This window comes from Scyliorhinus torazame, chromosome 3 (genome assembly GCF_047496885.1).
Source record: "Scyliorhinus torazame isolate Kashiwa2021f chromosome 3, sScyTor2.1, whole genome shotgun sequence".
Taxonomy (NCBI): domain Eukaryota; kingdom Metazoa; phylum Chordata; class Chondrichthyes; order Carcharhiniformes; family Scyliorhinidae; genus Scyliorhinus; species Scyliorhinus torazame.
This window is the reverse complement of record NC_092709.1, coordinates 26,191,409-26,261,510: the sequence shown is the minus strand read 5'-3', so window position 1 is coordinate 26,261,510 and position 70,102 is coordinate 26,191,409. Positions and strand designations below refer to the sequence as shown.

The window sequence follows — 70,102 nt, the reverse complement described above, 5'->3', positions numbered from 1 at the left end:
AGTCATATGCGCCCTGTGTAGAACCTTGAATTGTATCAGGCTTAGCCTGGCACACGAGGACGACGAGTTTACCCTACTTAGGGCATCAGCCCACAGCCCCTCCTCAATCTCCTCCCCCAGCTCTTCTTCCCATTTCCCTTTCAGCTCATCTCCCATGATCTTCCCCTCGTCCTTCATTTCCCTGTATATGTCCGACACCCTACCATCCCCCACCCATGTCTCTGAGATCACGCTATCCTGCAAATCCTGCGTCGGGAGCTGCAGGAATTCCCTCACCTGTTGCCTCGCAAAAGCCCTCAGTTGCATATACTGAAATGCATTCCCTTGGGGCAACCCATATTTTTCCGTCAGCACTCCCAGACTCGCAAACGTCCCATCTACGAACAGATCTCAATTGTACTACCCCAGCTCTTTGCCATGCTCCAAATCCCCCATCCATTCTCCCCGGAACAAACCTATGGTTATTTCATATCGGGGACCGCACCGAGGCTCCTGTCCTTCCCCTATGCCGTCTCCACTGCCCCCAAATTTTTAATGTTGCCACCACCACCGGGCTTGTCGTGTATTTCTTCGGTGAGAACGGCAACGGTGCCGTCACCATTGCTTGTAAACTGGTCCCCTTGCAGGACGCCCTCTCCAATCTCTTCCACGCCGCTCCCTCCCCTTCTCCCATCCACTTACACACCATTGAAATATTGGCGGCCCAGTAATAATCATTTAGGCTCGGTAGTGTCAGCCCCCCCCCCCCCTATCCCTACTACGCTGCAAGAACCCCCTCCTCACTCTCGGGGTCTTCCCGGCCCACACAAAACTCATAATGCTTTTCTCGATTTTTTTTTAAAAAGCCTTCGTGACCATCACCGGGAGGCACTGAAACACAAAGAGGAATCTCAGGAGAACCACCATTTTAACCACCTGCACCCTACCTGCCAGTGACACCATGTCCCATCTCTTGAAGTCCTCCTCCATCTGTTCCACCAATCGTGTTAAATTAAGCCGGTGTAAGGTTCCCCAATTCTTGGCTATCTGAATCCCCAAGTACCTGAAGTCTCTTGTTACCTTCCTCAGCGGTAACTCCTCTATTTCCCTGCTCTGCTCCCCCGGATGCACCACAAACAACTCACTTTTCCCCATGTTCAATTTATACCCCGAAAAATCCCCAAACTCCCCAAGTATCCGCATTATCTCTGGCATCCCCTCCACCGGGTCCGCCACATACAACAACAAATCATCCGCATACAAAGATACCCGGTGTTCTTGTCCTCCCCTGAACTCTCCCCTCCACTTCCTGGAACCCCTCAGTGCTATGGCCAGGGGCTCAATCGCCAGTGCAAACAATAACGGAGACAGGGGACACCCCTGCCTCGTCCCTCTATAAAGCCGGAAATAATCAGACGCGCGTCCATTCTTAACCACACTCGCCATCGGTGCCCTATACAGCAACTGTACCCATCCGTTATACCCATCTCCAAAGCCAAATCTCCTCAGCGCCTCCCACAGATAATCCCACTCCACTCTATCAAATGCTTTCTCGGCCTCCATCGCCACCACTATCTCCGCTTCCTCCTCTGGCGGGGGCATCATCATTACCCCTAGCAACCTCCGTATGTTCGTGTTCAGCTGTCTCCCCTTCACAAACCCAGTTTGGTCCTCATGAACCACCTCCGGGACACAGTCCTCTATCCTCGTCGCCATTACCTTGGCCTGAATCTTAGCATCCACATTTAAAAGAGAAATGGGCCTATAGGACCCGCATTGCAGCGGGTCTTTTTCCTTCTTTAGGAGGAGCGATATCGTTGCCTCTGACATAGTCGGGGCCAGCTGCCCCCTTTCCTTAGCCTCATTAAAGGTTCTCGTCAGAAGCGGGGCCAGCAAGTCCATATACATCCTATAAAATTCCACCGGGAATCCGTCTGGTCCCGCGGCCTTCCCCGCCTGCATGCTCCCAATCCCTTTCACTACCTCCTCCATCTCAATCTGTGCTCCCAGTCCCGCCCTCTCCTGCTCCTCCACCTTAGGGAATTCCAGCTGATCCAGAAAGCTCATCATTCTCTCCTTCCCTTCCGGGGGCTGAGCTTTGTATAATCTTTCATAGAATGCCTTGAACACCCCATTCACTCTCTCCGCTCCCCGCTCCATCTCTCCCTCCTCATCTCTCACCCCCCCTATCTCCCTCGCTGCTCCCCTCTTCCTCAGTTGGTGGGCCAGCAACCGGCTCGCCTTCTCCCCATATTTGTACTGTACACCCTGTGCCTTCCTCCATTGTGCCTCTGCATTACCCGTAGTCAACAAGTCAAATTCTACATGTAGCCTTTGCCTTTCCCTGTACAGTCCCTCCTCCGGTGCCTCCGCATATTGTCTGTCCACCCTCAAAAGTTCTTTCAGCAACCGCTCCCTTTCCCTACCCTCCTGCTTTCCTTTATGTGCCCTGATAGATATCAGCTCCCCTCTAACCACTGCCTTCAACGCCTCCCAGACCACTCCCACCTGAACCTCCCCATTGTCATTGAGCTCCAAGTACCTTTCAATACACCCCCTCACCCTTAAACATACCCCCTCATCTGCCAATAATCCCATGTCCATTCTCCAGGGCGGGTGCTGTTCTTTTTCCTCCCCTATCTCCAGGTCCACCCAATGTGGAGCGTAGTCCGAGATAGCTATAGCCGTGTACTCCGTCCCTGTCACCTTCGGGATCAGCGCCCTTCCCAAAACAAAAAAGTCTATCCGTGAATATACTTTATGGACATAGGAGAAAAACGAGAACTCCGTACTCCTAGGCCTGCTAAATCTCCAGGGGTCTACTCCTCCCATCTGCTCCATAAAGTCCTTGAGCACCCTAGCTGCAGCCGGCCTCCTCCCGGTCCTGGACCTCGATCTGTCCAGCCCTGGGTCCAGCACCGTATTGAAGTCTTCCCCCCATTACCAACTTTCCCGACTCTAGGTCCGGGATACGTCCCAACATACGCCTCATAAAATTGGCATCATCCCAGTTCGGGGCATATACGTTCACTAGAACCACCGCCTCCCCTTGCAATCTGCCACTCACCATCACGTATCTACCCCCACTATCCGCCACTATGGTCTTTGCCTCAAACAGTACCCATTTCCCCACTAATATAGCCACCCCCCTGTTCTTTGCGTCCAACCCAGAATGAAACACCTGCCCCACCCATCCTTTGCGTAGTCTGACCTGGTCTATCAGTTTCAAATGCGTCTCCTGCAACATAACCACATCTGCCTTTAATTTCTTTAGGTGTGCGAGTACCCGTGCCCTTTTAATCGGCCCGTTCAGCCCTCTCATATTCCACGTGATCAGCCGGGTTGGGGGGGCTCTTTACCTCGGCCCCCACTGTGCGAGGCCCCCTCCTTCCTGCTTCCCTGTTCCCGCCATGATTACCATAGCGTGGGAACAAACCCGTGTTTCCCACTTGGCCCCACCCCTAATGGCCGGCGCCCACACGACATGGGGAAGAGAGAAAAGTTACAGGGTCGCAAGATTAACAACTTGAGAGATCATCCCTTCCCCCTTTTTCCCCCCCCTTCACCCCACGTAATTACCCCACCACTTTGTCCCAAACGTTCTTTTTCTGGCCCGCCTATTCCAGCTTCTCCTCCACAATAAATATCCACGCCTCTTCTGCCGTCTCAAAGTAGTGGTGCTTCCCTTGGTGTGTGACCCACAGTCTTGCCGGCTGCAACATTCCAAATTTGACCTTCCTTTTGTGAAGCACCGCCTTGGCCCGATTAAAACTTGCCCTCCTTATCGCCACCTCCGCACTCCAATCTTGATATACGCGGATCACCACGTTCTCCCACCTACTGCTCCGAGTTTTCTTCACCCATCTGAGGACCGTCTCTCTGTCATTGTAGCGGAGAAATCTCACCACTATGGCTCGAGGTATTTCTCCAGCCCTCGGTCTTCGCGTCATAACTCGATAAGCTCCCTCCACCTCCAACGTGCCCGTCGGGGCCTCCGATCCCATTAACGAGTGAAGCATCGTGCTCACATATGCCCCGACGTCCGCCCCTTCTGCACCTTCGGGAAGACCAAGAATCCTTAAATTCTTCCTCCTCGCATTATTCTCCAGCACATCCAGCCTTTCCACACACCTTTTGTGTTGTGCCTCGTGCATCTCAGTCTTCACCACCAGGCCCTGTATTTCGTCTTCATTTTCAGCGGCCTTTGCCTTCACGACCCGAAGCTCCTGGGTCTTTTGCTCCTCCTTTAGCCCTTCAATCGCCTGTAATATCGGGGCCAGCAGCTCCTTCTTCATCTTCTTTTTAAGTTCTTCCACACAGCGCCGCAGGAACTCTTGTTGGTCAGGGCCCCATACTAGACGGCCACCTTCCGACGCCATCTTGCTTTGTGCTTGCCTTCCTTGCCGCTGCTCTAGAGGATCCTCCGCAATCCGGCCACTTTCCTCTCCTTTTTCCATCCGTGTCCAGGGGGATTTCCCTTCTGGATTCCAGCACAGTGTTTTTAGCCGTTAAAATTGCCGTTGGGGCTCCTATTAAGAGCCCAAAAGTCCGTTCCACCGGGAGCTGCCGAAACGTGCGACTTAGCTGGTCATCACCGCACTCGGAAGTCTGCACCCCTTTTTCAACCTTCCCATTGGACTGCGGATAGTGTGGGCTGGAAGTGATATGTTTGAAATGGTCTGACTTGGCAGAGACCACTCGTGGCTGTTGAAGCACGGGCCATCGTCACTCATGACAGTGAGTGGGATACCATGCCTGGAGAACGTCTCCTTAAAGGCCTTGATGACGGTCTGAGATGTGAGGTCTGAGACCTTGACGACTTCAGGGTAATTGGAGAAATAGTCAATAATCAACAGGTAGTCACGACCATTCGCACGAAAGAGGTCGATGCCAACCTTGGACCACGGGGAGGTCTCGATTTCATGCCGCTGGAGCATCTCCTTGCTCTCCGCTGGCTGGAAGCGTTGACAGGTCGCACAGTTGAGGACCATGTTCGAGATGTCCTGGCTAATCCCGGGCCAGTAGACAGCCTGCCTGGCTCTGCGTCTGCTCTTCTCGACGCCCAGGATTTGGATGAGCTCTGGAGAATGAGTGGAATGACAATTCGGTCCAGCTTGAGGAGGATACCATCAATCACCGTCAGATCATCCTTTACATTGTAAAATTGAGGGCACTGCCCTTTCTGCCAGGCATTGGAGAGGTGGTGCATGACAAGCTGCAAGAGGGGATCTTTGGCTGTCTCCTCGCGGATACAAACCGCCTTCTCATCAGATACCGGGAGGGTGCTAGCACACAGCTGCACCTGTGATTCAATCTGCCGGATGATTTCCAGCGGTTCACTAGGCAATGTGATCGAGCGGGACAATGCATCAGCGATGATGAGCTCCTTGCCAGGGGTGTACCTTCTGAGTCATACCTTCTGAGTTTGAGGAGGATGCGCTGCAACTAAGGCGTCATGTCATTCAGGTCCTTGTGGATAATGTGGACCAGAGGCCTATGATCCGTCTCGACAGTGAATGTCGGCAGGCGATTGACATAGTCGTGAAACTTGAGAATGCCAGAGAAGACCCAGGCATTCCTTCTCTATTTGCGCATACCTTGTTTCGGTGGGCGTCATGACCATCGATGCATAGGCTACCGGTGCCCAGGATGAAGTGTCATCGCGTGAGCAGCACCGCACCGATACCATCCTGGCTCGCATCTGTCGAGATCTTAGTCTCCCTGTCTGGGTGGAAAAATGCCAAGACAGGTGCGGTGGTGAGCTTGGCTTTCAGCTCCAGCCACTCTGCCTGATGTGCTGCCTTTCACTCAAAGGCAGTGGACTTTTTTTTACCAGGTTTCGTAGGGCCGTGGTGTGGAAGCCAGGTTTGGGATGAACTTGCCCAGAAAATTGACCATGCCCAGGAAGCACAGCACCGCCTTATTGTCTTCTGGGACCTTCATGGCTTCGATGGCCTTGACCTTGTCTGTGTCTGGGCACACGCCCTGCTGAGAGATCTGGTCACCTAGGAACTTGTGTCGACATGCCAAAGCAACATTTGGACCTGTTCAGCTTCAGGCCATTGGCATGGACACGGCGGAATACCTGCTGGAGACGGGAAACATGCTCTTCAGGGGTCGTGGACTACATGATGATGTCGTCCACGTACACACGAACCCCTTCAATGCCCTCCATCATCTGCTCCATGATGCGATGGAATATCTCTGATGCCGAGACAATGCCAAACGGCATGCGATTATAGCAGGATCTGACAAACTGTGCGTTGAAGGTGCAGAGCCTTCTGCTGGACTCATCCAGCTGGATTTGCCAAAATCCACGTGACGCATCTAACTTTGTGAAAAAACGTGCGTGTGCCATCTCACTGGTGAGTTCCTCCCGCTTTGGGATGGGGGTAGTGTTCATGCATTATATTCTTATTGAGATCCTTGGGATCAATGCAGATGCGCAGGTCTCCCGAAGGCTTTCTAACATATACCATTGAGCTGACAGTCAGTCAGTTCGGTTACCTTAGAAATGATGCCCTGTTGCTCAAGATCCTTGAGCTGTGCCTTCAGGTTCTCCCTCAGCGGAGTCGGGACCCGGCATGGTGCGTGGACCACTGGTTTGGCATCAGGTCGTACCAGAATCTTGTATCGATATGGCAGCGTGCCCACCCCATCGAACACATCCGGATACGGAGTGAGGATGTTGTCAATGCCGGCCTGAAGATCCACATTGGAGGATGTCGTTGTGTAAACCCGCTGCACGAGGTTCAGCTGCTTGCCGGATGTGTGCCAAGTCGGGATGCCCTGCCTGGCTTGACAATTTCAAAACGTAACTGTGCATGGGTGCTCCGGTTGGAGACGAGTAGATGGCAGGATCCCAGTGCCGTGATGGCATTTCCGTTGTAGTCCAGGAGCCTGCAGGAAGGACCTTGGAGGGCTTCTTGATGCGTTTGAAATCTGCCTGTGAGGAGGTTGGCAGAAGCACCTTTGTCCAGCTTAAACTGGATGGAGCAGTGGTTGGCCTGCATCACCGCACGCCATTCATCCGCAGAATCCACAGCGAGGATGGATTGATTTGTGATGAGTTGGATGTGGCATATTCAAATTTGGTAATGATGCCCACACAGTAGGCAGAGTCCAGGCATTCTTCCTCTGGATCCATTGTGCTGCCAGGATCAGAATCCAGTAATTGTTGCACACTCTGAACGCGCCGTCATCGGAATTGGGAGCACTGGCCCCTGACTGGTGGTGCAGACTGCACAAGTGTCCAGGCTTTCCACAATTTAAACATCGCCTGCCTCTTGCAGGGCAGTATTTCTTTAAGTGGGCGTTGCCGCAGTTCGAGCACGTCATGACATCAGCATCCTGACGCTCCACGCATCGTCGCACATACGCAGTGTGGGTGCCGGCTGCTTCGTTATCCCGTTCGCATCGCGCATGCGTGGGGCACCGGGATAAGCGCGCAAAATGGCCACTTTCAATGCTGAGGCACTGCATCCGGGAGATGGCCTGCACACACTGCCTCATGGGAGGCAAGTTTCTCATTTTCAGCCTATTTTTACTGGGCACAGCAATATTTGGCGTGCTCATGCACGGTGCATGTTTCAATTGCGACTGGCAGGGTCATATGCTTGATTTTCAGTAGCTACTCTCTGAGGATCAGCGAACTCCAAAAATGATTTGGTCTCTAATCATGGAGTCAGCAATATCCCCAAAGTTGCAGGATAGCACGAGCAGGCGGGGGTTAGTTAAGGAGTTGAAAGATTCATCTTTACCTTGTAGACGCTGTTTGAATATGTAGCGCTTAAAGATTTCATTGGTGTCTACTTCATGGTGACTTGTCAAACTTGTCCAGGATGGTCTGAAACTTTGTCTTGGCCTGGCCTTCGGTGAAGTCAAAAGAGTTGAAGAGTTCGATGGCTTGATCACCCGCTGTTGAGAGAAGCGCGATCTTCCTTGCATCAGGCGCACCCACGAGGTCTGAAGCTTCGATGTACAGCAGAAACGTTTGCTTGAATGTCCGCCAGTCGGCACTGAGATTGCCGGAGGGACTGAACTGGTGAGGAGCCTGAATCTTCTCCATGGTGCCGGGATACATTTGCTGGTCGTCACGGAACGGACTGAGGTAAACCACCTAGATTAAGCAGTCTCCTGATAGCATGTCGTGTTATGTCGTGGGATAACACAGGCTGCAACTGGATGCAGCTTTAACCAAAAGATACTCCAGACCTTGAAGTTATTTCAATCTGATTTATTGAATCAGTAGCAGTTCTCGGAGTTCGACTCTCTGCTAACCTAAGTGTGGTTACTCTGTCTGACTGAACCAGACTAGCTCTTAGCCACGTGCTGGAGGTGATACTGTACATACACCCTGACTCACTCTGTAGATGTTCATCAGTGGAAAGAGGTGGAGTGTGAGTGCCTCGTGCCTTTTATAGTGAGATACCACCCGAGTGTCCTGCCTGCTCATTGGTCATGTCCTGTTCGCTGTGTTCATTAGTTGCCTGTCTGTATTTCATCTGCATGTCTGCATATGATGACAAATACTTGCCTGAATACAAAGCCAGGTGAAGGAGCGCAGTAAGGAAGCACAATGGAAGATGGTTGTGGTTGTTGGACAGTCAAGCCCGGCACATCACTGCAGGAGTTCCTCGGGGTAGTGCCCCAGGCCCAACCATCTTCAGCTGTCTCTTCAATGACCTTCCTTCCAACATAAGGTCAGGTGTGTAGATTTTCACTGATGATAGCACAATGTTCATCACCATTCGGGACTCCTCAGACACTGAAGCGATCCAAGTGCAAATGCAGCAAGACCTGGATAATATCTAGGCTTAGGCTGACAAGTAATATTTGTGCCACACAAGTGCCAGGCAATGACCATCTCCAATAAGAGAAAAATCTAACTATCACCTGTTGACATTCAATGGCATTGCCATTACGGAATCCCCCACTATCAACATCCATGGGGGGGGGGGGGGGGGGGGGTTACCATTGACCAGAAACTGACTAGCCATATAAATACTCCAAGAGCAGGACAGAAACTCGGAATCCTGTAGCGAGTAACTCACCTCCTCTCCTGATCCTCAAAGCCTGTCCACCATCTACAAGGCACAAATCAGGAGTAAAATGGAATACTCCCCACTTGCCTGGATGAGTGCAGCTCCAACACTAAAAAAAAACTGGACACCATCCAAGACATTGCAACCCACATCCCTTCCACAAACATTCACTCCCCCCACCACCAATGGACAGCAAGTGTGCACCATTTTCAGGATGCACTGCAGGAACTCACCCAGGCTCCTTCCAAACCCATCGAAGGACAAGGGCAGCAATTACATGGGAACACCACCCTTTGGATGTTCCCCTTCCTAGTCACTCACCATCCTGACTTGGAAATATATTGCCGTTTCTTCACTGTCACTGCGTCAAAATCCTGGCACTCCCTCCCTAATAGCGCAGTGGGTGTACCTACACTACATGGGCTGCAGCAGTCACCACCACCTTCTCAAGAGCAATTAGGGATGGTTAACAAATACTGACCTAACCAGCAAAGAATCCCGTAAAAATGAATATTTAAAAAATACGCAGATCGCTGTTGGTCACCCCCATTTCTAAATCACTGACCATTATTTTATCGGCCATCCCAGTGTTCCAACACTTATCCAAGAGACAGGGGCTTAAAGCAGCCTTTTTCGAGCTGCCAGGTGGGACCGAGCAGGCAGGCACATGCAGTTTATCAGTGATGTTCAAAATCCAGCAAGACCCAAAGTTCAGCACCCTCTTGGTCCCAACCCAAGGATGCCAGATTTTGGAGACTGGACCTGCACCTCGTTGGCCCTTCTACTTCAATCAACAGAGATAGTGAATATTTAACAGTACAGCCCAGTAACAACATAATCAAGCATAGTGCTATCCTGTGTTATCCAGTACAGAAACCTCGACAGTTCCAGGCTTAAAGTAAACGATTTGCTTCCCTGTTAATTTAGGAAGAAAAACATGTGACCTCCAGAAATAAGACAAAGTTGCACTTGGTTCATAAAGAGAACAACTGAAGTGTAGAAATAATCCATGGATTTTAATGGAAGCCATTTTATTACATGGTAGAAAAAAATATTCAGCACAGCTGTTTAAAATTCAATAAACTCTAGACTACATTAATTCCTACTATTACAGTGGGAATGATGCTGTAATACCACATACGAGTTTGCTATCAAAGCTTTATACATCCTCAGTAGAACTGAAATACATTAACTATGCAGACATGATGAGCATAGACAATTCAAAGTTTTAGCTTCTTTTTTCGACCACGTCCGTCTGGTGCTCCGTCTGATTTACGTTTCTGTGCCTGAAACAAAGGCATGAAAACAGAGCTTTGATTATTTCAAATTATTGCTCAATTATCATGTATTACACAGGTTTGTTTAAAATATTTTGAAGACTGATGACAATGCATATGAAATAGGTAGGGACTAAAATCATTGGAGTTTCACCAATAAATGGCTGTCCTGCACACCCACTTGGGAAGGATATACAAACATGGAGCAGCAGTAGGCCATTTGCCCCTTGCACCTACTCCGCCATTTGGCAAGCTCATGACTGATCCGTTTGTGGCCTCTGCTTTCCTGTCTACCTCCATACCACTTGATTCCCTCAGCCAAGAATCTAACTCAGCCGTAAATATATTCAACAACCTTGCCTCCACTGCTCTCTGAGGAATAGGATTCCACAGGTTAATGACGATAAAAACGGAGAAAGAAAATATGGTGTATGATGGTCATATTACTGAGCTAGTAATTCAGAAACCAGAGCCACTAATCTAGGGAAGCAAAGTTCAAATCCACTGGAGGTAGTTGGAGAATCTAAAAAATAAAATCTGGAAATCTATTGAAATGAAGCTGTTGGATTGTCATTAAAACCAAATGGGTTCAGCAATAACCTTAAGGGAAGGAAACCTGTAAACAGTCTGGGCTCCGAGGTTCCAATCCCACAGCAGTGGAGCCTGCCAACTGCACCCCCACCCCCCCCTCCAAATTCAAGGACATCTTCAACTTTTGTCAAAGACAATATTCTTTATATAACATCAAAGTCACTCTTCCATTTAGTTAGATATCACAATGCACTAACAAGTCATCAAATCAAGGGTGAATCAGATCACACATGAAGCCGCACTTAAAACTAAGATTTAAAAAAATAAATAAATTTAGTGTACCCAATTCATTTTTCCAATTAAGGGGCAATTTAGCATGGCCAATCCACCTACCCTGCACGTCTTTTTTGAGTTGTGGGGACGAAACCCATGCAAACACGGGGGGAATGTGCAAACTCCACACGGGCAGTGACCCAGAGCTGGGATTGAACCTGGGACCTCAGTGCCGTGAGGCAGCAATGCTAACCACTGCGCCACTGTGCTGCCCGCACTTAAAACAAAGATGGCAACGACTCCCCGGAACACAATCACCAATCCATATTGTCACTCAGTCCAACCATTTACTCACCACACCAAGTTGTAATCATATTCGCCAACACTGTTCCTACATTTCTTTTCACATCTTGCTCCATTCTACAACAAGGCTATAATTACCTAAAGAAGCCATAATGACTAAGGAAACGTTACCGATGTTGTTTTTGGTCCACGCTTCTTCCTTTCGGCTTTCTCTTTTTCTTCAAGTTCCAAGTTTTCTCTTTCTATTAGAGTGATTAAAGTATTGCATCGCCTTTGGAGTTCCTAAAAGTGTAAATGAAGCAAAACATTGGTTTAATTATTTTCACTCAAACATTTAGAAATAAAAAGGCTACTTTCACTAGGCTATTTAAAGTAGTAACAATTTTTACATCGGAATATCCATACCATAGCAGTTCTTGATTTAAGAAACCAGTCAAATCTGAATTGTGGAGAGTTTCGGATGCATTGTCTAAGTTCATCGTAAACATTTTCTTTGTCAAACCCTAGCTTGTGCAGCATGCAGATCAGAAATCTGTCCTCCTCTTCTGTGTAATTCTTCCCTTTGTTTGTGCCATATGCTATTCTCAGTTGGTGGAAAGGTGCCTTGTAACGGCCAATCTGTTCAAGGATCAAAAGTATTAGTGTAGAAAATCAAGTCCAAGAGCAATAGTCCAGCTAATCGGCAAAATTGAGAACGTTTGTATGCACAATTTCTTCCAATAAATATACTTTGATCTCCAGAAATAGAAATTGGAATGTACTTGAACATTACCTTTGTGTCTAGTGCTTTTTTAATGCTGATCCTTCTTTGGATTCTAGCTTCTCCCCTTTCTATTTGTGCCATAATTTTTTCAATGTCTTGGAGCTCGTTACACCTTTCCCAGAACACAGCTAAGAAAAACGTTAGCCAGTCAGTGAATCGCCAATGACAGGTTCAACCATAATAAAGTGATTGAGGTGGCAAGAATGAGCAGAATAAAACAACAGGGAAAATGTATACTTTCCAAAACAAAGTGGTCAGAAAATAGGTGTAATTTGTTAAATAAAGGCTGTAAACTGTACCTGAGTATTCAATCACTTCTTCAGGAATTTTCCCCTCTACTTCACGAGCAATATTTTCAATGTCATCACGACCCCACTTTTCATTTGCCTTGATGAACTGATTGAAGTCTCTTTTTGTCCAGCTGGTAAATCCCTGTCAAACATTATATTGGTTATTAAATAGATGCACAACTATTCAAAACAACAGCGACCAACTAAAGATGACAGAGAATGTGACAAATGCAGGATTTTAGACATTGTGAATTATAAATTTTTGGAAATGTAAGAGTTAGAAGCCTGGGTTAGAGTGTGTTTGACCGCAGTAGTCTTGTTTTTGCAAGACTAGAAAGCTCTTAGGAGCCAGAGGTGAAATTGACCATCATAAAAGCCTCGGCTAATGCACCATTGTTTGACTGGGGGGGGTCCCTGGGGGGTTAATGTGTTTTCAGCCTGGGGAGATGATGTCATTGCTGGGTGGAGCTAAGGCATTCAGACATTTTTCTTTTTTTTAATAAACATTTTATTGAGGTATTTTTGGTTTTACACCAATGACAAAATAAACAATGTACATGAGTCTATAAACATAGTGCAAAAAGCCTGCTTCCTCCCTTTCAGGTCCCACCTTTATTAACCCCCCCCCCCCCACCCTCTGCTGACGATTAATTTTCTGCAAAGAAGTCGACAAACGGTTGCCACCTCCGGGCGAACCTTAACAGTGACCCTCTCAAGGCGAACATGATTTTCTCCAAACAGAGAAAGCTAACCATGTCAGATAGCCAGGTCTCCGACTTTGGGGGGCTTTGAATCCCTCCAAGCTAATAATATCCGTCTCCGGGCTACCAGGGAAGGCATTCAGACATTTTAAGAAAGCTTTTGAGTTGTGTACTGATCTGGCTAACACGGAGTTCACAAGTAGTCTTCTGTTCTCACAGTCAGATGGTTAAAAAAAATCAATAGCATTTAAAGCAGTACAGACGTGTCAGAGGACAAGGGGAAAACTGAAACCAACCAGTTGAAACAGCTTTTTGAAGACATCCTGCCAGTGTCTGCAGGGGTTCTAACAGGCTGCAGGGGTTCTAACAGGCTGCAGGGGTTCTAACAGAAGCTAAATATTTTCTGGAAAGCAAGTATTACGCTGTGCCATTGGTATGTAGGATGGATTGAGAACTGTATGGTTTTCCTTTCTTTTTGTTTATTGGGAATAGAGATAGGAATTAAGGGTATTGTATTTACTATATTTAGTAGTATTGTTTAAGGGGTAATTGTAAGCTATTTCCGGTTGTGATGTTAAAGTTAATAATAAAGTTTTGTTTTAAAATCCTTATTTCATTGTGCAATCACCCCTGGAACAAAGTAGTCATCCCACAGTCTTACAAAATAAATTAAAATATTGGGGTTTTGGTCCAGTAGTCCCATCTGGGATCATAATAACGTGCAATGAAAAAACAGGCACACACAATTTTGAGACTTTATATCTTTCCTACAAAATGCAATACGGTTACAATATAATAAAGATATCAGCATCAAAGTCGATGTTATAACTAGACGGGAAGATCCCAGAATGGAACCTTGGCTCAAAAGACCCTTTAAAAGATTATTAAAATAATAAAACATGGAGGAACAGTCAAAGGACTGCTAATTAGTTTCAACAAGAAAACAGAACATTTATTAAACATGAAAAAAAATTGGATGATACAATACTCCTTCACTATCACCCCCCCCCCAAAAGAATAATACGGTATACCACCACCCTCCCCCACCCCCAAGAATAATATGGTATACCAAGTACATCTAATCTACAATGGCGTCATTAATAAACAAAGGTCCTTTTAAGCACACAAGATGACTGTGGTAAGACGCACTCCTCTCTGAACTCAAATGAATGTCTCACTGAATCTGACTTCCACACAAGGGATTTCAAATTCCACTTTCAAAAGCAACATTTTCCAGCCTTCTTCCAAACTATGCTTTCCCTCAAGGTTTAGTTTTCAGGTTTTACACCTCTCCTTTCAGGTTTCCTTTGCCTTAAAGGCTTTTACACAAACTTGAGGTCCAGCCACCAATTTCCACAATTATTTCAAATAATGTCTCCCAAACTGTAGTAATTTCTCACACACCTTAGTACTATTGCCGACACCGTTCCAATGCCGTTTCAATTTTATGACTTTACCAAATAGTAATCTGTTCTGGTTTTGTCCCTTCCGTTAACTCCAGACTTCTTGGAAACTTTTCTTCATTTCTCGAGGATCCTTAACTAGCTGGATTTTAGATTTCCAGCATTTGTTCTCTTAACCAGTACTCGATAGTGTGGCTTTTCTTCTAGCAAGGCAGAGGGAGTCGTTCCCTTTTTAGAATCATCGAATTTACAGTGCAGGAGGCCATTCGGCCCATCGAGTCTGCACCAGCCCCTGGAAAGTGCACCCCCACTTAAGCCCACGCCTCCACCCCAGTAACCCCATCTAACCTTTTTTGGACACCAAGGGGCAATTTAGCAAGGCCAATCCACCTAACTCGCACATCTTTCGACTATAGGAGGAAACCTGAGCAAGCCCATCTTATCAGGGCAGCACGGTAGCACAAGTAGCTAGCATTGTGACTTCACAGCGCCAGGGTCCCAGGTTCGATTCCCCGCTGGGTCACTGCCTGTGAGGAGTCTGCACGTTCTCCCCGTGTCTGCGTGGGTTTCCTCCCAAAGTCCAAAGACGTGCAGGTTAGGTGGATTGGCCATGCTAAATTGCCCTTAGTGTCCAAAAAAAAAGGTTAGGTGGGGTAATTGGGTTAAGGGGATAGGGTGGAAGTGAGGGCTTAAGTGGGTCGTTGCAGATTCGATGGGCCGATAGAACATACAGTGCAGAAGGAGGCTATGTTCTATCCTTTAGCCTTATAAAAAAAACTGCTTCTAGCAGAGCTCAGAGCTGCCTTCTCTCACTACCTAGCTTCGACTGCAACCAAATTAGCTAAACTAAAACTTAAAGCTTCTCGACTTTACAAGGCCCCAGTTGCTAAACAAACATTGCTGGTTTATTTACTCTTCACACCGTAGTCCTCTCGAAGCACAATAGAATCACAACTGAATTGAAACCAACCCTCACACATACTATTGTCAGCATGAATCTAACTATTGTTTTTACTCTTCCAGACGCAGAAACATTAAATTAAACCCACTCATAGCAGTATCCTTTTCTAATGTTTACCAATACAAATATAAATCCCATAAAACTATCTTTATTTTCCTAACCAAAGATAAAATTATTACATTAATTTAATGCTCAAGTCCTCTGGACATTTTGAAAGTAGCTCAGTTACCGAAGTACTTTTAAAGCATTGAGGTAGATGATAAAATTATCTGTTTTACTGATCTTAGTTGAGGCATAAATACTGGCAGGAGGCCAGGGGAACTCCACTGCTCTTCAAATAATGCCATGGGATTTTTGACACGTGTCCATATGGCTTCCATCCAGAAGCACTTCTGTCAGAGGAGCCTAGATTATGCAGTCCATTTTCTCAAGGGTAATTGGGGATGGGAAATATATGATGACTTAGCCAGCGATGCCCAAATCCCATGAATGAATAAATAAAAAAATGTCAAGCTGGTTCATGGGATTAGCTTTGTTCCAACAAAGCAAGATCAGGTCAAATTCACATTTTAAAATATGTAATTGAGCAGTTTTCCAAGTTAGTGCTGAATGTACAGAGTTATTCGGATCTCAGTGCTCATATAATAAATCAAGTTTCCAAAATTTCCAGGAAGAAATATCTGAATATGTAATACATAATTATGTTTTGAAGTTACACCAAAACAGGAAATAGTTTCAAAAGTTTAACTTTTAACCACCATTAAATTGCAACTCAGTGTCACTTTCATAAAAGCTGAGCAAAGTTATTCAAGATGCTGATGCGCTCATCAAAAGGTTAGTGACCTGAAGTGTTAACTTGTGTTTCTCTTTATAGATGCTAGGTGCTATTTAACCGGTTGAGGTGTTTCCCATGGTTTCTGTTTGTTAAAGCAACTCATACCACACATACATGGAGATTCTGCTGTTGATATCACGTAGAATGTATAATCCATATTTAGGTCATCCAGCCCAGCAGATCCATGTCAATATTTGTGCTCCACAAGAGCCTCCTCCAACCATCACCAATATAACATTCTATCCCTTTCTCCTACGTGTTTGTCTAGCTTCGCTTTAACCACACCTATATCTCATCTTCTCCATGTCGTAGTAAGTTCTACATTCTGACCCTTCTGTAGGCAAAAATAAGTATGTCCCCTGAATTCCTGTTGGATTTAAAAAAAAATATTTACTATAAATTTAGAGTACCCAATTCACTTTTTCCAATGAAGGGGCAATTTAGTGTGGCCAATCCACCTACCCTGTACATCTTTGGGTTGTGGGGGCAAAACCCACGCAAATATGGGGAGTATGTGCAAACTCCACACGGATAGTGACCTAGAGCAGTGATCGAATCTGGGACCGCGGTGCAGAGACAAGTGCTAACCTCTGCGCCACCTTGCTGCCCCCGTTGGGTTTATTAGTCTCCCATAATTATGACCTCTAGTTTTGGTTTCTCCCACAAGTGGAAGCATTTCTTTAAGCCTACTTTATCAAACCCTTTCAGAATCTGAAAAGCCTCTATCAGGTCACCCATCAGCTTTCTCTTTCACAGAGATAAGAGCTCCAAACCTGTTCAGTCTTACCTGATGCTCCAGTGACTTTATATCCTTTTTATAATAATACAAGTGCCATGTTCAGTTGTAGGTGTGGTCTTACCAAAGTTCTACTGGAAATCCCAACATATACAAAAATAGCAACATTACCTGTGTCAGCAGCTTCTCCTTTTCTTCAAGCTCATCATCATTTAGGGGTTCAGCCTCATCAATTTTGCATTGTTCTCCTTTCTGCAGTTGAGTTGAATTTGGTAGATCAGGGTTACGTGGCACCTATGGTGAAATCAATAGATATTTAAGCGATGCAGGGAGCCAGTGTTTCTTCACTCTTCAATTCAATTTTACAGCACAGAAAGAGGCTCTTTGACCCAACGTGGCTGCGCCGGCCATCTAGCACGGATCGATTCTAATCCCATTTCCTAACAAATTAATTCACAATAAACTAACATTGCTGGCGGGGCGACATGGTGGCACAGTGGTTAGCATGCTGAGGACTCGGGTTTGAATCCCGGCCCTGGGTCACTGTCTGTGTGGAGTTCGCACATTCTCCCCGTGTTTGCGTGGGTCTCACCCCCACAACCAAAAAAAGATGTGCAGGTTAGGTGGATTGGCCATGCTAAATTGGCCCTTAATTGGAAAAAAAATAATTGGGTACTCTAAATTTATTTTCTAAAAAACTAACATTGCTGGCCATTCAGGAGATAAACAGATTAATTCATTATTGATGGCTGATGTTGCAATTGCAGATTCACCATACTTAAGGCAAATTTTAAAATTGGAAATCCATTAAACTTGCAATGCAGAACAATAATAATAATCGCTTGTCACAATTAGGCTTCAATGAAGTTACCGTGAAAAGCCCCTGGTTGCCACATTCTGGCGCCTGTTCGGGGAGGCCGGTACGGGAATTGAACCCACACTGCTGGCCTTGTTCTACATTACAAGCCAGCTGTTTAGCCACTGTGCTAAACCAGCCCCATAGCTAAGAAATGGACCATCTGGTCCCTCCACAATGCAAATAATTTCAATTGCATTTTTCCAGCGGTTTCTCACAACCCTAATCTTAATCCAATCTAGTGTTCAACGTTCACAATTTCTGCCTCGATCATTAACCTGAAGTAAATTCCACAGCCTCAACAAAGAACAAAGAAATGTACAGCACAGGAACAGGCCCTTCGGCCCTCCAAGCCCGTGCCGACCATGCTGCCCGACTAAACTACAATCTTCTACACTCAATTCCGTAAATATGATTCCCTTACTTTCTCTAGATCTCTTGCACTGAAAGCATAACAGCTGTTAATATTCAGGTGAGTAAATAACCAGTTCATTCAAGGAAGTGGGGTGAACAAGGGAAAGTGTGTGAAAGCGAAAATGGAAAAATGACAGATTTCAGCCACATTAGGCTAACCTCGTGCCCATCCTAGTGGTCATTTATAGAAGAGCACTGGGCGATATCATGTGCTCAAATCAAAACTGTTTATTTTATTTTTATTTTTTTACACAGAAGGTAGTGGGTGCCAGGAACCCGCTGCCGGAGGTGGTGGAAGCAGGTACGATAGTCTTGATAAATACATGAATAGGATGGGAATTGAGGGATATGGACCCTGGAAGTGTAGGTTTTAGGTTAGATGGACAGTATGGTCGGCACAGGCTTGGAGGGCCGAAGGGTCTATTCCTGTGCTGTCATAGAATCATAGAATTTACAGTGCAGAAGGAGGCCATTTGGCCCATCGAGTCTGCACCGGCTCTTGGAAAGAGCACCCTACCCAAGCCCACACCCCCACCCTATCCCCATAACCCAGTAACCCCACCCAACACTAAGGGCAATTTTGGACACTAAGGGCAATTTAGCATGGCCAATCCACCTAACCTGCACATCTTTGGACTGTGGGAGGAAACCGGAGCACCCGGAGGAAACCCACGCGCACACACAGGGAGAACGTGCAGACTCCGCACAGACAGTTACCCAAGCCGGGAATCGAACCTGGGACCCTGGAGCTGTGAAGCAATTGTGCTAACCACTATGCTACCGTGCTGCCCTTTTCTTTGTTACTAGAAGTCGGTGACTACTTTCATCATTCTTCCAAGGTTGAGTAGCAGCATTAGTACAAAATGTAGAGACTTTGTTCTAATTAATTTTCAGACTGGAGACCAGTTACCAGCGGTGTACCACAGGGATCAGTGCTGGGTCCTCTATTTGTGATTTTTATCAATGACTTGGAGGAGGGGGCTGAAGGGTGGGTCAGTAAATTTGCTGATGACACCAAGATTGGTGGAGTAATGGATGAGTAGGCTGCAAAGAGACATTGATAGGATGCAGAGCTGGGCCGAAAAATGGCAGATGGAGTTTAACTCTGATAAGTGCGAGGTGATTCATTTTGGTAGAATAAATTTGAATGCGGATTACAGGGTCAACGGCAGGGTTCTGAGGAATGTGGAGGAACAGAGGTATCTTGGGGTTCATGCCACAGATCTCTGAAGGTTGCCACTCAAGTGGATAGAGCCGTGAAGAAGGCTTATAGTGTGTTAGCGTTTATTAACAGGATGTGGAAGCATTGGAAAGGGTGCAAAGGAGATTTACCAGGAAGCTGCCTGGTTTGCAGGATAGGTCTTATGAGGACAGGTTGAGGGAGCTAGGGCTTTTCTCTTTGGAGCGGAGGAAGATGAGAGGCGACTTAATAGAGGTTTATAAGATAATGAGGGGGATAGATAGAGTGGACGTTCAGAGACTATTTCCTCGGGTGGATGTAGCTGTTACAAGGGGGCATAACTATAAGATTCAGGGTGGGAGATACAGGAGGGATATCCGAGGTAGGTTCTTTACTCAGTGGTTAGGGTGTGGAATGGACTGCCTGCTGTGATAGTGGAGTCAGACACTTCAGGAACTTTCAAGTGGTTATTGGATAGGCACATGGAGCACAGCAGAATGACAGTGAGTGGGATAACTTGATCTTGGTTTCGGACAATGCTCGGCACAACATCGAGGGCCGAAGGGCCTGTTCTGTGCTATACTGTTCTATGTTCTAATTCAAAATTAACTTCCAGACAATAAACACTTTACCTTGTAACCAATGGTTTTTCTGTAATATAGGATCTCTTTCTCCAGCAGTTCAAATAGTCGAGGGGGGAAAAATTGGAAGTCCTGTATATTGGGCTGTTTTGGTGGACGAGGAGCCTGGGAAGATTTTTAAAAAAGCATCAAAGCTAAATTTCTATCAGCAAAGCACAGCTGGGACCACGCGAGAACACAAAATGCGTAACAAAGTGTGTTACTTTGTCAAGTTACGGTTTCTTTTAAAGCATTTAATCTAACCATCTTGTGTCTTAAAATGGAGAAACATCTTAAAAGGTACTTGTCTCAAACATGAGCTTTAATGAGCCAGTGGCATTTTCCTTCATCTTTTTAGTTCAGAACTAAAGGAAAGGACCACTGATTATAGAATATTTTCAGATCTAGATAACAATTTGATAAGTGTTAATCCTTTTTAGATTGTAATGGTTCTCTGTTCAACTGCATGCTAGTAATAGAAAGTGTGCATGCTGGCCTTCTAAATAATCAACAATAATTGCTAAAATGTAAGTACTGTAATATTCCTCAAGTTTAAACAGTACTGATAAACTAGTTAGAATGCAATACAGAGCTCAATTTGTTTCAATAACTGCAATTTTATAATGTTCTATCACAAAAAAAAAATCAGCAACCTCAACTAGCGACAATGTAAGAGGGAACCATCTTATTGTCAACTTACTTTTGGTGCTTTGGGTTCACTGACTCGGAGGGCCTCTCGGAAATAAGCATCAACAGCATAGTTTGCTTTACGTTCTCGTTTGGGGGGTTCAATCCATTCAGTTAGAGCCAACTGTGGATAAAGCAACTGCTCAGTAAATGGGCGTTTAAAATTATTTAATACAAATAAAATTAAATAGTCAATCAGAGCCAAACTTACCTTTTGCTTCTCTCTGTAGTCCTCACCTTCAAAGTTGTACACACTGACCTCTGTTTCCATAGTGAAGTTTCTCAGTGACCCTTCACCCATATCAGAGAGCTTTTCTGTCATCTCAGCTGTCTGCAGATAAAACAGAAAGAGGGTGGTCAGTTTAAATGGTGCTTGGTAATAATTACAACATCACAGGATGGGATTCTCATACACTTCAGGGAAATGGTGGTGGTGGTGGTAGGCGCTCTACAAAGAATATTCAACATCAGGAAAGAACAAAGAAAAGTACAGCACAGTAACAGGACCTTCGGTCCTCCAAGCCACCGCCGACCATGCTGCTCGTCTAAACTAAAATCTTCTACACTTCTATTCCCGTAGATAGAGGGTCTGTATCCCTCTATTCCCATCCTATTCATGTATTTGTCAAGATGTCCCTTACACATCACTGTCGTCCCTGCTTCCACCACCTCCTCCGGCAGCGTGTTCCAGGCACCCCTACCCTCTGTGTAAAACTCAAGTGTTTAAGATGCAGAGGCTTGCAAGATCAAAGCTTCATCCTGTGGGCATTTACATCTCACAAGTGGACAGACAAAATCTTTCGACTGGTGTTCCACACATGGTATTGGTTCATATCCCACAGGCCTTCAGAAGTTGAGATAGCATCGCATTTCAACACACGAATCATAGAATTTACAGTACAGGAGGCCATTCAGCCCATCGAGTCTGCACCGCCCCTTGGAAAGAGCACCCTACCCAAGTCCATACCTCCACCCTATCCCCGAAACCTCACCTAACCTTTTAAAAGGAATTTAACTTCAACTTTTAGATGGACTAATACCTATTGCATAGAAAAGTAGTTCCAGTGATGTAAAGTATGTATACAAACAGCAAATACATTGATGTGTGAAGTCTATGACAACGATTACAGAATACATGTTTGTACTTCGGTAATAGCTGCCAGCTAAAAACTTTACATTAGTGTAGCAAGATTGAATCAATGGCCCCAACTTCACCAAGACTTATGAACTCATTTGAATTGTTTTGTCAATAAAGACTTAAAATAAAGAAATAAGTTTTCTATTACTCAACCAATTCAAAAGCGGCATTTAAGGGTTTCTTCACTCCAGTTGTTTAAACCCAAGTTATCCCCCTCTTGGTCCAATGACAATAGTATGACAAGTGAAAAAGACTGCACAAAACCATCACAGTACAATATGTTTAATGTAATTAGCTTTTGATACTCCGTTTTCAGAACTTAACTGGAAATGCAGATTAAGTGACACCTATTGCGACTATGGAAATACTGCACCAGTATTGTTAGAACAGTATTGAACAAGCGAGCCAACAGGTTGCAGGATTCAAATAGCAAAACAAAGGCCAAACCCCCTTTTCCAGACATGCTGGTTTTACCTTTCTTTCACCCCTCTCTAATATAGCATCGATATCTTCATCTGTAATGTCACTCTCTTTAGAAGCAAACACATGGGTAGCACCGTGACGAATCATCTGCAGCATTTCGTCTTTCCCCAGTTTATTGAGATTCTGATCGACTAACCTTCCTAATAGAATTCAGTTTCAGTTAACAAATCAGTGCATAAATGTAAGCTTCATAGCAATGCAAGAGACACAAGTTCACATGTTAAAAAGCAGACACACAGGACTATAAATTGGAAACTATTGAGCCTAGTTTGTGACGTACTATAACTGGCTGTTCACACTTTTATTCTGTGGTAGATTGCACAGAGGGTTGTGTGTGTTTTTTCTTTGCATTGTTTAGGACCATTGCACCAAAAAGTAGGAATATGTATGACAGATGGTACAGTTAGATCCCTTCAGGCGGTAGGTCTTAATCTATTTTAATGATAAATTCATTAAAAAATAATTGACGATTAGAGAAGTTAGCTGTCAAAATAATGAAGTTTAATTTTAAAATGTTTTGCGGTGTTTGAAACTGAACAGGGTGAGATAGTACCCAATGCATTCACAATCCCCAACACAAAGTTTCTAATATCTGTGCCATACTTCGACCTGAATGGAGAAGAGTATGCAAGATAAATTTATGGAGTGAAAGCTGGGGATGATTTAAAGTTAATATATACATGGGACTCTGTTCTGCCCTCAACATGCAGTTTCCCACCCAAGATACAACCAACTTCAACACCCACCTTGCTGAATTACAATAGAGTCCAGTCTAAGTTTCATTTCAGCACGTTCCACTATTCTTTCCTCTACAGTGTTATCAGTTATAAATCGGAATACTCTGACTACTTTACTTTGACCAATTCTGTGGGCTCGATCCTAAAAAATAAAAATAAAATCAAGTTACACGGCAGATCCACACCATCAAGCGGCAATTTCAATGAACATTCCTCCACATATAGTTGTAAAAATAGCACAGTAATATATTTTACAGAAAACACTTTCTGCATTGAGAAATCAAAGAACTTCAAACAAAACCCCCATCGACCCCGATAAACAAAACCTTAATGCAGGGATAAGGAATAAAGCAACTTGCTAGTTGTCTCCAAGCCGATCATTAGCTGGCAAAGATACAATGACTGAATAGCCAGCTCCTGCATTAACAAAATAAATCCTCTCTAATTACTCAGTCAACATCAACAATTGTTGCAGCTGGCGAAGCCTTGCATTATTTAATTATTTGTTCTCCGATGCATTTATTGCAACACTGTAACTGATTGGTGGGTCAATGAAGAAATTGAGCAACTTGTCAGTTCACTTGGGGGGGGGGGGGGGGGGGGTAATGAAGAGTCACCACTGTGTTTGTGGACTGGAGTCATGTATTGACAGGTGCATTAGTGAACCGCTTGGACAATTGGTAACCCCTTTCCCTTTTGCTGCTCACTGTAAACTTTAATTAAAACTTCACAATTGAATGAGATTTGAACTCAAAAGCTCTTGTACATTAGGGATATCGCAAAGCATTTATTAAAATCAGTGGATTTGTTGTACTGTGGAAAACAGAACCACAGGTTCCTTATAGTGACCCCAAAGCATTATGAATCCTTCATTTTCAAACTCTCTCAATTGGAGTTTGAAGTTGATTACTGGGGGGAAACAGGATGTCCTGTCAGCTCAAATCATACCAGACCAATTCTGGAAACAACCGCACACACCATTCAATATAAGAAAAAGAAACAGAAGAGTTTTGCCAGTTCAGTAGAGCAGAGCTTTAAAGAAAACATGTGAGCAATACATGGAAGATTTGTGGGGGTGTCAGTGGCATTTAAAATGTTGCTTTATTAGTGCACTCGGATGTCAAAACCAAATTTGATAGTTATATATGCAACAGTGTGTGGCTTTCAGAACACAAATAAGTATTGCTCAGTAACTTACCATAGCCTGGAGGTCTACCTGAGGGTTCCAGTCAGAGTCGTACAGGATTACTACATCTGCTGTGGCTAGATTTATACCAAGACCTCCAGCGCGTGTGCTTAACATGAAGATAAACTTTGAGCTTCCAGGAGAATTGAAAGCAGAAATAGAATTCTGGAGGGACGAGAGAGAAAGGTTACGCTGGAACTGTACAAATGATTGAGATCAATCTTTTTACTATATTGCTGGAAAGTTAAAATTTTTAAAGTACAAATAGTTGCTAGATTCATAGAATTCCTACAGTGGAAAAGGCTATTCGGCCCATCGTGGCTACACACTCCCTCCAAATCAGTACCCTAACATGGGCCCGGGCCCCCCGCCCTATCCCCATAACCCCACCTAACCGTTGGACGCTAAGGGCAATTTAGCATGGCTAATCCATCTAACCTGCACATCTTTGGACTGTGGGAGGAAACTGGAGCACCCAGAAGAAACCCCCACAGACACGGAGAGAATGTGCAAACTACAGTCATCCAAGGTCGGAATCGAACCCGGGTCTCTGAGGCTGTGAGGCAGCAGTGTCACTGTGTTGCCCTAAACTGAATATATGTTCCTGGTTTGAAAAACTAGAGCCAGTTTTGTAACATTGTCTAAATTTCACATAGATAAAAGGGGTGGGAACTTTCCTCAAACAAACTTGGCTTTCAAAGCACAGACAACATACTTGTCTCTCCTCGTGTGGTGTCTGTCCATCCAGTCTACAATACTCATAGTTTTTCCACATACAATAATCTTCCAAGATATCCAGCACCCTGGTCATTTGGCTGAAGATCAACACCCGAGAACCTATGGAAATGAAGATCATACATCAGGATAATCTGTTGATCAGTAGCCCAGAACACAGTGCAGGTACAAAATGCTTCAAAACCCTGCACCTACTGAAGTGCAAAACAGAAACAAATTTCTGGTAGCATGTGCAGTAAGCTAGTCAGAAAACAGGATGCATAAATTAACACACATAACTGACTCCAATGTTATAATTCATACACTGTGCACTGCCCATGGCCTTTGACACAAAAATATATCCAGCTGCCTTGATCGATGGGAATGATTTCAAAGAGTTTATATTCCAGATGGATTCTAGGTAGTGCTGCAGTTTGGGCAGCAAAAACAAGCCCTCATCAAGAAACAGTTGCAATCTCAAACCATGTAATTATTCCATTAGCTTCTCCCAACTTTCAGAACATTTGGCTCCTGTAACTATTTTCACCTGGGAGGAGGATGGGGTATATCAAACATTGCAGAGGCCTACAGCCCTCAGTATTCCAGCTCTCCAATAAAAAACACTTAATGCTAAATTGGCCAGCTTTTTGGGAGCGCCCGGCCCCAGTGGATGTGTGTGTGGCAGGCTTTTTAAAATCATGCTCAAGCTTTCAAAATGTTTTACTCATACTCACTAGTTATATACTTGCTGTCCAAGTTTTTTTTAAAAAAATTAGAATATCCAATTTTTTTTTCCCAATTAAGGGGCCAATCCACCTACCCTGCACATCTTTGGGATGTGGGGGCAAGACCCACGCAGATACCATGCACGTGCAAACTCAACATGGACGTGACCCGGAACCGGGATCGAACCCGGGTCCTCGGCGCCATGAGGCAGCACTGCTAATCACTGCGTCGCTGTGCCGGCCTGATACACTGTTGATTTAAATAGTCATTAAAACCTGTGAAATAAAGCCAAAATACCATGGATTCTGCAAATGTGAAATAAAAACACCAAGTTCTGGAAGTACTCAGCAGGTCATGCAGCATCTGTGGAGAGAGGAGTTCTGAAGAGTCAATAGTTTTTTAAAAATATAAATGTTTTTTATTGGATTTTTGCACAGAGTATATGATGCGACCATCGATTCACACGAGACGGAGAGTTGAAGTGCACAGTGGTTGCATCAATTTAATCAGCTAGAACTGTGCCTGCTTGCGACTGCTCTGCACTGAGAGCCGCCTGCAGGGCAGCAGATCTATATACCTCCCCCAAGGGGGGTGGGGCCAAGGGCGGAGCCCACAAGGGCACCAACATGATACAGTGCGATGTAATGTGATACAATGGTCCATGGTTGGAGCCCATAAGGGCAACAACATAGTACAATGCAATACAGTGGTGAATAGTTGCCGTGATACATTCACCACAGTATATTTTGCCGTTATGTACTCAGGATATGACATATCTATATATATGTAAGTAGGCATCCGTTGGTGCCGACAAGGCACTCGGAGGGCAATCCTCGAGTGAGTCTGGTGCTGGTGTTGCCCCTCGCTTCTCCCGGTCGGATTTCGCCGCTGTTGTCTTCTTGTGCACGCTGCCGCTTCAGCCGGCCCTCCTGTCCTCCGCCTGTATTCTCCTTTTTCTCCGTTCCTGTGGATGTCAGGTCGGTTAAAGTTTCCGCCCGCCCCCCCCCGGCTCTCCTCTATTGCTTCCCCCCCCCCTCCGCCTTTGCTTTCCTCCTCCCCCCTGCCCCCCCGTGGTTCGCCTTTCCTTCCTCTTAGACTGAGTTGTCGTTCTCCCCCCCCCCCCCCACCCCCACCCCCCACTCTCCCGGTCTATCTCCCCCTCTCATGCTTTGGCTGCTTTCCCCTGGTTCCTGGCTATTCTTTTTTTTTTATAAATATATTTTATTCAAAATTTTTGGCCAACCAGAACAGTACATTGTGTATCTTTTACACAGTAATATAACAATATAAATAACAATGGCCAGTTTTTTTTAAAAACAAGAAATAAATAATATATAAACAACATCAAAATTAAAAAAACAAAACTAAATGGCAACTGCCTTGTCCCAAATAAATACTCTCCAAAAATACAATTCAACAGTCCAGTATACAATTACCTATAACAACCTATACATATTATACTTATACACTAACATCCCTGAGAGTCCTTCTAGTTCCTCCCGCCCCCCCCCCCCCCCCCCCCCCCCCCCCGGGTTGCTGCTGCTGTCTTCTTCTTTTCCATTCCCTCTATCTTTCTGTGAGGTATTCGACGAACGGTTCCCACCGCCTGGTGAACCCTTGAGCCGATCCCCTTAGGACGAACTTAATCCGTTCCAGCTTTATAAACCCTGCCATGTCATTTATCCAGGTCTCCACACCCGGGAGCTTGGCTTCCTTCCACATCAACAGTATCCTGCGCCGGGCTACTAGGGACGCAAAGGCCAAAATATCAGCCTCTTTCACCTCCTGCACTCCCGGCTCTTCTGCAACCCCGAATATAGCCAACCCCCAGCTTGGTTCGACCTGGACCCCCACCACCTTCGAAAGCACCTTTGTCACCCCCACCCAAAACCCCTGTAGTGCCGGACATGACCAGAACATGTGGGTGTGATTCGCTGGGCTTCTCGAGCATCTCGCACACCTATTCTCTACTCCAAAAAATTTACTGAGCCGTGCTCCAGTCATATGCGCCCTGTGTAACACCTTAAATTGTATCAGGCTTAGCCTGGCACACGAGGACGATGAGTTTACCCTACTTAGGGCATCAGCCCACAGCCCCTCCTCAATCTCCTCCCCCAGCTCTTCTTCCCATTTCCCTTTCAGCTCATCTACCATAATCTCCCCCTCGTCCCTCATTTCCCTATATATGTCTGATACCTTACCGTCCCCCACCCATGTCTTTGAGATCACTCTGTCCTGCACCTCCTGCGTCAGGAGCTGCGGGAATTCCCTCACCTGTTGCCTCGCAAAAGCCCTCAGTTGCATATACCGGAATGCATTCCCTTGGGGCAACCCATATTTTTCGGTCAGCGCTCCCAGACTTGCAAACGTCCCATCTGCAAACAGATCTCTCAATTGTATTACTCCTGCTCTTTGCCATGTTCCAAATCCCCCATCCATTCTCCCCGGAACAAACCTGTGGTTATTTCTTATCGGGGACCACACCGAGGCTCCCGTCTTTCCCCTATGCCGTCTCCACTGCCCCCAAATTTTCAGAGTAGCCACCACCACCGGGCTGGTGGTGTATTTCTTCGGCGAGAACGGCAACGGCGCCGTCGCCATAGCTTGTAGGCTAGTCCCCCTGCAGGACGCCCTCTCCAATCTCTTCCACGCCGCTCCCTCCTCTTCTCCCATCCACTTACATACCATTGAGATATTGGCGGCCCAGTAGTACTCACTTAGGCTCGGTAGTGCCAGCCCCCCCCTATCCCCACTACGCTGCAAAAATCCCTTCCTCACTCTCGGGGTCTTCCCGGCCCACACAAAACTCATGATACTCTTCTCAATCCTTTTGAAAAAAGCCTTCGTGATCACCACCGGGAGGCACTGAAACACAAAGAGGAATCTCGGGAGGACCACCATTTTAACCGCCTGCACCCTCCCTGCCAATGACAGGGATACCATGTCCCATCTCTTGAAGTCCTCCTCCATCTGTTCCACCAACCGCGTTAAATTTAACCTATGCAATGTAGCTACCTGGCTATTCTTCTCGTCCCGGAACAATCGGGTGAATGGCTCCCACGTTCTGTGGAAGCAGTCGTCTGACCATTTCATGGCAAATTTTTCTCCATTTGGAGAGATTCCGAGAGGTTGGACAGCCAGTCTGCAGCTTTAGGTGGTGCTGCTGACCACCAGCCGAACAGGATTCTACGTTGGCCGATCAGGGAGGCAAAGGCAAGGCCGGCTGCCCTAATCCCCAGAAATAGATCTGGCTGGTCGGAAACCCCGAAGACCGCCACTTTCAGGCATTGCTTCGAAGGCAGTCAAGTACTCCACAAGTCTGGGGCAGGACCAGAACATGTGGGCGTGGTTGGCCGGGCCTCCTTGGCACCGTTCACATCTATCCTCCACCTCCGGGAAGAACCTACTCATACGGGTTCTTGTTAAGTGGGCTCTATGTACCACTTTTAGTTGCTTCAGGCTGAGCCTTGCACAGGTGGGAGTTGACCCTATGCAGTGCTTCGCTCCAGAGTCCCCACCCTACCTCGATCCCCAGGTCATCCTCCCATTTCCTTCTTGTTGCGTCCAGTACGGTGGCGGCCCCTTCTACCAGTCAGTCGTACATGTCACTACAGTTTCCTCTCTCTAATATGCTTGCGTCCAGTAACTCTTCCAGTAATGTCTGTCGTGGCGGTTGTGGGTAAGTCCTTGTCTCCTGTCGTAGGAAGTTTCTGAGCTGCAGGTACCTTAGCTCGTTCCCCCTGGCCAGCTGGAATTTCTCAGTCAGTTCGTCCAGTGTCGCGACCCTGCCGTCGGTGTACAGGTCCCTGACTGTCAATGTCCCTCGTCCTGTCTCCACCTTTTCAAGGTGGCGTCAGTCAGTGCTGGTGTGAACCTATGGTTATTACAGATGGGAGCTTTGTCTGACATTTTGGTCAGGCCAAATTGCTGCCGCAGCTGGCTCCAGGACTGGAGGGTGGCTATCACCACCGGGCTGCTGGAGTGTTTTTTGGGTGGGGATGGGAGTGCCGCCGTGACGAGGGCCCGGAGGGAGGTCCCCTTACTGGAGGCCTCTTCCGCGCGCACCCACTCGGCTTCTGGCTCCTTGATCCATCCCCTTATTCGCTCGGCCGTCGCCGCTTGAAGAGTCATAGTTAACTCATCGCTGATGTGACTAGATCAGCTGAGTATTTCCAGCATTTAGTTCATTAAAACCCATGGAGATTTGTAACCCAAAACATCACAGCATGCAATTTGCTGTACCTTTGTTGCACACGTCAAATGCTGCCGTGCTAGGATCAATAATCATTTTCAAATTCTTTGTAGACCGTGTCGTGGAAAACCTTGCACGCTTACCAATGCCAAACATTACAAAGCCCCTTTCATTTACTAAAAATTCTCCCCTATCTTTGATTCACGTTTGATCAACCAGCCTGCAGCACAGGTATATTAGTGCCAAAGTTTGCCATCGGATTCGGAATACACAAATAACCGGGCAGGTGGTTGTTTACAGCCGATCTAAGAACCAGGATATTGCATTTTCTACTCCACTGGATTTCCTGATAAATTGGCTGGACTATACATTATAAATTTAAAGGTACCGAATTCTCTTTTTTTCCAATTAAGGGGCAATTTAGCGTGGTCAATCCACCTACCCTGCACATCTCTGGTTTGTGAAAGTGAAGTCCACGCAGACCCGGGGAGAATGTGCAAACTCCACACAGATGTGACCCGGGTCCTCGGTGCTGTGAGGCAGTAGTGCTAACCACTGTGCCACCCTATACATTAGTTTTTGTTCAATTCCTCCTGGTCTCAAGAGTCTCAATTAATTTGGTCAACGATTCAAGTTTGAGTGACCAGTACGTTCTTTGAATTTACAGTCAAATCTGAATCCAATCCTGCTCCCTCCCAAAATAGGACCTTTAATGTTAAGCCAATTCTCAATCCATTGAGACAATATCATATATTTCACAAATCATAAACCTTTCTATTTTAATTACTCTCCAATAACTGATGTTGTTGAATATATTCTCAAAATCCAATTTGCAACTCCTGGGTTATCCTTGTATTTTAGCTGAGCTATCTCAAGGACATCTCCGTAAGTTTTTTTGCATGTCGTACTATGTCTAAAACCATTGTGGATTCCAGTGTTTATTGCATATTAATTTATAACACCTTTTGGAATGCTTGCAATAAATTTCCCTTTAGGGCTTGACAATCGTAAATTTGGGCCTTTGAGTATTGAAGCTATGGTAGCATCGTGGATAGCACAATTGCTTCACAGCTCCAGGGTCCCAGGTTCGATTCCGGCTAGGGTCACTGTCTGTGCGGAGTCTGCACATCCTCCCCGCGTGTGTGTGGGTTAACTCCGGGTGCTCCGGTTTCCTCCCAGTCCAAAGATGTGCAGGTTAGGTGGATTGGCCATGATAAATTGCCCTTAGTGTCAAAAATTGCCCTTAGTGTTGGGTGGGGTTACTGGGGTATGGGGATAGGGTGGAGGTGTGGACCTTGGGTAGGGTGCTCTTTCCAAGAGCCAGTGCAGACTCGATGGGCCGAATGGCCTCCTTCTGCACTGTAAATTCTATTCTATCTATGTTTGCCATCCCCAGTCCCACATAGTCTAGTATTCACTGACTCTTGGAAGTACCAAATGACTAAATGTCTCCTTTAGTTCTTTTGAGGATTTCTGCTCCAGAAGCTGTGGAGATATTTTTCATCTTTATTGAAAGCCTGGAAGACATAAAGGGAAACAAAAGCCTTGTACAGGCCTGCAGCTGACCTTGTTCCTTCACTTTCGGCAGCAGTTTGTCCAATACCACCATTTTGCCACCGTTAATTACCAAGTGAGTATCAGTAGTGTAAGGTGGACCAGGCTCAGCTCCGTCAAACAGATAGGGGTGGTTGCAGCACTTGCGCAGTTGCATCAGTATATTCAATAGACGCATTTTGTCCATTTTCCCTGAGGAGTTCAGGATGTCAATGTCCTTCATTAATATCCTGGTGTACCTGTGAGCAAGGCCAGAATTAAAACTGGTCAGACAAACTTGGGCGATCAAATTCATTTTTTGTGTAGCTCAGCAGAAAAGCAATTATAACCTCAAATTATTGCTTTGTTCTAAAGGTATCCACAGTCCAACCCCTCTCATGTACCAGGGAACATGGTGCTCCATTTGAAACCTCACAAATAAAAAAAACCATATCTATTAACTAATATATACTTAACATTTTGTTCTTTGATAGAAAGTACAATTCATAAACTACCAGGGATAGAGGGACCAGATGGCCAACATTTAACGGAGTGGGAATATTCCTTTCCATGTAATTTGGATGGGAACAATATGAAGTATTCCTGGATGAAGTATTAGCAGCACAAAAATAGGCCATTTGGATCAACAACTCCAGATCAATGTTTATGATCCATAAGTCTCTTCCCACCTTATATTCCTTTCTTCATCCTGTGTTTAACAAACCTCCTGAAATGTATCAATGCCATGCGTCTCCTTGTGGTAGTGAGTTCCATACCAACCACTCTCCCAGTTTTTTTAAAGTTTTGCCTAAATTCCTATTCAATTTATTTGTGATTATCTTATATTTATGGCATCTAGACCAGTCTCATCTGAGGGAATGATATTGTGCTATATAAATGCAATCTCATTTTCTAGGGCATTGCTGAACAACTAGACAGGTGTCATTAATAAATTGAGGGGGCACCTCACTAATACTTAATCAGGTGGGTATCAATAATTGTGTTGTGAAATAGAAAGGGGTGTGAAAGAAGAAAACCCGAAAATGAAAAGAAAATAAGTTTTAAAGCACTGAAATAATCACACGTGCATGGCAACCATCCATGATGAACTCAATGATAATCTAAGTCTGTATTTTCTTTATGGCAAAAATCATTCAGTTGATTGAGACCTTACAGATCAGATGGCAGCAAGATAATTAATAGTAGGGAGAAAGCCTACTATTGGCACTTGGGTAAAATCACACTTGCTTACACTGGTGAACCTGTTCCCTTAGTTCTACAAATGCTTTAATTGATGCTTAAAGTGCAGTGAAATTTCAATAAATTGTCGCAAGATTATGCCATGCTTCACAATGCGACACATTAATATTCACAAGTTGTATACTCACCATTCCCGCTGCATTTTGCTAAGGCCTACATACATTTTGACTTCCTTTTTTGGTGGCAGGCTCTTTTCTACCTCAGCTTTAATACGTCGGAGGAGGAAGGGTCTCAATACCTAATTCAGGTTATAGAATACATGCTCTTTACACACTGATGATGCCCAAGGAGGTTAAGCAAAATAATGCAATATTACAAAAGCTGTACTAACAGTCCTGAGGACTGAGGTTAAAAACAAACAGTTCAACAAGCCATGGATTTGAGGCACATCCGCAGATTTGGGTTGAGTGTTCATGTACATGAAAGCATCTATAACTTCAGATTAGATCGACCGTCAACAGCTTTATTTTGCAACATAACAGATCCCAACTTAGAATCCAACCCTTTTTATGAGAAAGAAAGAAACCTTAAAGTCACTTCCCTCATTCTCAACAACTTGCATTTGTACAGCACCTTTAATGTAGTAAGGTGTCTACAGTCTGATCATAGGGGCAGTTATCAGACAAATTGTACACTGAGCTATCAAAAAAACCATTGAGAGATGAGCAAAACCTTGGTCAAGAGTTTTTAAAAGAGTGTCTTAAAGGAGAATGAGGTAGAGAGGCAGAGATTTAGGGAAGGAACTCCAGTGCTTTGGGTCTAAACAGCTGAAGGTCGACCATTGGGGATGCACATATGGTCACAATTGGAGCAGCAAAAATATAGGAGGGCTATATGGGATTTAGAGATAGGGAAGGGGTAAGGACATGGAAATATTTGAAAATAAGGATGTGAATTTTAAAATTGAGGTGTTGCCAGACCAAGAACCAATGGAGGCCAGTGAGCACGGGCTGGACAGAACCTGGTTCACGTTAGCAGCATTTTTGATTAATTCAAACTTACACAGGGTGCAAGCTGCGATGCTGTTTAGGAGAACCTAGTGGTAACAAAGCGGTTGAACAAGGGTTGGTGATGTTATGGTGGTGGATGTAGGTGGCATTTGTAAGAGAGAATATGGGGTTGGAAATGCAGCTCCGGCTCAAAGAGGATGCCGTGGTTGCAAAGAGTTTGGTTAAGCCTCAGACAGACAGAGGGATGGCTAGGGATTGGAGGTTTCAGTGTGAACAGGAGACACCCCCACCCCCATTTCAGCTTCTGAAAAAGTGGATAGACATTTATATAAACAAAAATTATTCTATTTCCCATAACCTGCACCGCCCCTTTAATTTGAAATTCAGCAAGTCTTCTTAATCTGTTAGCAGGTCTATTAGAGAACCAGCATCAATTATAATGCTCTGATCTGGGCGACTCGTCAGCATCTGCAATTAGAACAGCCCATGGGGGTGTTTAATGGGCCTTGTTTCCAAGGGCAAGTGAGGGGCTCAATAAATGGTGACAGGAAAAAAAGCAATGAGAGAGTAAAGGAAGCTTAAAAAAACGCTCTCCTCCTTCACCATATTATGTAATATCTGAAATGATTCAAATTATAAACGTCTGGGTACAACGTCCACCCCAACTAAAAATGTCAATGGTAGTTGCTTACATCGATTGAAAGGCAATTATTATCTATTTGTGTTAACATTAATATTATGGCATCTTAAATGCCATGCTTACTTCAAGCACCAGTTGCTGGAATGCAAGGACATCTTGTAAATGTTCAATTAGCTTTGTGCTCATTAACATTTCAAATCCACTCCAAATGGTATGCAATTGAACTGGGCAGAAACCATTCTTGTTACATGGCAATAGAGCCAGCACTTAATTCTAGTGCAGAGTGGGTAAGTCACACGTGCACAAGTGTGTTTGCAAGAAGTGGGGGCAACTGTATTAACTTTATCACTCTGTAAAGTTTGTTAGTCAAATTAATTTTTCATTCACATGCAGTAACTCAATCATAACACTGCTAGGATAAACATTTAGTGGCATCCCGATGCTCAGTTTTAGGTATTAAAATTATTGATGCATAAATTAACAGTTCAAAAACCTACCAGAATAGGTTGGGAATCATGCAGCAACTAACTCACCTCTTGACTCCCAAAGCCTGTCCACCATCTACAAGGCACAAGTCAGGAGTGTGATGGAATACTTTCCACTTGCCTGGATGAGTGCAGCTCCAACAACACTCAAGAAGCTCATCACCATCCAGGACAAAGCAGTCTGCTTGATTGCTACCCCTTTCACAACATTCACTCTCCACACCACAGGCGCATAGTGGCAGCCGTGTGTACCATCTACAAGATGCACTGCAGAAACTCACCAAGGTTCCTTAGGCAGCACTTTCCAAACCCAAGACCACTACCATCTAGAAGGACCAGAGATACCTGGGAACACCACCACCTGGAGGTTCCCCTCCAAGTTGTCCGCCATTCTTATTTGGAAATATATTGCCGTTCCTCCACTGTCACCCGGTCTAAATCCTGGAATTCCCTCCCTAACAGCACCCACCCCTCAGGGACTGTTGCGGTTCAAGGCTGCAGCTCACCACCACCTTCTGAAGGACAGGTGATAAATGCTGCCCTAACTAACGACATCCACATCCCCTAAACAAATGGGGGGGGGGAAAATCGCTGTTTCTTCAAGTCAGCCCCAAACCTACCCACAGCACATTACTTCATCAGAGTTTAGTTTTTAAACAATACTTCTGATGGCGATGAGGCCTGAATAATTTTGCATTTTGCTGATTCATCTGTATCACAATACAGATAAAATAAGAAACTAACCATATGCAAACGTTCAACGAGCTTCTGGTCTCCAAAACAGTTGTTTGTGTCAAACCAAGAATCAAAGTCCTGCAAAAGAACAAAGAACAGGCTTTGGTCATTGAAACCTGAAAAGTTTTAACATATGTTGTTACTTCCATCAAAGGTCTCAATTAATAAATTGTTTATTACTGGAAGCGCAAGAATGGCAATGAAAAAAAAGGTAACATTCGAATTAGATTGTTCATAAATAATTTATCAGACAACAGATGCACAGCTGCCCATAATAACTGATCCATTTCATCTGGTAGGTATGTAAGCAATTTGACATGGAAAATCAAAATCATACTTTCTCCCCTAGACTGCGTACTTCCAACTCTGTAACAAGCCACAGCAACATCCACACAAGGAAAATGGTCAGTTGGCATTAAGTTATAAATGTAGCTTTTGTCACTCTAAAAAAACTGAAAACTAAAAAACAGATAGCTAATTAATGGATTGAGACGGATAGATTTAAAAAATAAATTTAGAGTGCCCAATTCTTTTTTTTCCAATTAAGGGGCCATTTAGTGTGGCCAATTTATGTACCCTGCACATCTTTTTGGGTTGTGGGGGAGTGAGACTCACGCAGACACGGGGAGAGGCAGAAGACAGATAGATTAGATACAGATAAAACAAGTTATCTGACCAGCATGCTTGTAATATAATTTTCAATTGTGACACAAGATGGCAGTGTTGCTCAAGTGGTCAGGCACAGAAATGAAATATACTTCGGAGCTTGTTTAAGGCAATGTGATACGGAGCATCAAAAATGGACAACTGTGGCTTGAAGGGCGAAAGGACCAGACACTAACAACTGGTTTCTGCATCCAATTTTCTGCACTTGCAGAGTTGGTGAATATGATCCTCAGAAAATGCAGGCAGGTGAACAAATTAGTACACAGACTGCCACCTTTCAGCTACCTGGCTGCTCCCAATGCAAGGAACTACTGTAGCCCACACCACCCTCCATCAGGTTGGAGAGTTTCACCCTACTCGGTGTTTAAAAATTAAAATAAAACACAACTCTGTAGCATTCGCTCATGCCTTCCAACAAGAAATAAGTTTAGTTCGTGTTTAAACCTTAGACTAATGGTAGTCACAATTAAGTTGATTTTCTCATACTTACAGCAGATGAATTGAAGACATCTGGGAGGAGAAAGTTTAGCAGAGCCCAGAGTTCATGCAGGTTGTTCTGAAGTGGCGTACCCGTGAGCAGTAATCGATTCGTTGTCTTGAATTCTCTCACTATTTCAGACAGCTACAAATTCAGCACATTAAAAATGTTACTGTACAAACATTACTGTACATGTTCAAATCATGTTCCCAGCACCACAACTGTACATTCAAACTGAGCTTAAAAGACCATTGATCCTTTGTGTATTACATCTGTGATTTCTCCCATGTGTTGCCATATAGTGGCACCAAAGGCCAAATACTTTTTGCATTAGGAAGCAAAAAGCAAGTGCAGTAATGGTACGCCAGTATTGTAGATGATTATCTAGAACTCGAAAGACGGGAATATGGGTACTTCCATGTCCATCCTCAATTGAATTACATTTCTTTCAAATCGAAGCAATAGTTATGGAAGGGGGCGGGTGGTTAAAAGGTTTTTGAAACAATAGGACATTAAGGTCTGAATAAGCAAAAATTAGATTTTTAATTCAAAGATTTCCACTCCACTCTCGTGCTAGCTAGTTTTAAAGTCCAGAGATCAACTATCAAGTCTCAGGATACAACAGTAATTGATTGTGCAATAACGCTCCCAGAAATCTTTGAACCCCTGGAGTAACTTAGATCATCAGTATGAATATTCAGAAATCATTTGTCCGTATTGGATTATGTGAGATTACAGCACTGCTTTCCCCAAGATTGACATACCATTAGTGACAATAAATGGCCTTCACAGCTTGGCTATTAAAGCTGCGATGGAATTGTAACGGAAGAGTGAAAGAAACAGCAAGTAACAATCACTGTATTAAACATGATTGCATGTTAGCACTGAAAGTTCATCACTTTCCTTCATTTCAAAATCTCTATTCCTGGTCTCCTTTTCCGCTTCATTATCTAATTCACCTTGCAACTGTCACTTCCATCCCCACTGCATTATTTCTTACGGCTCTTCATCATTCCATTACATCCCGTCTTTTCATTCCCCTCTCCAGGGAGAACAGTCGGTAGCGAACCTCTGTGCCACATTTTCTGTCTGGCCACAGAAATAACTGCACCTTGCTCGAAAATAACCTTACGCCAAGATACATTTCAAGAACTGCAATAATACCGCCGAGAATGTGGCACCACCAGCTTTAGTTGCTCTTTGCCACAAATCAAGTCTGCACTGCTCCCCAATTCATCTTGAGATGAGCCGGAAGGTCTTGCCTTTACTACAACAGTAGCCATTGCCGTAAACGGATGGGAAAGGGAAGAGAGCAGAAAAAAGGGAAGGGAAAATAAACTTACTTTGGATTTTTCATTTTTGATCCTGTGGGCTTCATCTATAACCAGATATCGCCAATTAAACTTTTTGAAAACTGATTTCTCCCTGATCAGCATTTCATACGATGTCACACAGACATCCCACTCCCCAGGAAGGAGGACATCTCTGATGAAAGCAGCCTGATAAAGTAACAAGTGGATTAAGTTTCAGTTTTTAAGAACACCAGGTTATTTATTTTTCCAGAATGCAATTAAGATATAGTAGAAATAGATCTTATGACAGGTATTAAATTGGCCTAATTCAATCAAATAAAACACCGGTGGGATTTCCCAGCCCCACCAGCTGTGGGCACCGTCATAGGCAAGATGGAAAAAGGCGATGGTCGGCCAATTGGCTGCTCTTCAAATTTCCTGTCCCACCCACGACTTGACTTGCCGCTGGCAGAACTGGAAAATCCTATCCAGAGTGCTGCAAAGCGAATATAGAGCAACAAATTATAATATATTTGAACATGTTTGCAAATTTACTCTCAAGATTATGTGCAGGGCTAATCTCTGATTTTAGTTATGCAGAGCAAAGAAAAGCCGATCCCCTTAGTCAGTCTCGCGGAACCTTGAGGACTGACGTTAACACAGGCGACAGATCCATTCTCCGCGTGTATATTGAAAACCTGTTTTTCGAGAAAGTGAACGTAAGTAAATGCAATACAGTGAAAGGTGGGACTAATATTAAAGACTGAACAATGCCCAACTTCAAAATTTAAATGTTTTTTCAAAATTGAACCCCAGGCTTTGAGCCCTTCATTTATTGTAATTTTATTACAAAAGTGCTTGTTTACACAAAGCTAAAATGCTAGTTGTTATTTATTCTGTGATTCAAACAAGGTAGTCTAAAATTTGCTGATATGGTTTATGGGCCAGTGATCAGTTATAAAAAATTATTGCAGGAAAATCTTGTTCCCTTGTGAAGGTAGTGATCCTCTCATCGCTGTCCAACAGACGCCGAATGCCCTTTGGTACCTTGCCCGTACAGCTAACTTTTACACACAAGTTTTGACATCAAGTGCTGGTGGACCATTTAATTTCTATTTGGAAACTGACAGGATGTCAAGACAACAGCCAGCTCGCAGACCCCTGGCTGTTTTTTCTCATGCCAATGCTGGGGCAGCAAGGGTAGTTGTATTTTCCCAACTGGGATCAACCAACTCATGACAGAAGAGCCAACATGTATTGCACAGCTTACTTCCACAATGTGCAATGCATATACAAATTAAACTCCAGGCATCAGTTGCATTGTCCAACAATATTTTCGGGAACATAAAACAGTTCTTACCCTTTGTTCCTTGTCACCTATTAAACAAATGGCTCGAAAAGTTGGTATCCATCTATTGAACTCGAGCATCCAGTTGTGCAGTGTAGATTTAGGGACTAGAACCATGTGAGGTCCAGGAATGTTTCTGTAATGTTTCATGTATCCAAGAAGAGCGATAGTTTGCAAAGTCTTCCCGAGACCCTGTTAAACAAAGTACAATTAAGTCTCTTAGAACTAGAGACCGTTCTTTGATCAGGGTTGTCCTGACACATTTCTGAAATGTACTGGAATAAAACATTTGGTCCACCAAGTTTGTCCCAAAATTTAATTAGATCATGGAGTTTACATCGTAACTCCATTTATCTGCCTTGGTTCTATTTCCCTTAATACTAATCTAATAAAAAAACCTCGGTCTCAGTTTTGACAGGTCTAAACTGACGACGCCCCAGGATTTTTAAGTAAGAAAAGGAAGGTTTGGGTAGGGTGGAGGAGAAAACAAGTGTTAAAGGGTTCCGTTAATCTTTGTATGACACACCAGTGAACTGCTGGGAAAGTTACTTTTCCCCTATTTTCCTTATCAAATCCTTTCATTTAAGCACCTTAATCATAGAACATCCTTAATCTTGAATATCTACGCCAAACAATTGTTATGTCCACAATCGATAAGTATTCATACCATTTCATCTGCTAGGATACCATTAATGCCATTCTCATATAAAGAAATCAGCCAATTCAGTCCACGGATCTGGTAGTCTCGGAGCTTCCCTCCTTTTATATCTGTGGAAGAGATCCCAATCAATTAGAGCCTCCAACATTGCAAGAGCTTGCACAGAATACAGTTTAAGGGAAAATTAAATTGTTGCCATGACCAACTGTATTACTGTATCAGGAACCATTTAACTGAAAGCATCATGATAGCTCGAGACAACAAAAAACAAGCAGCTCAATCAAATAGGCATCAGGGTCCCAATGTTTGCATAAAGAATGTCAGCATTCAGATGCAGATCCAAAACAAAGGTGCCGATTTTGTAATGAGGCCACCACCATTCCATAGCAGCTAAATTGACCATTAAAATAAGGCCAAATAATATACAGAGACATAAACTGTTAAACAGAGTACCTAAACTTCACTAAGGCAGATATGAGTTTGGGAGGGCCAGTGTGGTAGGCAGAAAGAAAGGATGACGGTGAGGAAAACCAGTTTACTGGACCTTAATTGCTTTGTAAGAAATCACTGCATGGCTATTACAGGGATTTCTAATTTGTTACGACTGGAGAAATACCTTTGGGGAGAACAGGTTATTCAGCTCACCACCTCATAGGAGAAGAAATTGCTCATGTCTGATGTTCAACATCAAAAGGAGAGCATGTTACAAGTTCACAATCTGTATAATCCAATTATTCCTCATGAAAATAATGGTCCATTTTAATGTGGCGCATACAAATATTAAGATTGTAATTTTAAAATGGCTGCCAGTGCCCCATGAAAAATAAGATGGACCCGTTTCCACTCAGTTCCTTGTGAACACTGGTTGAGAGGGCAATGCAGAATAAAATGTGCCAACGGCCAGGGCAAAGGGCTGATGTATGAAGCAGGTATGTCGTACTGGCATGAAGGTGATTTTTGAGCTTTATCCTGCATTTTATCCATACTGAACCCAATCACAAAATACTCAATATTGACAATGTTGTCAGAGTCAGAACATTTTAAAATGTCAAATGATGAGGTTGAAGTGATCCTGTGGTGTCCATCACCATTAGCAGGCTATTCCATTAAAAAGACCCCTTGTGCCAGTGAATACAGCCAATTAAGCCAGGAGAATGACAGGTGCTCTGTTGGGTTTGAAGATTTTATTACAACAGTCGCAAATGCTCCCCCACATGTCCAGTTGTGACTATTTTGACATATTGAATACTGCACAACATGAATGGTGACTGAAAATGTGAAAGCAATTGGGAAAAGGTAGTGAAAACTTAGCTACATTAACTCATGTATGAAATAATGAATAATATGGCTTTACATACATGATGGGGATTCTTCAAACCTTGTGCAGACATTGGTTGTCTTGCTGTTTTCCGAAAGTAGTTCTTCATCCTCTTCCTGTTCTGTACGACGATGCCGATAGCTAAGAAGTAAAAGTGAATTGTTTTGTGCGAGGAGTTCTAAAAAGTGCAAGATATTTTAACACTTGGTGACTAAGATGCTGCTTCAACTTTAAATAGCAGAGAAACAGTGTAGGCCATGTAGCCTAAGGCACACTTAGTTAGATCATGCCGCTGTTGCGTCATATCGTTCGATACTGCACCCAGCCAAAAAAAAAATCCGTTGATCTCAATTCAGAAAATTTTAGTTGACCTGGCATCCACGGTCTTTTGGGGCAGATATTCCCACCGAGTGGGACAAAATACTCCCCAATTTCAATCCTAAATGGCCTAGTTATAATTTTAAGTCATGACCCCCTGCGCTGGATTTCCCAGGAAGGAATTGTTCTCTGTATCTACATCAAATCTCTCAATTATTTTAAACACCTCAATGAGGTCACTCCTCAACCCGCAATACTCAAAAGAATGAAAGCCAAATTTATGGAATATATTCTCATAACTTCATACTTTAAGGTGTCATTTTGGTTTAAATGGACTATATCCCCCTCCCAAGAACAACATTACTTTCCTGAGGTTCTGTGCTCAGAATTAAAAGCAGTATTCCAGCTGGGGTTTGACCAAGGCTCTGTACGAATTCCTAATTTGCATCACAATCATTTTGAGATAAATGCCATCTTTCTTTCAGCAGATTTCATTGCCTTTTCGTAACAGTGCAGTAATATTTGTGTATGGAAACACAAATTTCCATGTTGCTTCTCCACAGCAACTAAACTTGTAGAAAACACGCAGATGTGTCTTTCTCAGTTCCAAAGTGGAAGGCTTTTCCACACTGAACTATCCTTGTCACAGTTCTGCCCACTCATTGTCTATGCCTCTTTTCAACTCCTTCATATGATCCTAATTTATATTTGCTCCTAACTTAGTCTCATCTGACTCACTTTAGGTACCTGGGGGTGCAGGGTGCCCGGGGGCCGGGGGGGGGGGGGCAGGTACATTTCTAGTTTGGTGGGGAGAGTGAAAGCTGATCTGGCAAAGTGGGATGGTCTCCCTCTGTCACTGGCGGGTTGGGTACAGGCATTTAAAATGAACGTGTTGCCGCGATTTCTGTTTATTTTTCAATGCCTGCCGATTTTCCTGCCAAAGAATTTTTCAGAGATTGAGGGAAGGATTACTTTGTTCATATGGGGAGGGAAGGTGGCCAGAGTTAGAAAGGTGTTGCTACAGAGAGAAAGGCAGGCAGGGGGTTTGGGTCTTCCGAACCTGATGTATTACTGCTGGGCGGCGAATGTGGAGACGGTGCAGAGCTGGGTCAGAGGGGTTGATTCCCAGTGGGTCAGAATGGAGGCGAGTTTGTGCAGGGAGTCGGGATTGAAAACTCTTAACAACAGCGCCGCACCAGATAGCCCCGGGGAAATACTCTGGGAGTCCGGCAATAATAGCTTCATTGAGAATTTGGAGGCAGTTTCGCCAGTTGAGGGCAGGGTCAAGGAAAATGCCGATTTGGGGGAACCACAGATTTGAGCCAGGGAGTTGAGATGGAAATTTTCGGAAATGGGAGAAGGGGATTAATACACTAAAAGATTTGTTTCTTAGGGGTCAGTTTGCAGGATTGAAGGAGCTGGAAGCGAAGTATGGGCTGAAGCAGGGGGATTTGTTTAGATACATGCAGGTTCAAGATTTTGCCAGAAAGGAGATACAGAGCTTCCCGGTGGAGCCGGCCTCCACATTGCTGGAGGTGGTGCTGACGACAGAGGGACAGGAGAAGGGGGTAGTGTCAGCGGTTTACGGAGCTATTTTGGAAGAGGAGAAGGCACCACTGGAAGGGATCAAAGCAAAGTGGGAGGAAGAGTTGGGAGAGAATATGGAGGAGGGGTTCTGATGTGAGGTGCTCCGGAGAGTGAATGCCTCCACCTCGTGCGCGAGGTTGGGGCTGATACAGCTGAAGGTGGTATACAGAGCACACCTCACGAGGGCAAGCATGAGACGATTCTTTGAAGGAGTAGAAGATGTGTGCGAATGTTGCGGGGGGGGGGGGGGGGGGGGGGGGGGGAAGAGAGAACGCTAATCACATTCATACGTTTTGGTCCTGTCCAGAGCTAAAGGATTACTAGGAGGTTTTTAGGGTAATTTCTAAAGTGGTGCAGGTGAAACTGGACCCGGGCCCCCGGGCGGTCATATTCGGGGTGTCGGACCAGCCAGGGTTGGAAACAGGTGCGGAGGAAGATGTTGTAGCCTTCGCCTTGTTGATCCCCCCCGAAGGCAGATCCTGATAGGTTGGAGAGCAACCTCTCCACCCTGTGCCCTGGTGTGGCGGGGGGAACTCCTCGACTCTTGAGAAGGTTAAGTTTGAACTGAGGGGATGGATGGAAGGGTTCTACAACTCATGGGCATTATTCATTATGCACTTTCAAGAACTGTATAACATCGAACATTAGTTGGGGCGTGTGGGTGGGAGGGTTGGGGGGAGGGGGGCTGTGTGTGTTAATGGCGACTATGGGTGATCCCTAATTCCTTTTTGTCATTTGTTTGTGTGAACATGCGGGCTAATGTTTGCGGTTTGGTGGGAGGATGGGATCGTTGTTATTGATATGGGGATTGACATATTTGTTACCGATTATTGCTTGTGGGTGTAAATTTGGGAAAAAATGTGAAAAAGGAGAATAAAAATATTTTTAAAAAAACTTAGTCTCATCTGCAAACATGGTTGAAGCAGTAGAGAGTTGTATCGGTAGCACAGTGATTAGCACTGTTGCTTCACAGTGCCAGGGATCCGGGTTCGATTCCCGGCTTGGGTCACTGTCTGTGCGGAGTCTGCACGTTCTCCCGTGTCTGCTTGGGTTTCCTCCGGTTTCCATCCACGATTCCCGAAAGACGTGCTTCTTAGGTGAATTGGACATTCTGAATTGTCCCTCAGTATACCTGAACAGGCGCCGGAGTGTAGTGACTAGGGGATTTTTACAGTAACTTCATTGCAGTGTTAAAGTAAGCCTAATTGTGACACTAATAAAGATTATTATTGAAAGCAGAGGCCTGAAAACCTCAAAAGGAATGAAAGCTTTAGTTCCACCATTCTATTTTGATCAAACATCAACACCTCTTTGGCTTTAAAACGCGAGGAACACTTTCAAATATTTTTAATCAGTAAGTGACTCAAGGGTTATGGAGATAAGTCGGAAACTGGAGTTGAGGATTATATCAGATCAGCCATGTGCAGCATGGTGGTGCAGTGGGTTAGCCATGCTGCCTCATGGTGCCGAGGTCCCAGGTTCGATCCCGGCTCTGGATCACTGTCCGTGTGGAGTTTGCACATTCTCGCCGTGTTTGCATGGGTTTTGCCCCACAGCCCAAAGATGTGCAGGCTAGGTGGATTGGCCACGTTAAATTGACCCTTAATTGGAAAAAATTAATTGGGTACTCTAAATTTATAAAAAAAGAAAAAAATCAGCCATGATCTCACTGAATGGAGCAGACTCGATGGGCTGAAAGGCCTACTTCTGCTCCTACATCTTATGGTCTATAGTTGAAATCACACAGAATTTGCATCATGAATCCAAAAACACATTGCCTGGAATATATCTTACTCTCCAACAGACAGAAGTGTCTGTTTCTCATCTTTCTTTACTCGAGGGCGCCCAGGTTTCATCTTTAAAGGAGACGTTGGAGTCTTCTGTGCAGCTGGTTGGATGAAGTGGGCAAAAAGCTCGGTCTGTTGCAGCAGATAATCAAATCGATTTGACCGGTCTGTTTTCTGCCAAAGAAAAGAGTATGTTAACAAGAAAATAAAGCATTGAGAATCACAGTGTGCAAACATTTCTCATTTAATCTACAGTCAAAGGAAGCAGTTTTCCTTGCTGGGGACGGAAAGTTTAAAATTTATTTTTATTTTTTTTTATTCCCCTTTTTCACATTTTCTCCCACCAACAATAAATAAGCATAACGAATATGTCAATCCCCATATCAATAACAACGATCCCATCCTCCCACCAAACCCCAAACATTAGCCCACATGCTCACACAAACAAATGACAAAAAGGAATTGGGGATCACCCATAGTTGCCATTAACACCCCCCCCCCCCCCCCCCACCCACCCAACCCTCCCACCCACACGCCCCAACTAATGTTCGATGTTATCCAGTTCTTGAAAGTGCCATAATGAATAATGCCCATGAATTGTAGAACCCATCCATCCTTCCCTCAGTTCAAACTTAAACTTCTCAAGAGTCAAGAATTCCAACAGGTCCCCCCACCACGCTAGGGCACAGGGTGAGGAGGTTGCTCTCCAACCTTATCAGGATCCACCTTCGGGCGATCGAGATGAAGGCTACAACATCTGCCTCCGCACCCATTTCCAACCCTGGCTGGTCCGACACCCCGAATATGGCCCGGGGGCCCGGGTCCAGTTTCACGTGCACCACTTTAGAAATTGCCCTAAAACCCTCCTTCCAGTAATCCTCTAGCTTTGGACAGGACCAAAACATAATGAACGTGATTAGCGGGGACCTCCCTCCTGCAACATTCGCACACATCTTCTACTCCTTCAAAGAATTGGCTCATCTCGCCCTTGTGAGGTGTGCTCTGTATACCACCTTCAGCTGTATCAGCCCCAACCTCGCGCAAGAGGTGGAGGCATTCACTCTCCGGAGCACCTCACATCAGAACCCCTCCTCCATATCCTCGCCCAACTCTTCCTCCCACTTTGCTTTGATCCCTTCCAGTGGTGCCTTCTCCTCTTCCAAAATAGCTCCGTAAACCACTGACACTACCCCCTTCTCCAGTCCCTCTGTCGTCAGCACCTCCTCCAGCAATGTGGAGGCCAGCTCCTCCGGGAAATTCTGTATCTCCTTTCTGGCAAAATCTCGAACCCGCGTGTATCTAAACATTTCCGCCAGCTCCAGCCCATACTTCGCTTCCAGCTCCTTCAATCCTGCAAACCGACCCCCGAGAAACAAATCTTTTAGTGTCTTAATCCCCTTCTCCTCCCATTTCCGTCCCACTTCCCTGGCTCAAATCTGTGGTTCCCCCGAATCGGCATTTCCCTTGACCCTGCCCCCAACCCAAAGTGTTGCCGAAACTGCCTCCAAATTCTCAAAGAAGCTATTATTACCGGACTCACAGTATTTCCCCAGGGCCATCAGGAGCGGCGCTGTTGCTTGCGCCTTCAATCCCGACCCCCTGCACAAACTCTCCTCCATTCTGACCCACTGGGAATCAGCGCCTCTGACCCAGCTCCACATTCGCCGCCCAGTAATAATAAATCAGGTTCGGAAGACCTCAACCTCCTGCCTGCCTTCCCCTCTAAAGCAGCACCTTTGTAATTCTGGCCACCTTCCTTCCCATATGAACGAGGTAATCATTCCTTCAATCTCTCTGAAAAATGCCTTTGGCAGGAAATTCGGCAGGCATGGGAAAATAAATAGAAATCGCGGCAACACATAAGAATATAAGAACATAAGAATTAGGAACAGGAGTAGGCCATCTGGCCCCTCGAGCGTGCTCCTCCATTTAATGAGATCATGGCTGATCTTTGTGGACTCAGCTCCACTCTCCAGCCCGTACACCATATCCCCGAATCCCTTTATTCTTCAGAAAGGCATCTATCTTTTTCTTAAAAACGTTTAAAGAAGGAGCCTCAACTGCTTCACTGGGCAAGGAATTCCAGAGATTCACAACCCTTTGGGTGAAGAAGTTCCTCCTACACTCCGTCCTAAATCTACCTCCCCTTATTTTGAGGCTATGCCCCCTAGTTCTGCTTTCCCCGACCAGTGGAAACAACCTGCCCGCATCTATCCTATCTATTCCCTTCATAATTTTGTATGTCTCAATAAGATCCCCCCGCATCCTTCTAAACTCCAATGAGTACAGTCCCAGTCTACTCAACCTCTCGTCATAATCTAATCCCCTCAACTCTGAGATCAACCTAGTGAATCTCCTCTGCACTCCCTCCAGTGCCAATATGTCCTTTCTCAGGTAAGGAGACAAAAACTGAACACAATACTCCAGATGCGGCCTCACCAACACCCTAAACAATTGCAGCATAACCTCACTCGTCTTGAACTCCATCCCTCTAGCAATGAAAGACAAAACTCGATTAGCCTTCTTAGTCACCTGTTGCACCTGCACACCAACTTTTTGCGACTCGTGCACCAGCACACCCAGGTCCCTCTGCACAGCAGCATGTTTTAACATCTTACCATTAAAATAATAATCCATTCTGCTGTTATTCCTCCCAAAATGGATAGCCTCACACTTGGCAACATTGAATTCCATCTGCCAGACCCTAGCCCATTCACCTAACCTATCCAAATCCTTCTGCAGACTTCCGGTATCCTCTGCACTTTTTGCTTTACCACTCATCTTCGTGCCGTCTGCAAACTTTGACACATTGCACTTGGTCCCCAACTCCAAATCGTCCATGTAAATTGTGAACAACTGCGGGCCCAACACTGATCCTTGAGGGACCCCACTACTTACAGGTTGCCAACCAGAGAAACACCCATTTAGCCCCACTCTCTGCTTTCTGTTAGTTAACCAATCCTCTACCCATGCTACCACTTTACCCTCAATGCCATGCATCTTTCGTTTATGCAGCAACCTTTTGTGTGGCACCTTGTCAAAAGCTTTCTGGAAATCCAGATATACCACATCCATTGGCTCCCCGTTACCTACTGCACTGGTAACGTCCTCAAAGAATTCTACCAAATTAGTCAGACACGACCTACCCTTTGTGAACACATGCTGCGTCTGCCCAATGGGACAATTTCCCTCCAGGTGCCCCACTATTTCCTCCTTAATGATACGATTCCAGAATTTTCCCTACAACCGAAGTTAAGCTTACCGGCCTATAATTACCCACTTTCTGCCGACCTCCTTTTTTAAACAGTGGTGTCACGTTTGCTACTTTCCAATCCTCTGGGACCACCCCAGAGTCTAGTGAATTTTGATAAATTATCACTAGTGCGTTTACAATTTCCCTAGCCATCACGTTTAACACTCTGGGATGCATCCCATCAGGGCCAGGAGACTTGTCTACCTTTAGCCCCATTAGCTTGCCCAATACTGCCTCCTTAGTCATTACAATCATCTCAAGGTCCTCACCTATCATATCCTTATTTCCATCAGTCACTGGCATGTTATTTGTGTCCTCCACTGTGAAGACTGACCCAAAAAACATGTTCAGCTCCTCAGCCATTTCCCCGTCTCCTTTTATTAAATCTCCCTTCTCATCTTCCAAAGGACCAATATTTACCTTAGCCACTCTTTTTTGTCTTATATATTTGTAGAAGCTTTTACTATCTGCTTTTATGTTCTGAGCCAGTTTACTTTCATAGTCTACCTTACTCTTCTTTATGGCTTTTTTATTAGCTTTCTGTTGTCGCCTAAAGACTTCCCAGTCCTCTAGTCTCCCACTAATTTTTTGCCACTTTGTATGTTTTTTCCTTCAATTTGATACTCTCCCTCACCTCCTTAGATATCCACGGTCGATTTTTCCCCTTTCTACCGTCTTTCTTTTTTGTCGGTATGAACCTTTTCTGAACACTGTGAAAGATCGCTCGGAAGGTTCTCCACTGTTCCTCAACTGCTTCACCATGACGTCTTTGCTCCAGTCTACCTTAGCTAGTTCTTCTCTCATCCCATTGTAATCGCCTTTGTTTAAGCACAAAACACTAGTGTTTGATTTTACCTTGTCATCCTCCAACTGTATTTTAAATTCCACCATATTGTGGTTGCTCCTTCCAAGAGGATCCCGAACTATGAGATCATTAATCAATCCTGCCTCATTACACAGGACCAGATCTAGGTCCGCTTGTTCCCTTGTAGGTTCCATTACATACTGTTCTAGGAAATTATCCCGGGCACATTCTATAAACTCCTCCTCAAGGCTGCCTTTATCAACCTGGTTAAACCAATCGATATGCAGATTAAAATCTCCCATGATAACCGCTGTACCATTTCTACATGCATCCGTTATTTCTTTGCTTATTGCCTGCCCTACCATCCTGTTACTATTTGGTGGCCTATAGACTACTCCTATCAGTGACCTTTTCGCCTTACTATTCCTGATTTCCACCCAAATTGATTCAACCTTGTCCTCCATAGCACCAATATCATCCCTTACTATTGCCCGGATGCCATCCTTAAACAACAAAGCTACACCACCGCCCTTACCGCCCATTCTATCCTTTTGTATAGTCTGATACCCTTGGATATTTAACTCCCAGTCGTGACCATCTTGTAACCATGTTTCAGTAATGCCCACTAAATCATAGTCATTCACGATGATTTGCGGCATCAACTCATTTACCTTATTTTGTATACTACGAGCATTCAGGTAAAGTACACTGATGCTGTTTTTTATGTCTTTGTTATGAATCCTAACACCTTGATCAGTAACTTTTCGTAATTTATTTTTCCTCTTACCCTTTCTCCTAATTTTCCTTGTCTTTGAACCCATATCTCTACATAATAACCTGTCACGTAACCTGCTGCCTTGATCTCCATTAACCATTATACTGTCCATAGCTTTACACTTCCCTTCCCCCCAACTTGCTAGTTTAAAGTCCTTGTGACCAACCTATTTATCCTATTCGCTAGAACACTGGTCCCAGAATGGTTCAGGTGAAGACCGTCCCAACGGCACAGGTCCCTCCTGCCCCAGTACTGATGCCAATGCCCCATGAAATGGAATCCCACATTCATTTTAACCGCCTGTATCCGACCCGCCAGTGACAGAGGGAGACCATCCCACCCTGTCAGATCAGCTTTCACTCTCCCCACCAAACTAGAAATGGTGCACCTACTGAGTCCCCCCCACACAGGGTCCCTGCCCTACGGAACAGCAAGCCCCCCCACTCCCGGCCGAGACACCACAAAATACTCATCTTGTCTAGATTTAATTTGCACCCAGAGAAAGACCCAAACACCCGGAGCAGCTCCAATACTCCCCCTATTGACACACACGGTTCCAACACGTATAAAAAGTCATCAGCATACAAGGACACCATATGCTCTATCCCCCGCGCTCTATCCCTTTCCATACCCCTGAACTTCTTAATGTGATGGCCAACGGCTCAATCGCTATTGCAAACAGCAGGGGGGGACATAGGACATCCCTGCCTAGTCCCACGGTGGAGAGAAAAGTATCTCAAGCTGATGTTATTTGTGTGGACACTCGCCCTCGGCTCCTTATATAATAGCTTTACCCTGTCCACAAATCTTGGTCCAATCCCAAACCGCTCCAGAACTGCCATCAAGTACCCCCATTCTACCCAGTCAAACGCCTTCTTGGCATCCAAAGTCACAACCACCTCTGTTTCCTTCCCCAACGCGGTACCATAACCACGTTCAATACCCTTCTAACGTTTGAAAAGAGCTGCCTCCCTCTCACGAACCCCGTCTGATCTTCACCTATCACCTTCGGGAGGCACTCCTCCAGCCTACCTGCCAGTATCTTTGCCAATACTTTTGCATTCACGTTTAAAAGTGATATGGGCCTATACGACCCATACTCCATCAGATCCTTATCTGTTTTAAGCAACAGGGAAATCGATGCCTGCCCCAAGGTTTGTGGTAACACTCCCTGCCGTCTCACCTCAAATATCCCCACCATCAGGGGTGCCAGCTTATCCTTGAATTTTTTATAATATTCCACCGGAAACCCATTTGCCCTGCCACCTTCCCCGACTGCATCCTCCCAATCGCATCTTTTATCTCTTGCTCCACTATCGCGCCTGACCCCCTCCCCTAACCTCGGGTATTCCAGCCCACCTAGAAATTCCTGCATCTCCCGGTCTCCCCCAGGTGGCTCTGACCTGTACAACCTCTCAAGAATTCCTCAAAGACATTGTTGATCAGATCCGGAGCCACCACCAACTTCACTGCACTGTCCCTCAGATTTGTTTTTTTTAATGAGGTAAGCACGTGTCTTTGGAAAACAGCCTTTTGTTAATAAGTTTATATGCATTCACCTGGTACTATTTTATAAATTGGGCAACCTTCTAACATTTGGATGAGGGGAGTGAGGAAAGAGGAATAAAAGCAGTCCTTTCTGCTGTGGTGCAATTAAATCATTCCCACTGTAATCAAGATTTCACTTTGTGCTGGAAGATTCAAAAATGCTCTTCAAACACAAACTATATTTCAAGAGCCAAAAATATATAACTTTTATTTATTGTTTTTATTTTAAAAAGGCTACATCAAGCAGACATAATTTTAAAAATGCCCATGCTTTACTGAACACAATTTACCATGCCACAATACTTTCAATTCGACATACTGGATAATACACAAACTCAATTTATATAGTACTATACAAGTCAGCCTCAAATTTTGCAATGTTCATGTTTAACTCCTTATAAAAGTGTTAAAAGCACAGGTCAGTGGAATGTTGTGCAAAAATGGAGGAAGAGCTTGGTGGCTAATACATTACAGTAAGAGCAGTCCATTAATCTTCCACATTGTCTCTAAATCGGCTTTGTTAATAACATCTCTTCAATACCATTTCCAACTACCCTGATGCTAAAATGGTTCCACTTGCTCAGAGGATTATGGCAACACCAAAGCAAGAGTGTCCAAGGTTATGTGTGGCTCGAAAGTCAAAACAAGTGCAATTTTGTGAGATTAAAAATAAACGTTTGTGGAAGAACTTCCGGTGGCGGCGATGAGCGAGTGAGCCGCATATTCGGTGGCTCTCACTCTGGGCGGGATTTGAGGACCTGGTTCCACGGTTTTACGGGACTGCGGAGCGCTGGAAAGACGGCCACGGAGGTGCTGAGGAATGGGCAGAGCTGCATGGAACCGCGGGAGAGCAGAAAGCAGCGAAAACGGGAGAGGAAAGGACAAAGGCAAGGTGCAGGGGAAGCTGACCCGGGAGCAAAGATGGCGGACCTACAGACCTGGCGATCCAGCAAGCGCTGGAAAACATGCTGCAGGTGATAAAAAGCAGTTTTGAATCGTTGAAGCGGGAAAACTTGGACGCACTTCAGAAGGCAGTGGATCAATTGAACCAGAGATTGGATGCCCAAGACGAAAATGTTAAGGAGCTGAGGGAGGCGGTGGAGGAGCAGGCAGACGTGCAGACGATTGCTGCGCGAGAAGTCAATGGGTTGAAGGAGAGACAGAGAAGACTGCAGACAAAATCTGAGGACCATTGGCCTCCCGGAGGGGGCTGAGGGAGCAGATGCCACAGCGTTTGTGACTGACCTGTTGATGCAGCTGATGTGGGCTGATGCCTTTCCGCGACCGCCGGAGCTGGAGGGGGCACATGGAGTACAGGCGTGGCAGATGCGTCCGGGGCGTTCCCCCCCATCCGATGGTGATCAGGTTCCACAGGTTTGTGGAGGAGGAGCAGGTATTGCAGTGGGCAAGGAGCACTAAGAGCAGCACGTGGAATAACAGTGTTCTTCGCATTTATCAGGACCTAAGCCAGGAGGTGGCCAGGCGTCGAGCAGCCTTTAAACAAGTTAAGGAGGTGTTATTTAAAAAGCACGTGAAGTTTGGTGTGCTCTTCCCGGCTCGTCTTTGGGTCATGCATCAGGGCCAATACCACTACTTCTCCGAGCTCGAAGAAGCGATGGACTTCGCGAGGGATTAGGGGCTGGTCCTGAAAAAAGGACCCACAGATGCAAGCTAGGGTCCGAGACTTATCGTTTGGGAGGATGCCTACTGTGCCTGGACTGACGGTCGACTGTTTACTGCTTTAAAGGTGCCATGTGTTGTATTTTTGGGCAGCTTTTGCCTATGTGGGGTGCGGGTCGGGGGGGGGGTCCCCCTCTCGTATGCTCTTTTTTTCCCTCTTTTCTCTGCTGTTGTTGGTACCTTTCGTCGTGTTCTCTGGGAGCCTTCATTGTAACATAAAGGTGGCCGGTAAGCAATGGGGATTAAAGATGTTGGTTGGGGTTTTTTCAGGTCTATGGTTTTTATGTTTGTTTCGGGTGTGTGATATACGGGTACCGTGTTACTGTGTTGCTATTTTATTAATGCTCAAAAGGGACGTGGGTTCACACTTATCTGTGGAATTTATCACAGCTGGAACGGTATTGTACCTGGAGCAGCCTCACGGTGCTGTTTGATGTTTCCATCCTGTTTGAGCTTTCCCATTTTCGTTAGACTGCTCCAGTGGGTCAGAGTGGGGGATGGTGTGTTGATGAGTGGGGAGATGAGGTCGGGGAAACAATGGGAGTGAGACAAGTGGGCACCGGAGGGATGAGTCACCGGGCTAGCAGATTGGCTAGTCAAGAGTCAGGTGTGGGGAGGGGGTGAATACAGCCAGTAGATAGCAGGAGTGGGGCTATCGGGAGATGTTGCTTGGGGGGGGGAGAGGAGAAGAGTTATTCTACTGACGTGGGAGGGGTCTGAAATAGGTAATGGAGAGGAGGTCGGGGGTGGAGGCGGCGAAGAGGCGAGCCAAGAGTGGCACGGCGCATGGGCCGGGCCTTAGAAAGGTTATGGCTGACCGGCGTGAGGGGGGCCCCAACCAGGCCGATCAACTGGAATGTCAGAGGACTAAATGGGCCAGTCAAAAGGGCACGCGTGTTTGCGCACTTGCGGGCTCTAAAGGCAGACGTAATTATGTTGCAGGAGACACATTTGAAAGTGTCTGACCAGACGAGGCTAAGGAAGGGCTGGATTAGCCAGGTCTTCCACTCGGGCTTGGACTCTTAAGTCCAGGGGGTAGCAATTATGATCAATAAGCAGGTTCAATTTGAGGCGGAGGGCGTAATCGCAGATGGCGGGGGAAGATTCCTTATGGTACGGGGCAAGCTGGAGGGGAGGAGAGTGGTGCTGGTGAACATAAATGCTCCGAACTGGGACGACGCTGACTTTATTAAAAGAATGCTGGGTAAGATTCCAGACCTAGGCTCACGCAAGTTGATGATGGGGGGCTGGACTTTAATACGGTCCTCGACCCGGGGCTAGACCGGTCATGTCACAGAACGGGTAGGCTCCCAGCAATGGCAAGGGAGCTGAAAGGGTTCATGGAGCAAATGGGGGCAGTGGACCCATGGAGAGCCAGACAGCTGACAGGAAGGGGCTACTCGTTCTACTCGCATGTTCATAAAGATTACTCTAGGTTTGATTTCTTTATCTTGAGCAGCGACTGTGTAGGGGAGGTAAAGAATACAGATTACTCGGCAATCACTATTTCGGACCATGCCCCACATTGGGTGGACCTGCAGGTCGGTGGGGCGAATTACCAACGCCCGCAATGGAGGTTAGACGTAGGATTGTTGTCGGAGATGGGGATATGTGAGAGACTGCAGAAGTGTATGCAAAATTACTTGCAGGTGAACGATACGGGGGAGGTTTCAGCAGTGACCCTGTGGGAGGCGCTGAAGGCAGTAGTGAGGGGGGCGCTGATCTCAATTCTGGCTCAGAGGGATAGGGCAGACATGGATAGATTGGTTAAGGAGATTCACCGGATAGACGAGGAGCATGCGGGGTCCACGGGGGAGGACCTACTCAGGGAAAGATGGAGGCTGCAGGCGGAACGGGGGGTGCAATCCATGAGTAGGGCCATGGAACAGCTTAGGAAGGCAAGGGGAGTGGTGTATGAGCATGGGGAGGAGGCCAGCAGATTGCTAGCGCAGCAACTCAGGAAGAGGGAGGCAGCAAGGGAAATAAGTAGAGCGGTGGACGGGAAGGGGAGCAGAGTGGAGGACCCGTCAGGACTGAATAAGGTATTTCGGGACTTTTATAGTAAGCTTTACACTTCAGAACCCCCGGAGATGAAACGGTTCCTGGATGGGATAACCTTCCCAAAAGTAGGCGGGTGACTAGTGGACGGGCTTGGGGCCCCGATTAGAGCGGAGGAGGTACTGAGGGGCCTAAAGGCCATGCAGTCGGGGAAAGCCCCGGGACCGGATGGATACCCAGTAGAGTTTTACAAAAAGTTCTCGGAGATAGTGGGACCGGTCCTGACTAGGGTTTTTAATGAGGCAAGGGACAGAGAGACCCTGCCTCCGACGATGTCGCAAGCCACCATCTCGCTGATATTAAAGCAGGACAAGGACCCGGAATCCTGCAGGTCATAAGGCCAATCTCCCTGATCAATGTGGACGCCAAGCGCCTGGCGATTGGAATTGAGGACTGCGTACCGGAGGTGATTGGGGATGACCAAACAGGGTTTGTGAAAGGCAGGCAGCTGACAGCCAACTTGAAGATTGCTTAATGTGATTATGATGCCCCCGATGGGCTAGGAGGTGGAGGTAGTGGTGGCAATGGACGCTGAGAAGGCCTTCGACAGAGTGGAGTGGGACTATTTGTGGGAGGTACTTGGACGTTTTGGGTTCGGGGAGGGACTGATTAATTGGGTCAGACTATTGTACCAGGCCCCAAAAGCTAGCGTAAGGACAAACAGGATGTCAGATTACTTCAGACGACATCGCGGGACCAGACAGGGATGCCCCATCTCCCCGTTGCTGTTCGCGCTGGCCATAGAACTGTTGGCGATTGCGCTGAGAGTTGCAATCGGTCTGGGCTCCAATTTGTGATAACCATCGATTCGCCCCCGGGAACATGGATGGAGGGTTTCGAACATGGCGGCGAGCGGGGGTGAGGAGGGTGGACGATATGTTCCTGGAGGGGAACTTTGTGAGTTTGAGGTTGTTGGAGGAGAAAGCTAGGCTGGAAAAGGGAAATGACTTTAGGTACTTACAGGTGCGGGACTTTGTACGGAGACAGGTCCCATCATTCCCTCGCCTCCCGCCAATCGGAATCCAGGACAGAATAGTCTCTAGAGGAGAAGGAGGAGAGGGTAGAGTCTCGGATATTTACAAGGTATTCATGAAGGGGGAAGAGTCCCAAACGAAGGAACTGAAACTCAAATGGGAGGAGCTCGGCGGGGAGATGGAGGACGGGGTATGGGCGGAAGCCCCGAGTAGGGTAAACTCAACCGCAACATGTGCCAGGCTCAGCCTGATTCAGTTTAGGGTCGTTCACCGGGCCCACATGACCGTGGCTTGGATGAGCAAATTCTTTGGGGTAGAGGGCAAGTGCACTAGATGCGCGGGATGACCAGCGAATCACGTTCACATGTTTTGGGCATGCCCTAAGCTTAGGGGGTACTGGGAGTGATTTGCAGGGGTCATGTCCCGGGTGCTGAAAACAAGGGTGGCGATGAGTCCAGAGGTGGCAATTTTTGGGGTTTCGGCAGACCCGGGAGAGAAAGAGGCCGATGTTCTGGCCTTTGTTTCCCTGATAGCCCGGCGGCGAATACTGCTGGCATGGAGGGACTTAAAACCCCCGAAGACCGAACTATGGCTTTCGAGCATGTCATGTTTTCTGGGTATGGAAAAAAAATCAAGTTCGCCTTGAGGGGATCTGTATTGGGGTTCGCCTGAAGGTGGCAACCATTCATCGACTTCTTCATGGGAGAGTGAACGTCAGCAAGGGGGGGTGGGGGGAGATTAGAGTAGAGTAGGAGGGATAAGTAGGCGGGTAGTGTCTATGGGAGAGGAGCGGGTATGGGCATTATGGTTTGGTTGAAGTGTTGGTTTTCTGTTGATGTTTGCATATTTCTGTAATCTGTAACTGTTTACAATGCCAAAAAATACCTCAATAAAATTATTTGTTTAAAAAAAAATAAACGTTTGTGACTTGTTCCTTCCATGAACCACGAGGGAATATTTATACAGTTAGTTGAACAATGCAAAAAGACAATTGCTGGTTTGAAAATGCAACAACTCAACTTATTTAGCAACAACTCAACTTATTTAACCCCACAAAAGGGAGTCATGGGATGTGGGCTTCGTTTGCTAGGCCAAGATCTATTGTCCATAAGGTGGTGGTGAGCCTTCTTCTTGAACAGCTGTAGCCCATATGGCGTATGTGCACCGACAATGCTGTTAGGGAGAGAGTTCCAGGACTCTGACCCTGCAATGGTGATATAGTTCCAGGTCAGGATGCCATTTGAGTTGGATGGAAACTTTTAGGTTACTTTCCCAAGAATCTTGTTTCCGCTGGTTGTGGACTTTAAAACACGGGGCACAGTATCAGGATAAGAGGGTGATCATTTAGGACTGAGATGAGGGGAAATTACTTCAAGGGTTTGAATCTTTGAAATACTCTGCTTTGGTCTACTCCTTTCCTATTTCTTGTGTAGTGTTCATCTGCTGTCCTTGTTCTAGGTGGTAGAGGTCGTGGGTTTGGAAGATAGTCAAAGGAACCTTGGCAAGATACTGCAGTGCATCTCGTATATGGTTCACATTGCTGCCATTGCATTAGTGGTGAATGAAGTGACGATCAAGCGGCTGCTTTGTCTTGGACGGTGCTGAGCTTCTTGAATGTTGTTCAGACTGCACTCATCTAGGCAAGTGAAGGATATTCCATCACACTCCTGACTTGTGCCTTTTAGATGATGGATAGAATTCTCAGCCTCTGACCTGATCTTGTAGCCTCAGTAATTACATGCTCAGTTTAATTTCTGGTCAATGGTAACTGCCTAGAATGGTTTTTTTTTTAAATTTGGAGTATCAAATTTATTTTTTCCAATTTTAGGGGCAATTTAGCGCGGCCAATCCACCTAACCTGCATATCTTTGGGTTGTGGGGGCGAAACCCACGCAGACAAGGGGAGAATGTGCTAACTCCACACAGACAGTGACCCAGGGCCGGGATTCGAATCTGGGTCCTCAGTGCCGTAGTACCAGTGCTAACCACTGCGCCACGTGCCCCCCAACTGCTCAGAATGTTGATGATGGGCGGTTCAGCAATGGTAATACATTTGGGTGTTAAGGGGAAAACTATTAAATGCTCGCTTGCTGGAGATGTTATTGCCTGGAAATTGTGCGGTACAAATGTGACTTGCCACTTGTCAGCCCAAGCCTGAATATTGCTGCGTGCAAGAACAGACTGTTTCAATATTGAAGGAGGTGCAAACTGTACTATGTAATGCTATCACCTGTGAACAACCCCACTTCTGACCTTGTGATGAAACAGCTGGAAATGGTTTGGCCGAGGGCACCACCCTGAGGAACTCCTACAATGATGTGCTGGGGTTGAGATGATTGGCCTCCAACATCCACAGTCACCTTCTTTTGTGCGAGGTATCACTCCAACCAGGAGTGCTTCCCGCAATTCCTACTGACTTCAATTTTGCTAGTTCTCCTTTAGAACAAAGAACAAAGAAATGTACAGCACAGGAACAGGCCCTTCAGCCCTCCAAGCCCGTGCCGACCATACTGCCCGACTAAACTACAATCTTCTACACTTCCTGGGTCCGTATCCTTCTATTCCCATCCTAAAAGACAACAGTCAATCAAATACTCCCTCAATGTTAAGGGCGGCTAGTCACCTCACTGTCACACCATAAAAAGAACACAAAACCTCTGCTTAGCTCAAAACATCACGACACAAGAAATGTATTAAGGTTTCCTCAATTAGGCCAAGCTATCTTAATTTAATTAAAGCATGAATTATCACAGACAAGTTGAAAGTTCATGTCAGCAGTCATGTTTATATTGTATTCACTACATTCTTACAAATAGATATACCAAAAGAAAAAATGCACAACATGGTCTCTGGTTTCGAGAGATTGGGAAAGACATTTCACATCATCACATCTGAACCACTAAAAAGCAGAAGAAACCACTACTTACTAAATAACCATATATCCCAGCCTATCAGTTGTGGTCACATTATCATATTCTTCTCAGGAAATTATCATTCCTGATTTTTAAAAAAATGTATTTTATTCCAAACATGTGTAAAAAACGGTAATATGTACAACACACTCCACAACCTAAGTCCAGTTGTATAATTTTCCCCTTTTACCCCCAGCCTCTGGCCCCCCCCCCCACCACGATGAACAGTTCCTCAAATATTGAGCAACCCCACCTTGACCCGAAGCCCTCTGGTGATCCCCTCAATTCAAATTTGATTTTTTTTTCCAACTGAAGAAAATCATACATGTTCCCCAGCCAGGCCACCACCCCCAGCAGTGTTTCCGACCTCCAATTCAGCAAGATCCTTCACCGGACAATTAGAGAGGCCAAGCCAACGACATCCCCCCCCCTTCCCCCCCAGGAGCTCCGGCATTTCTGATACCCCAAAGATCACCACCATTGGGTCCGGCCTGACCTCCACCCCCACAATTTTAGATAACGCCCCAAACACTGTTTCCCAGCAACTCTCCAGCTTCTCACAACCCCAGAACAAGTGCACACTTCTCACACTCGTCGGCCATCCCTTGAACCCACGCATCCTCGTCTGGGGCATATGTACCTTGTGCACCACCTTGAACTGAATCAAGCTCATCTTCATGCAGGAGAAGGTTGGATTCACCCTACGCATTGCCTCGCAGCATAATCCCCAGCCTGTTCCCTCCCCCAACTCCACCCCCATTTATTCTTGATCCTCATCACTTGCACATCCCACTGCTCCCCCAACCACCCATATATATTCCCAATCCTACCGTCTATGGACTCATCTGGAAGCAGCAGTTGCTCCAATAGGCTGTACCCCAGCAACCTCGGCACCATCCTCACCTCCTTTCAAGCAAAGTCCCTCGTAGCAGGGTCCTCTTTACCCTCAGCACCATCTCCACCCATATAAACTCCAAAATCACTGTCTCCAATTAGGCCTTCGGGGGAAAAATTGAGGGGGTCTGGAAAACCGAACAGGAACCTTGGCAACACATTCATTTTTACAACCTGCACCCTCCCTGCCAGTGTCAGGTGTAATGTAGCCCATCTCTCAAAATCCCCCCTAATTTCATCCATCAACATTGTCAAATTCTACCTGTGCATCATAGTCCATTCCCTCATCACCTGAATCCTGAGTACCTGAACCTATCGCTCGCTGCCTTAAATGGCAACACCCCCCACATTTGCCCCTTGCCCCACCGCATTCACCAGAAACACATCGCTCTTCCCAACATTTAACTTGTACCCGGAGAAGACCCTGATCCATTGCAATATTTCCATGATCCTACCCATATTCTCCAGGGGGTCCAACACAAACAACAGCAGGTCGCCCGCTGTACAACGACACCCGGTGCTCCTTGCTCCCCCTCACAATCCCCTGCCACTTCACAGATCCCTAAAGACCATTGCCAAGAGCTCAATTGACAGCGCGAACAACAATGGCGACAGCGAGCACCCCGTCTCATTCCCCTATGCAGACCAAAACTCCGTGAACTCATCCCATTTGTGCATACACTTGCCACAGGGCTACATACAACAGACGCACCCACGCCATAAACTTCGGGCCAAACCAAAATCTATCCAAGATCTCAAATAAATATATCCACTCCATCCGATCAAAAGCCTTTTCTGCATCCATAGAAACAATGACCTCCGGCACCCGTCCCACTGATGGAAGTCATAACCACATTCAAGAGCCTCCTGATGTTACTGGTGTTGTAAGACTTCTTACTAATGAGAGGCTGCAATTGCAAATACCAGCTCTCTAAAGTTGGACTAAACTCCTTGAGAAGTCAGAATATTGAAATGCTTTCTGAAATAAGGAAATTCAGGCTGAATGTATTGCAAGCCATCACTGATGGATGAAGGTTAAATGGGCTCCTGCTCCAAAAATTGAAACTTTTAAAAAGAAAAATGTTACAACAGCAGCATAGTAGCACAGACCTGTACTTTTTTTGGGTGGTGACAGTGGGACTTTCAGGTACACAGCTTGTTCCCGAAGTTGAGAAAATTGAAGATAACTTGATAAATTCTAACTTGGCACTTACTTGATCCAAATTGAAATGAAAGTGAACGTAAAGCATGAATGAATTGCAATACTATGCACCAATGAAAGTGATTTAAACAAATATTTCTGTTATTGCTTTTACCATTTTTTCTTCATAGGCAGGATCCTCCTCTTTAACCTCTGGTTTAGGCACTTTGAATATAAACGCTGCATCATCTCTGTCCATCTATGGGAGAAAATATTGCATTAAATTCAATCCATTTACAAGAAACTTGCAAAGTGGAGAATTATAAAATCTAAATACAGCATTATTATAAATATTACCCCTCATATTACAGTTATGAGATGGACTTCCAAACAGAACAACAATACATGTTTTAGACAGGGCCAATGCTATTTGGTATTGAGGGAATGTCCTCACTTACTTTAATATGGCAAAGTAGATTCCAGGTTTGACCAAGAAAATGTGTGAAGCACCAATGGTGATGTGCTGAGCGGATGCACAAAAGGTGGCTCTCCTCCTGGAAATTTGAATTTAGGCACTTTAAATCCAAAATAGCCCGCTAAAACCAGAGAAAACCACTCAACGTCAGGACAAGAAATGCCAAGCAGCAGCAGCTCCAGGGGCCAGAAAGACCCAATAGGCAGCAAAGGACGAGAGAGAGAGAGAGAGAGAGAGAGAGAGAGAAATGGGAAAGAGAGCATAGAGCTTCACTCTATGCGGATGCCCTGCTCCGCTACATCTCGAACCCCCCAGGCCAGCATGGAAGGGATCAAGAATCTCCTAAAGGAGTTTGGAGCCTTCTCGGGCTGAGCAAGAGTGAATTCTTCCCGGTGAACCCGCAAGGGAGGGGGACTACCATTCAAACATGATGGAGAGTTCCTGCATAGAGACATCCCTCCAAGCCCCAGTCACAACTGCACTCTCAAGCCCTCTGATCAAATACTCAAGAACAAAAAAAAGTACAGCACAGGAACAGGCCCTTCGGTCTTCCAAGCCTGCGCCGACCATGCTGCCCATCTAAACTAAAATCTTGTACACTTCCGGGGTCCGTATCCCTCTATTCCCATCCTATTCATGTATTTGTCAAGAAGCCCAGCGATGGTAGCCACACTCCGAACGTGGTATCAGATGAGACAATACTTTGACCTAACCAAAATGTCCACCATGGCCCCCATCTGTAACAACCACAGGTTCACGCTTGCAACAGTGTACACCACCTTCAAAACGTGGAGACAGGACGAGGGGACACTTGACGGTTAGCAACATGTACACAGATGACAGAATAGTGACCCTGGAGGAACTCTCAGAGGTTCCAACTACCAAAGGAAATAAAATGAGACATATAGAGATCAAAAACTTCCTCTGTAGGGAAACAACGATGTACCTTCAGATACTAGGACATTTGCTAGTTGAGGAACTGTATTATTAAGCCAATTTTGGATCCAATGTACCAAGTTAACCTGGATTCTGTGTCCTATTACCTTCATAATCAGTCTCTTATTATTCTATTCCATCACCAGGGTAAGTCACAGCGGTTTTGGCTGCAGAGAACTTGGCCAATGACCGCTAAACAATTCACCTTTCACACTGCTGGCCAGCATGGAGATGGAGGGGTGAAGTTGCAATGAGACCGCAAATTAAATTAGCCCAGCGGAATAAGATAGGTCAAACTCCAAAAAGGAATAAGTGGAGGGGAAAGGAGCTGGAGTGGGTTAGGGGTGTGTTCTCTGGACTGGATGAGTTGCGAGGAGTGATTTGAGTTACCAAGGAGAATGGAGTTCAGATACAGGCAGATGTGGGACTTGGCGCCAAAGTAGTTGCGGACGTTCCCCCAACTACCGGAGTACACGTTATTGGAGCAACTGCTGCCCCACGGCTTGGAGGAGGACAGGATTGGGGACATATACCGGTGGTTGGGAGAGCTGGGCATGGCACTGTTGGTAACGATAAAGTGCAAGTGGGAGGAGGACTCGGGGAGGGAGATAGGATGGGGACTCCAGTCTGAGGCGATGCGGCGAGTGAACTCAATTTCCTCCTGTGCGCGAATGAGCTTGATCCAGGTCAAAGTCGTGCACAGGGTACACATGACTTGGGATAGGATGAGTGGGTTCTTCCAGGGGGTAACAGATGGGTGTGAAAAGTGCAGGCAGGGGCCATTGAATCGTGCTCACATGATTTGGGGCTGCGAGAATTTGGGCGGTGGTTGTTTGGGACATTATCTAGGATAGTCGGGGCTGAGGTTAAGCCGGACCCTATGGTGGCAATCTTGGAGGTCCAAGGAGTGGGGCTGCTGGAGGGCAAAGGAGGCTGATTGTGGCATTTGCCTCTGATTGCCCAGCAAAATATTGATTTGAATTGTAAGTCAGATACGCCACCAGGGGTGGTGGCTTGGCTGGGGGCTTGTACGACTATCTCCCGCTGTTCACTAAGGGGGTCAGAAGAGGGCTTCAAAGTGCAGTGTAGGCCATTCATGACTTTATTTGAGGAAGTATTTGACTGGGGGGGGGATCAAATGGGGGTAAATTGTACAAACTGTTCATTGCATCTTGTTGGACTGTTGTTTTTGTTGATATGGTGTACGATTGGAATAAAATAAGTTTAAAACAAAAACTCCAAATAGGAATTGGGAAATATGTGAACTGGAGACACTCCTACAACAACAAAAAGGGACACCAACCCAGCCATGCTGGATCACTGATGATTGACAAGTAGTCGTATCCGGAATAAACTGCTTCGAAACTGTTACATCTCCCAAACTTGCTCTCAGCAAAAGGTCGTGGAACTGAAAGACTGGACTATGATGGTCTCGGGGTAGATGTTGCCTGGTGTGGGCTGAGAGAGTGGGACTAAGTGGCTACCACATGGAAGAGTAGTTGAGGCAAAGTTGTCATTTGTGGGGGGGGGGGGGGGGGAGAGAAGAGATGCTGGATAGGAAGAGGGAGAGAGGCAAAGGAAGGAAGAGGGAGGTGGGGATTGAGAGATGAAGCACGAGGGCAGGAGGAGCAGCCTGTATGTAACCAGCCGCGCTGTGGATCCTCTGCCATTATCCTCAGAGTCTGAAGAGACAAAGAGGGGCGATGCAGCCGCACTGAGCATGCGCCGGTGCCTGCAGGCTTGGCCGGTGCCGTCAACGCGCGAGCGTTTGAAAGGGGGAGGCGGGGGCCGGTACCGCATCGCCAGGTACCGGGGACTCAATGCGATCTCGGGCCGGTACCGCGCGGCCGAGCAAACGGTTCCTTCCCCCAAGCCGACACGAGGCTGACAACCGGACGGACGGACGGCCGGCGCCCCCCGCGGCAGCTTCGGAGCCGTCGTTAACTCACCTGTCTCGGGCCCGGAGTCTCCATCGGCGTTTCCGCCACCGGCGGCGCCCCCTCCACCACCGGCGGCTTCGCAACGACCGCCGGCCCCTCGGCCGTGTTCATATTCATGTCGGCGGTCGGCCTCTCCTCCGCTTCCGACATCCTGCCCCGCGCGGATCGGGTCAATTCACAAGACGCCTGCCGCCCAGGGTCCGATCTCCCGCCGCCGCCGCCCGGCTCCCCTCAGCCGGCTCCCAGCTTCCGCTCAACCGCCCTCCCGCCGCCAGGCCACCCGCCACTCTCGCGAGACTGCTGCGAGCACAGGCCCCGACCTGCCGCGGGCACCGGCCCCGCCCCCGGCCTGCCGCGAGGATAGGCTCCGCCCCCGGCCTGCCGCGAGCATAGGCCCCGCCCCCAGCCAGCCGCGAGCACAGGCCCCGCCGTGCCGCGAGAACAAGCTCCGCCCCGCTGCGAGAAAAGACCCCGCCCCCGACCTGCCGCGAAAACAGGCCCCGCCCCCGTCCTGCGGCGAGCACGGACCCTGCCCCCGCCCTGCCGCGATCAGATCCGCCCGGCCGCGAGCACAAACCCCGGCCCCGCCCTGCCGCGAGCACAGACCCGCACCCGGACCCCGCCCTTCCGCGAGCAGGCGCGGCCCCGCCCCTGGACAGCCCTGCCGCGAGCACAGACCCCGCCCTGCCGCGAGCACCGGCCCCGCCGCGAGCACAGACCCCGGCCCCGCCCTGCCGCGAGCACCGGCCCCGCCGCGAGCACAGACCCCGCCCCGCCCCGCCCCGCCGCGAGCACCGGCCCCGCCCCGCCGCGAGCACAGACCCCGGCCCCGCCCTGCCGCGAGCACAGACCCCGGCCCCGCCCTGCCGCGAGCACAGACCCGCCCCCGCTCTGCCGCGAACAGGGTCCCCGGCCCCGCCCCCTCCTGAATTGCTCTCGCGGGGCCGCAGGAAAGTTGTTACTTTCGGTTTGAAGCGTTGCTAAGTAACAATTTGGGCGGAGGGGATTGGCCAGAGGATGAGGAGTGATGGGCGATAAGAGAGTGGCATGGACAGGCGTTTGGTATCAGGACATGGGGAGGGGATACATATTTGGGGAGAATATGGGAGAGGGGGATATGGAGGAAGAGGATATGGAGGAGGAGTAGGAATAGGAGGGGAAGAGGATTTGGGGGAATGGGACAGGCAGTAGTGGGATACGGAGTAGGGGATAGGAGTGGGGATACGGGGAGGGTGTATGGAGGAGGGTAGGGTGATAGGGTATGGAGGACAGAGGTACATGGGGATAGGGAGAAGGGGAATAGGAGGGGGAGGGGAATAGGAGGGGAGGGGAATAGGGGGGGAATAGGGTGGAGGGGAATATGGGGAGGAGGGGAATAGGGGGAGGGGAATATGGGGGAGGGGGAGGGGAATATGGGGGGGGGAATATCGGGGAGGGGGAGGGGGAGGGGAATATGGGGGAGGGGAAGGGGAATATGGGGGAGGGGAAGGGGAATATGGGGGAGGGGAAGGGGAATATGGGGGAGGGGAAGGGGAATATGGGGGAGGGGAATATGGGGGAGGGGGAGGGGAATATGGGGGAGGGGGAGGGGAATATGGGGGAGGGGGAGGGGAATATGGGGGAGGGGGAGGGGAATATGGGGGAGGGGGAGGGGGAGGGGGAGGGGAATATGGGGAGGGGGAGGGGAATATGGGGAGGGGGAGGGGAATATGGGGGAGGGGGAGGGGAATATGGGGAGGGGAAGGGGAATATGGGGGAGGGGGAGGGGAATATGGGGAGGGGAAGGGGAATATGGGGAGGGGGAGGGGAATATGGGGAGGGGGAGGGGAATATGGGGAAGGGGAATATGGGGAGGGGAATATGGGGAGGGGGAGGGGAATATGGGGAAGGGGAATATGGGGAGGGGAATATGGGGGAGGGGGAGGGGAATATGGGGGAGGGGAATATGGGGAGGGGAATATGGGGGAGGGGGAGGGGAATATGGGGAAGGGGAATATGGGGGAGGGGAATATGGGGAAGGGGAATATGGGGAAGGGGAATATGGGGGAGGGGGAGGGGGAGGGGAATATGGGGGAGGGGGAGGGGAATATGGGGAAGGGGAATATGGGGGAGGGGAATATGGGGAAGGGGAATATGGGGAAGGGGAATATGGGGGAGGGGGAGGGGGAGGGGAATATGGGGGAGGGGAAGGGGAATATGGGGGAGGGGAAGGGGAATATGGGGGAGGGGAAGGGGAATATGGGGGAGGGGAAGGGGAATATGGGGAAGGGGAATATGGGGAAGGGGAATAGGGGGAGGGGAATAGGGGGAGGGGAATATGGGGAGGGGAATATGGGGGAGGGGGAGGGGAATATGGGGAAGGGGAATATGGGGAAGGGGAATAGGGGGAGGGGAATAGGGGGAGGGGAATAGGGGGAGGGGAATATGGGGGAGGGGGAGGGGAATATGGGGAAGGGGAATATGGGGGAGGGGAATATGGGGAAGGGGAATATGGGGAAGGGGAATATGGGGGAGGGGGAGGGGAATATGGGGGAGGGGAAGGGGAATATGGGGGAGGGGAAGGGGAATATGGGGGAGGGGAAGGGGAATATGGGGAAGGGGAATATGGGGAAGGGGAATATGGGGAAGGGGAATAGGGGGAGGGGAATAGGGGGAGGGGAATAGGGGGAGGGGAATAGGGGGAGGGGAATAGGGGGAGGGAAATAGGGGAGGGGGAGGGGGGAATATGGGGGAAGGGGAATATGGGGGGGGGAATATGGGGGAAGTGGAATATGGGGGAGGGGAATATGGGGGAGGGGAATAGGGGGGAGGGGAATAGGGGGGAGGGGAATAGGGGGAGGGGAATATGGGGGAGGGGAATAGGGGGGAGGGGAAGGGGAATAGGGGGGAGGGGAAGGGGAATAGGGGGGAGGGGAAGGGGGAAGGGGAATAGGGGGAAGGGGAATATGGGGATGGGGAAGGGGAAGGGGAATAGGGGGAAGGGGAATATGGGGATGGGGAAGGGGAATAGGGGGGAGGGGAATATGGGGAAGGGGAATAGGGGGAAGGGGAATAGGGGGGAGGGGAATATGGGGAAGGGGAATAGGGGGAGGGGAATATGGGGAAGGGGAATAGGGGGGAGGGGAATAAGGGGAATAGGGGGGAGGGGAATAAGGGGAATAGGGGGGAGGGGAATAAGGGGAATGGGGGGAGGGGAATGGGGGGGAGGGGAAGGGGGGAGGGGGAGGGGAGGGGAGTGGGGGGGAGGGGAATATGGGGGAGGAGATGGGGAATAGGGAGGAGGGGAATAGGGAGGAGGGGAATAGGGAGGAGGGGAATAGGGAGGAGGTGGATAGGGTGGAGGGGAATATGGGGGAGGAGGGGAATATGGGGGAGGAGGGGAATATGGGGGAGGAGGGGAATATGGGGGGGAGATGGGGAATATGGGGGGGGATGGGGGAGGGGGAATGGGGGGGAGGAGGGGAATGAGGGGAGGGGAATGGGAGGAGGGGAATATGGGGAGGGGAATATGGGGGAGATGGGGAATATGGGGGAGGAGGGGTTTAGGGAGGAGGGGAATAGGGGGGAGGGGAATGGGGGAGGGGAATATGGGGGAGGGGAGTTGGGGAATATGGGGGAGGAGGGGAATAGGGGGGAGGAAGGGGAATATGGGGGAGATGGGGAATATGGGGGAGATGGGGAATATGGGGGAGGAGGGGAATAGGGGGGAGGAGGGGAATAGGGGGAGGAGGGGAATAGGGGGAGGAGGGGAATAGGGGGGAGGGGAATAGGGGGAGGGGAATATGGGGGAGGGGAGTTGGGGAATATGGGGGAGGAGGGGAATAGGGGGGAGGAAGGGGAATATGGGGGAGATGGGGAATATGGGGGAGATGGGGAATATGGGGGAGGAGGGGAATAGGGGGGAGGAGGGGAATAGGGGGAGGAGGGGAATAGGGGGAGGAGGGGAATAGGGGGGAGGGGAATAGGGGGAGGGGAATGGGGGGGGAGGGGAATGGGGGGAGGGGAATGGAGGGGGAGGGGAATGGGGGAAGGGGAATAGGGGGGAGGGGAATAGGGGGGAGGGGAATGGGGGGAGGGGAATAGGGAGGAGGGGAATATGGGGGAGGGGAATATGGGGGAGGAGGGGAATATGGGAGGAGGGGAATATGGAAGAGGGGAATATGGAAGAGGGGAATATGGAAGAGGGGAATATGGAAGAGGGGAATATGGAAGAGGGGAATATGGAAGAGGGGAATATGGAAGAGGGGAATATGGAAGAGGGGAATAGGAAGGAGGGGAATAGGGAGGAGGTGAATAGGGAGATAGGGTGGAGGGGAATATGGGGAGGAGGGGAATATTGGGAGGAGGGGAATATGGGGAGGAGGGGAATATGGGGAGGAGGGGAATATGGGGTGGAGGGGAATAGGGAGGAGGGGAAGGGGAACATGGAGGAGGGGAAGGGGAAGATGGGGAAGGGGAATATGGGGAAGGGGAATATGGGGAGGGGAAGGGGAATATGGGGATGGGGAAGGGGAATATGGGCGAGGGGAAGGGGAATATGGGGGAGGGGAAGGGGAATATGGGGATGGGGAAGGGGAATATGGGGAAGGGGAATATGGGGAGGGGAAGGGGAATATGGGGAAGGGGAATATGGGGAAGGGGAATATGGGGGAGGGGAAGGGGAATATGGGGGAGGGGAAGGGGAATATGGGGGAGGGGAATATGGGGGAGGGGAAGGGGTATATGGGGAAGGGGAATATGGGGAGGGGAAGGGGTATATGGGGAAGGGGAATATGGGGAAGGGGAATATGGGGAGGGGAAGGGGAATATGGGGATGGGGATGGGGAAGGGGAATATGGGCGAGGGGAAGGGGAATATGGGGGAGGGGAAGGGGAATATGGGGATGGGGAAGGGGAATATGGGGAAGGGGAATATGGGGAGGGGAAGGGGAATATGGGGGAGGGGAAGGGGTATATGGGGAAGGGGAATATGGGGAAGGGGAATATGGGGAGGGGAAGGGGAATATGGGGATGGGGAAGGGGAATATGGGCGAGGGGAAGGGTAATATGGGCGAGGGGAAGGGGAATATGGGGATGGGGAAGGGGAATATGGGGAAGGGGAATATGGGGGAGGGGAAGGGGAATATGGGGGAGGGGAAGGGGTATATGGGGAAGGGGAATATGGGGGAGGGGAATATGGGGGAGGGGAAGGGGTATATGGGGAAGGGGAATATGGGGGAGGGGAATATGGGGGAGGGGAATATGGGGAGGGGAATATGGGGAGGGGAATATGGGGAGGGGAATATGGGGGAGGGGAATATGGGGGAGGGGAATAGGGAGGAGGGGAATATGTGGGAGGGGAATAGGGAGGAGGGGAATAGGGAGGAGGGGAATATGGGGGAGGGGAATAGGGAGGAGGGGAATATGGGGGAGGGGAATAGGGAGGAGGGGAATAGGGAGGAAGGGAATAGGGAGGAGGGGAATAGGGAGGATGGGAATATGGGAGGATGGGACTATGGGAGGAGGGGAATGGGGAGGAGGGGAATAGGGGGAGGGGAATATGGGGATGGGGAATATGGGGGAGGGGAATGGGGAGGAGGGCATTATGGGCAGGGGAATGGGGAGGGGAATAGGGAGGAGATGGGGAAT

At 47.1% G+C, this 70,102-nt stretch overlaps 1 protein-coding gene across 4 annotated transcripts; it reads right to left on the bottom strand.

Annotated features, from left to right (window-relative positions):
* Positions 1-10,018: 10,018 nt before the first annotated feature.
* LOC140408354 (SWI/SNF-related matrix-associated actin-dependent regulator of chromatin subfamily A member 5) lies at positions 10,019-64,749 on the bottom strand. Of its 4 annotated transcripts, XM_072495441.1 has the most exons (25): positions 64,485-64,747; positions 61,300-61,383; positions 56,165-56,242; positions 45,092-45,258; positions 41,433-41,533; positions 40,084-40,184; positions 39,429-39,608; positions 38,120-38,275; positions 36,789-36,920; positions 35,642-35,710; positions 32,951-33,060; positions 31,596-31,822; positions 25,113-25,234; positions 24,410-24,562; positions 23,221-23,353; positions 22,466-22,614; positions 21,065-21,184; positions 20,867-20,977; positions 20,179-20,292; positions 17,268-17,390; positions 12,470-12,602; positions 12,180-12,298; positions 11,813-12,025; positions 11,579-11,689; positions 10,019-10,309 (listed from the first exon to the last, which is right to left on the bottom strand). In XM_072495441.1, exons 1-25 carry the CDS (start codon positions 64,623-64,625, stop codon positions 10,244-10,246), a joined length of 3,213 nt encoding a protein of 1,070 aa, XP_072351542.1. In that variant the 5' UTR covers positions 64,626-64,747; the 3' UTR covers positions 10,019-10,243. The 4 variants fall into 4 exon arrangements, with proteins under 4 accessions (XP_072351542.1, XP_072351540.1, XP_072351543.1 ...); XM_072495439.1 differs by having other exon boundaries at positions 20,867-21,184; positions 64,485-64,749; XM_072495442.1 differs by lacking the exon at positions 56,165-56,242 and having other exon boundaries at positions 64,485-64,746.
* Between the last annotated feature and the right edge of the window lie 5,353 nt (positions 64,750-70,102).

Excerpts from the sequence above, each read along its gene's own strand:
- LOC140408354 (XM_072495439.1), bottom strand. The coding sequence starts at position 64,625 with ATGTCGGAAGCGGAGGAGAGGCCGACCGCCGACATGAATATGAACACG. Across the intron at positions 38,276-39,428 it reads TAGGTGACAAGGAACAAAGG|GCTGCTTTCATCAGAGATGT; the intron begins GTAAGAACTGTT and ends TTACTTTATCAG. Across the intron at positions 17,391-20,178 it reads GAAAAACCATTGGTTACAAG|GTGCCACGTAACCCTGATCT; the intron begins GTAAAGTGTTTA and ends ATTTCACCATAG.